A 70,324-nucleotide genomic window follows, 5' to 3' on the forward strand; every position below is an offset into this window, starting at 1 on the left:
GTATCTGCAGGATTTGAGGTGTCAAGTCCCAGATTAATGCATGCAAGGTAGGACAGGCACACACACAAATATCTACAAAGCAACAGAGTGTTTCTAATTAAAAGAAAATTGTTAATTAGTTGAGCCTCCTCGGTCAGTGCTGGGTGAACAAGAGCCTCATACCTGCCTGTTGCTGCAGGAGTGCTTGAAAAAATATAATGAACCCTGCTTGGTTTGCAGAATTTTGGGAAAGGTGCTGAGCTGGAGAACATAAGTCATGAATAGTAGCAATGCCACTTGTTATTGTGTGGTAAAGAAGGACGTTTTCACAGCTGGAATAAAACACCAGAATTTGGGAAATCTGGGTATACTGCCCAGCCGGGTGCTGAACAGCTCTTCACTTGTGCATCAAGCCACGGGGTGAGTAGTGTGTTCTGTTTCTTGGCAGGAAGGTGATGGAGCCAGACCTACAAAAGCTTTGTCTTAAGCCATTGTAATAGTACAGCTGCTTTTTTGGTCGCTCTCCGCTGCCTTGGCAGACTCCCTCTCGCTGGATTTTAAAAGTGATTTGCCTCTGTCGTGTTTTGAATGTTTTTTTCCCTTTAGGATCCATACCTTCTCTTCTAGGCTCTCCCAGCCGCAGTGTTTCCCAGTCAAGCTAATTCATCACTGATTCACAGTGGAAACTGCCAGTTTGGTGGGGTTTATGTTTTGAGTTAGTTTTCTAAGTCTGGCAGCATCCAAACACAAAGACAGGGAGAAATGACTCGTCTGTTACTTAATTTAATGCTTGTTTTGGGAAATCTAAATCCAAATGTGTATGGGACTCATATTAGGACTCCAGTGCTGGATTTTATTTTTCTTTTTGTCATTGTTGGCAGGGCCGAATTCACCTCCAGAATAAGCGCAGTCATCGGTCTGTGTGACACTGAGCTCGGTTCTCTGCTTGGACCAGACGGCTTTTGGAGCTGCCCAAAGTGACTGAAAGCTGAAGTGGGCTTTTGCTGCAGCATCTAAATGATTCTGAGGGCTCTAGCGACCCTTACAAAGCCAAAAGTACCTTGCTATCTTCTTTAGTCTCTCACAAACATGCTGAGTCCTGCTTTAGAGGGCTGAGCTCTCCGGAAACATCGGGTGGGACCAGCTTTGGCTGTAGCCCTCATAGCAAGAGTGGGGGACACAGCTCTGACTCAAAGACCAAGCCATTTGGTGACAGTGACAGAACCTTTTTGTCTCCTAGACTTCTCTGGAGATCCCAGACTGGCCAGATTCCCCATGAGGGTTTATGCTTGTGTGAGGAAACTTCTTAGAAATAACTGTAGAATTCAGCCTTTTTTAGTAGGCTGGAAGGTGGCAGCTCAATTGACCTTGCCAAACTTTAACCAACAGTAAGAGAGCAGGGCCCGAGCTGCCATAGCCTGTGAGTCTGTATTATTTCTAATAAAAGAGGAAAGATGGGGCTCTGCAGGTGATCTCCTTCCTATTCTGTCTTGCTCCTTCAAACATGTGAGGGCACGGAGGGGTTCAAGGTCCAACCTGAGTATTTGGGTATCTCTGGCATGCAGAGATATGCTTCCTCCATCGCTGTTTCTTTTGAGACATAGAGTCTCTCTGAATGCTTTATTGCTGCTCTGCTTTGTGGAGGATGGCCAAGGGGAGCTACTGGTGCTTTTGTCACCAGTTTCTGTGCTATGGTTGTTAGGAGTGATCTGCTAACAGGCTTTCCATTGACTTTGGGCTTCGCTTTGGACGAGGCTCCGCAGATTTAGGGCACGTGGCCAACTTATGGCTCTTGTTTCAGTGGAACTCAATCTTGGACTACATCCCATAGCAAGCCTGGTGGGTAAACTGGATCTCTGGCTGCAAGCGGAGAAAAAGCGAGAGGGATGGCTAAACTGGATATCTGTGGCTTTTCCTGGGACTTGGTTACGTGCCCAGCTCAGTCCTGCAGCAACCCTGGAAAGCCAAGGATGTCCTCCTCCTGGGAGCCGTTCTCAATGCAGCCCCAGCCATCAGCAGCACCCTGACCATCGTCATCCATGTACGTGCTTGGCAGGGCGATGGGAAGGGGCCGCTTGGACCAGAGGGGCTGAATTTGGCTCTCGTAGCAATCAAGGATTTGGGAGCAGATGACTCAGACAGTGCTGATCCATTCTCTGTGTACATTTTTTTGCTGTGTTATGTTACACTGGGATGGGGGCAGAACCCATTGCCCTCCTCAAGCCTTTACAGTCTTTGAAACATCATCAGGATGGGAAAGGATCCTCTAAGGAACTTCAATTTTCCATAGAATCATAGAAACTGCCTCCAGTTCTGGCTCTGCTTTGCAGGATGCACTTCTTGAATGTGAAGTGCTTACATCTCTTCAAAGCCCTTTCTCCCTGCCTGTTTGCCAAAGGGAAGAATTGATAAATGTTAAATTCAGTAGCAAAATCACCGCAGGCCCCTGGCCATAGAGTTTCCCACAATTTGTGTTACGAGGTGACCCAGATTCTGACGAACCAGAGGCAGACAGGGCTGGTTTTGTCCTGTAGTGCTTTTCCTATACAGATGGTGAAGGTGATTTTTTTTCCTCTGCCCTAGTGCCTGAGGTAAATAAACTGTAAATAGCTTGGGAGAGCAGGCTGGGATGTGGAGGAGTAAAAAAGGGTGATTTTTATTCGCAAGGGTGTGGAGGAAAACAGGAGGAGAACCATCGAAGCCTAAATTAACTCCCTCTTGCAAACACAGTTTGGTCAGACATTATCAGGCTAAATATATGAGCAGTCTGTAAAAGGAGCAGTTTTCCTCCTGTGCTACTGCTCACATGTTACTTAATTAAAACAGTAGGAGCTTAATGTTGCGCTTACTTTTCCGCTATTAGCGGTACTTGTGTTTTTTTGGGAGGGGGCTGCTTTACTGAACATGGACAATGAGGGTTTGTGTCCATGGTAAGACTTCTGCTTAAAGCCAAAGTAAATATTGAGGTGGTTATAGTTATACCGACATAAGCCCCTATATGAACATTCTTGCTCAAGCTTTTCTGAAATTTAACTTCTATTTATTGGAAATAGGTTTAAATCTGAATGGAAAAAGTTGCCGTGTTACTGGAATAGGTGTGTCCATCTGTAGAGCTGTTCCAGTTGAATTTATTAAGCTTTATCTTCAGAAAAGAGTGGCAGGAATTTAATATATATTTCGTTGTTGTTTTTTCCTTGTCACTCCACCAACCTTAACCGGTTGTGTCGCACAGGCTGTAGGTTGTAAATCTTGCAGGAGACCTTTTTTCTTTAAATTGTAGCCTTTGTTAATCAGCTCTTGAACATGAAGTTGCCTCCCTTTTAGTGCAAAGGTTGTGGATCTAACTGGTCTCTTCTGAGGGAATCCTGCTGTTGAAGCCGTCTCCCCCAATAACTGGTTGCAGGCGGAGTGTGTTGGCTTTGGCTTGAGAGGTGCCTGCAGGGCATCTCCTGAACTTCATCAGGTCCTGCACCTGGGGTGGAAGAACCCTTCACAGGGATGTAGGCTGGGGACTAACTAATCCACTCCAAAAATGTGATTTACCTCACCGATCAGGAGCATTTCCCAAGGGGAGTCAGCACGGGATGCTGCCAGCAGTGTCCTCCATGTGGTGCTTTCTTACCCTTGGTTTATCACACCTACGGTCTCATCCCATGGCCTCGTCTCACTGTACCAGCCCTGTCACAAGCGTTGACAACTCCATCCCTGCATCTCAACCCTTCCTGACCGTCCTCACCCAGGGAAAGGACGCTCAGTTTGCCAGAAACAAGGAGATGTGCACCATGGACAACAGACCACCAGTGACGGTGGTGACATCTGCAGCAGAAATGCCCTTATGAGTCTCCAAAATGGATTTAGAATCCAAGTGGTCCATCTGAGTTAGAACAATGAAGTTTTAACTGTCTACTCAGCTTCTTGACATCCTACAAACTATTACAGAAGTGTGTACGATGGGGCCTGTCCTGATGTTCCTCTTATGGCTTGAGGAGCTCTCACTGCCAGTGGGAAGTCCTGCTCATATTTTTATTTGCCTGTTTTTTCTTGTGCGGGGGTTGTTATTTCAAAAAAGGGAGGAAAAAAAGAAGTGTCTGTTTTTCCATACAGTGGTAACGCAAATACCATAGCTGCTATTTTTTTTCCGCGGGGATAGGTGGACTGGTTCAGATATTAAAATAGGAGTAAGCGCAAATTTTGTTTGATCTTAAATGTTAATTGTTCAGAGACTAATAGTGATAATTACTTTTCAGAATAGCTTGAGTCATTTGTTGGGTTTTTTTTTTAAATTGTGTTGTTTTTGAGGCTCCAAGCTGGAAAAACAAAGGTTTGCCAATGTGCTGGTCATAGGGCAAGTTTCGTCCAGGGTGTGACAAATTTTACTGCCTTTGAGAACTCTTGGGCTTAGAAATGCTGCTGGGTGGATGGTCCTGGAGACTTGAGTTAGGTATTTGCGCCAGTTTTGTCTCATCAATGTCCTTGTTAAAGGTCTACTGGGCTGTGAATTTACCTTTTAAATAACACCACCATTACAGCTTGGGCAGTAAAATGCCATTTTTCTTCTGGCAGTTTCCTTGTGGGTAGATGTAGAGATTCCTGTGTCTCACGTCTGTCTGGGGGTTGTCAGGTGTTGGGGTCTTCTGGGGTGGATTGTGTGCAGAGCATGCTGCCCTACCAGGAGCAGGATGGAGAACCCCGGGTGTATGGGATCTGGTTGTCCCCACTGATCTTACACAAGGATAGAAGGTCTGGGATGGGGCCTGATGAGAGAAACGGGCATGTACACCAGACTCTAGGATTTGTAGGCTTACGTTAAGGGTTTGCAAGATCTTTAAGACTAGCCTGGGCCTGGCAAAGAGGTGGTAAAACACCAGCCAGAGAGGTGGTGGATGAACCATCCCTGGAGACATCCCAGGCCAGGCTGGACGGGGCTCTGAGCAACCTGAGCTGGTGAAGATGTCCCTGCTCATGGCAGGGGTGGCACTGGGGGAGCTTTGAAGGTCCCTTCAACCCAAACTGTGATTCTGTGGTGTAAGATGGACTCTGACGTTCTTCAGGAAGGCCACCATCATCTTTGCTTGGTTTGCATGACACGCACTTGCAGTGTGGTCCTGCTGTGTGGCAGGAGCTTCCTGGTGCCACTGCAGCTCCAGCAATGACGATGAACAACAAAACCGTTTTCATGGTTCTTTGGTATTTTCGGAATTTTGGAGCTGTTGACTGTGCAGCCGGCGTGTGGGAGGAAAGCTGAACAAGAGCAGTGAAATGCGCAAGGGCAGCAGGAAGCCCAAGCAAGTGTATTAGAACAGGGACTGGGGTGGAATCTGCGATCTGTGAAATACATGGAGCAAGTTAGACACCAGTCTGTTCTACCAAGTCAGCACTGACTGGTTTAGTTCAGTTAAACATCCTCGCGAAGCTGGATTTGCAGTGCAGTCCAACCCAGGGTCTTGGTCAAAAGCAAACCCCGAAGTTATGACGAAACCCAGCCTTGCTCTGGCATAGGAGAGCAGCTAATAGCAAAGAAACCAACCCTCATTCACTTGCTGAACTTCCCTTATTTATTGCTTTGCTAGACAGGAATAAATACTCAACAAATAAGCTTCCTGTCCTTAAATTATTGCATTCTTCTGCGTTCTTGATTCCTTTTATTTTTAAATTAAACCAGGCTAAACCCCACGGGATTGATGTCCTCTCATTGCATGAGCTAGAAAGGGTTCATGGTCTGATTCTCATCTGGAGGATCACACGATGACTTGGGGTGGAGGTATTTTCCTGAAATAGTTTGGAGTAGCTCTAGGGTTTGGGATGTGCTCCCTTTCTCCCTTCAGTGTCTCCCCCCCCTCCTTTCTTCCCTCCCAGCTACAGGGATCTCTGACTTCAAGTAGGATGGAGGATGCTGTGGGAGATGCCTTTGGGTCTCTGGAGCTGGAGGACAAGAGAGGCGATTAAGAGCAGCTGACAGGGGCTTAGCACAGCCTTCCAGCCCCCTCCCCTTGGGGATGTGTTCCATACCCTCTTTGCTGTCTCTCCACGAGACCTTTTGGGAGTATTTCTACTCCCAGAGGAATTTAAAGGGATTGTAAATTCTCAGTGGAGCTGTGGCTGCGCAGGTTGTGTCCTGCCATGGGGCTGTGCTGCCGTTTGCCTAGGGAAAAATGAGCAGCCCTTTGGCTGGAGGGAATTTTCGGTGGGATCCACCATGGCCAGGTGTCGGATCCGCAAAGTCGTGGTCCCAGGGAAGCGCAGGCTGGGAATGAGGAGCCGGGCTGTGCCGATGAGCTCCTGGCTTCTTTGGGAGCGTTTCCATGTGATTCCCATCAGGAACATGGATCTGTGCATCCTGTTCCAGTTTGTGCAGCTGCACAGCTCAACCCCAAGGAGGAAAAAAAACCAACATTCTTCAGATGCTGCTTTTGGGGAGGGTGGGGGAAGGAGCAGGCGGGTTCCTTCCACCCCGTTGTTTGAGACTGAGCGCTGTTGCAGCGTTTTAAGAGAGCCCAGCATCTGCACAAAGCTCCTCTGTGTGTTTTTACAAACTTAGAACCTCCATGTGAGGAAACAGCAGCCGTCTCTGAGCCCCAGCCCTTTCAGCTTAAACACAGAGTATGGGGACAATACAGCAAGCAGAACAAAATCCCTGTGCCTCTAGAGGTAGGATCTTCACAGCTATAATAACTTACCTGCGGCCATTCATGTTGTGGTGGCCTGTCGTGTCTTTCCCAGTGGGTGAACTGGACATTTAAACGGACGTGGCTGGAATCATAGAACCGTTTTGGTTGGAGAAGATGTTTAAGATCATCAAGTCCAACCGCTGACCTCACACTGCCAAGTCCACCTCTAATCCACGTCCCTGAGAGCCTCATCTATGCGTCTTTTAAACCTTCCCAGGGATGGTGACAGTTGGCAAGGAGAATTCACCGTGTGGTCATTAAGAACAGAATTCAGTCCTGTACCTGCTTGATGCTAAAGCTGCTGTGGTCTCGATGAGGCAGGAGGAGATGAGCAGAGGGGAGAGATGTGCAAGGATGCCCGCGTTCTGGCTTTGTGGGGAATCTGGGCTTTGCTCTGTGCTTAAACAAGGACTTGCACCTCTGTGGAGCTGCCCCGAGTTCTTCCAGGAACTGGATGTGCCTGTAATAAATAGCTCGTGCCTCTGTTTGACTCAATTGCTGGCTGGGAAAAAGCGAAGGACCTAAACCGTGTGTTAATGGGGCTCTTTGTGCTCTCGTTTTTCCAGGGTGGCCACTGCCCACAATGTTGACACCACCACAGCAATGCTTAGAGAGTGGCTGAAGAACGTGCAGAACCTCTACCACGGTGTGGAGTGGAGGCCGATGGAAGAGCCCCAGTGAGCACTGCAGTGAGGGGCTGACTGGTTGGTCTGTATCTCCGGTTTTCTAGATTTTCTGTTCTCAAATAAGGAGGTGTACTTCAAATGTAGATTTTGCGGGGGGAGGCGGGTCTGTCCCATTTAAACTGTGTCCTTATGGAGCCCATAAAAAGGTCTCTGACTTCGGTGAAGCAACTCATGCAGAACTTTAGCAAATATTTCCCGTTCAGTTATTTAACGTCTGCAGCTGCTCTCTGTGCCTGGAAAACAAATCACATCAAAAACTACAGGGAATAAAAACTGTCATTCTTTATTTTCAAGGAAGCAGAGAAATCGTAGCCCATTCCCATAGTGTCTATGAAAGTTCTGTTCGAGACTTCGAATTCTCAGTAAGTTCTGAGCCAGAGAACTAGATTTAATTCAGCATATTATGCCTTTGCATGACTTGCAGGATCATTGCTTTGAAATACGATAGTAGGTTTAAAGAGCATCCTCCTATAAGGAATGAAAAGCAACACCTATTTGTATGCAGAATTTCAAAGAGGAAGAACTGTGTGTGTTTGGTTTGTATTGCTCTTTTTTTTTTTTAAGATAAGCTGTTCCTTTTTTTGTTCTGTTTTCTAGTTCTTCCATCAGGGAAAAGTACATTGTTTTCCCTTTTCTTTAGGCTTGTTTTTACTTTCGCGGTCCTCAGTGCAGTGGTGAGGCTCTTGTACAAACCCACAGGGAATGCTGGTAATATTGACTTTTAAAATCCTTTCGTTGATATTGAGTTTTCTTAATCCTATCAAGCTTGACTTTTTAAAGTTCTGTCAGAAGTGTTTTAAATTCTTAGCTCCTTCACTGGCTTACGCTGGCACTGTTCCAACATCCTGACTTGTTATTCCACATAGGGCTCTGTCCCGGTGTTTCCTTCCATCTTTGTAACAAAGCGTTTGCTTTTGGACCTGATCCTGAGAACAGAGACACGTGGGTAACTTCACTCACGTGCTCGGGCCCCTGGCGCTGGGCGTTGGGTGTCTGTAGATTTCAGAGCTGTTAGCAGGATGTGTTAACAGTTGCTAGTGATGCCCAGACCCCAAGGGAATCCAGATTGCCTTCATCTTCTCATCCTCCGTTCTGTTGATTCTACTGGGCTCAAGGAAGCTGTGTTTATAGTTTAAACTTGAATTGTAGCAGAGGAGAGATGACTTTCTACCAGAGGGTCAGGTGAGGTAAATCAGCTTCAGCCCATTTTGGTGGTGTAACCTCTGCTTCCATCAGGGCCTGTTGCTGCTGAAGAAACTCCTGGGTGTGTTTGATGGTGCTGCTTTGCTTTCAGTCGCTTGGTCAGCCCAAAACGCTGCAGCGCTGCTTGTTTTCCAGTGCCCTGTGTACACACACCAGCACGAAACTTGGAATCTTTCTCTCTCAAAACCGCTCCTGGGTTGCCTGAGGTGACTCTAACACTGTTTTTATTTTGGAAAGAAGATAGTAAGGGAACTTTTTATTTTTCTAACCAGCGCAATAGGTTTCTAGACATGGGTTGCAGTCACTTTCTTTTGGTTTTTTTTGCTACGTCTTACCCAGAAGAATTTGGGCCAAAGGCCAAAACATTGGCCAAGCTCCCGATTCACTCACGTGACGAAACTCCGACCGGCAGCCCTGCGTGCTGCACGAGAGAAGGGGTCAGACCACATCCTGGTAAGTACAAGGTTTGATTTATTAACTGTCCTCAGGCAAAAGCTTTTCAGATGGTCACTCTGATAACTCCGGGGCTGCCAAAAAGTCTCCTGTCCATCTAAAGACAAAGCTCTCTGCAGTGAGATGCCGTGTATCGTTTCTTGGTCTGATGAGCAAGAGAGTTTGCAGCTGGAGAGAGAAGTCCATGGGTAAACCCAAGGTTTGTTGCCCAGCGGTCAGGACTGAACGTAGTCCTGGTGGTGGGTAGGTACCTGCAAGGGGCCCTCAGATGGAAACCCCACCTGTTAGTGATGAAATGTAAGGGAAATAGTTCTACGGAACAGTTGTGAACAGATGTGTGGCTTTGGTGACTGCAGCAGCCACTTTTTAAGAGTGATCCTCTTCGCAGAATAAATGCACCCTGAATTTTCAGCAGTGATGTTTTCCCTCGCAGCTCCGTTGCCCCAGTGTTGGAGGAACATTCCGTGGAGTGCGAGGGAAACTCCGCATCTCTTCCCATCTCATAATGTACCTTTAACAGAGATGTGTCCTACGGTATCAAAACCAGCAGCTCAGTGCTTTTTGGGTTTTTTTTGACAACCTCATGCCTCTGGGTGCCTTGTTCCCAAGAAAGCATCAGGGCAAGCCTATCATTTAATCTAATAACAAATTTATTTTTCTCTTCCCCTCTTCTCTAATTTATTGATACAGATAACTCACTGACCAACCCAGAAACCCTGAACCTGTTGATAGCAGAAAACAAGACCTTGGTGGCACCAATGCTCGAGTCTCGCTCTCTCTACTCAAATTTCTGGTGTGGCATCACCCCCCAGGCAAGTGACCTCCTGAACGCTACCGGGCGACTGTGCAAGCTGTGTTTGCAAAGGCCTCTTGTGTCTGTGAAGTGCTGGGTTGTGGTTTCTGTCCCGTGGGCTTTCCTGGCTGTTTTTGTAGCGTCCTTTTCTGAAAAGAAGCTGCTGTAGCTCGGTGCCGTGCACTCAGCTCAGCTTGCGCCTCTCTGAGTGGCAGCATCCCAAATCTTGGTGGGTACCTTTGGGAAAGGTCCATACGTTTATAGGAAATCTGGGAATGAGGGCAGAGAGGACACTGCGGTCTATCAGTGTTTTTCAGGCTTTGTTTTCTAACCGAGCTGTAGGTACGAGCAGAGCAACGCGTGTTCTGCATTGGGTGTGCAGGCACGTAGCTGGAACTTGCTGCCTGGTCTGAGATTTCTCGCTTGAAAAAGCTGAATCTGGAGGAAGCTGAGCTTGTTTAGCCAAAAGTCCTGGGAAATGATACAATCCCACTAACTACATAAAAAATACTGATATACACACCAGAATTTATTTGAGGTCACTCCATATGTTTGTTTAATGGCCTTAAATCTCTTGGTACATAATTTTAGACAAGCTTTCCTGTATAGTGATGCTAATCAGAGAGGAATTTGCTTTTCTTTCTACAGCTTTCTGTTGTATATAGGTTGTTTTTCTCACACATGAACAAGATTTATGTGTTGGGGCAACATTGTTTGCCTTGTAGAAATTAGTTTAGTGCTTCTTTCTCAAATCATATATGCTGCAGTAAATATTGGTACAAAGATGCTGCCTAGTAGGAGTAACATCATTTTTAGAGCCAGAATGAGACTGAGCTATCACTTGACAAGTAGATCCACATCGCTGTGGTCAGTGTGGGTCAGCGGTGATTTTTTGCCTTTTTTCACTCTTTTTCTTTGGAATGTTCTTGACTAAGCTCTAGATGGGCTTCCTCAGACATTCAGCCTCGTGGGATCGTTTCTGGAAACAAATGGACATCCGTGCAGTGAGCAAGACTGCATCGAGCTGATCTAGGCCACAAGGGAAGGGTCATTGAAAGGTCCTTGACCACACAGAATGGGGTAGAAAGTTGATGAGGCAAGAGGAGAATGAGGAGTTAAAGTAGTTTGTGGTGAGACATGAGAGGTGATGATTGTCTAAGGTAGCAATCAATCATGTATTAGCTAGAGAAATGTAAGCAGCGCGTAATCTAACTATAATTATCCAAGTATAAATAATGTAACTACAAAATCAGCAGTTTAAGACTATATAACCTGATCAAACTTTACATTAAACAGCTTCAGTTTATAACTCTCATAGAGTTGTCGGAGTCCATTCTTCTCCCGCACAGTCTGAGGTGAGGACTGTAATTAATACTCGTTTCTCCAAGCCCACAGGTAAATCTCCATAATGAGATCGGGTTTTTGACCTGTTTGCTACTCTGCTGCTGGCAGGTGTTCCGTCATCCCTTGGGGATGTTGGAGAGGCTCCATGCTCCAGCCATTTCCTGCCCTCTTGCTTTGCTCCAGAGAGCTACCCGGTTACTAATTATTGTCATTATTGCTGCAGTGAAATGAAGAACAAACTCCATTTCCCCCTTCTGGTGTAAAACATCCTCTGGCAGTCTCCTTCTGTAGGATTTCTTGAGGAAGGTCTTTGTTTTTAAAGCTCTCGGTGATTATATTTTTTCTTTTACAGAAACCACCGAATCTTTTCTCTTTTGGCCCCCACACCATCTTATGACAAGGAGTTCCACAAGTCAGACCAACTAATTGAGTAAAAATAGCAGGAAAAGGTCCTGAACTCGCCAAATTCTTGGGAAGTAAATACACAGATAAGAAAAGGGGTGTGTGTGGGGGGGTGTTTACTTGTTTCAGTTTTTGTTTTAAAATGGAGAAATAAACTTTATAGGAAAGGCATTGTCCTTTAAGTGTTTAAGGTGAAGTCCTGATGTAAACCAGCAGTTCTCCACAGCCTGGCATGGGGCTCTGCCAGTGTGCGCCAGCCCCAGCCCCGGCCCCTGCTGTTACCTCTCCAGCAGAAAATCTCCATCATTACCAGGATTACTGAGAAAAGGAGGGGAAAAAAAACCTCGCAGCAAATGCATCTTGCAGGATTTGCTGAAAAAAGCTGCTCAGATGAAGAGGAAAGTTCCCACTTTTTTTCGTTTTCTCTTAGTTACTGCTGCTTGTTTCTGTGCTCGCAGTCCTGCAGCTTCGTGCTCTCAGCCCTGCTCTCCCTGGAGACTTGGGGAGGGAGCAGGAACTGGAGAATGCCCTAAAACACAAAGCCAAACCCAGCTGCAGACAGCCTGACATTCAGCTGTCGTGAAGCTATCCTTAGGAGAGCACAACAGTGCTGACAAGTTGGAGTCTTTCTTGGCTACAGGTGATTTATGAGCCATGAAAAGCCCCACAAGCCCGTAGTGAGCAAGTGGAGGAGGACAAAAATTAAGTTTCCAGCATCTTTCACCTGTGGGCACTCTCGGCTGTCTGTTAACGGTTGGATGTTTTAACCCTTCCCGCAGCGGGAATGCCAGTGAGGGCTCTGCCCGCTCTCTGCTCTTCGTGGACATCTGAGACATCCAGGCCTCACAGCGTGGTCAGAAGGTTTCCGAAGGGCAAACCAACAGATGCACAAACAGACAAACGCACCACACGGTGCTTCTGCGCAAGGGCAGGGTAAAGTGGTTCTGCAGTGATTTGCTCAGCTGTTGCTAGGATGCTCTTGGAAAATATAAATCAAAAGTAACTTCAACTGATTTTAGTGACTCATCATTTCTGTAAAGACCAGAATCCACTACGGACCCAACCGTCAGCCATGTTCAGATGTCTAATTGGTGCGTTAGGACTTTCTTTCAGGGGGAATTCAGTGTATTGATTTCCAAATCTGATAGCTTTAGACATATGGCACCTGCAGACCCAGCTGTGAGCTGCACAAGGCGGGTGTCGCACCCTCAGTGCCGAAAGGTTGGCAAAGCTCTTTAGGTCATGGCCAGAAACAATTTGCAGGTCCTATTCGGTGAGACACTGAATGTCCTTTGTGCTTGTTGAACACAGAGGATGCCACAGGTGCTCAGCAGCTTCCAGGGTCAGAGCTGAGAGTCTATGTGCAAAAAAAAGGTTTCCAGAGAGCCAGGGGAAAAAAATCCGAGATTTGAAGCTCTGTTGCAAGGGAATTTTGTAGCAGAAAGGCTTGAATTTCCATTAGCTGCTGAAAAGCAGAGAGAAGGTCGTATTTTAACCTTTTTGGTTGAAGATTGTTTCTGCATACTTGACTGAACCCTTTTCAAAATGGGGACACTTCAAAATCTGAGAACTGAGCACTGATCCGTCTCTGCTGAGCAGGACTAAGGGCAGGAGCTTTTGCTGGGGAGCAGCTGTGAAACTGAAGTCTTCTGTAACATCCAGCCCTCTGCTTCTGTTTGCAGGGCTATTACAAAAGGACCCTGGATTACCCCCTGATCCGGGAATGGAAGAGGACAGGCTGGTTTGCTGTCCCGATGGTTCATTCCACCTTCCTCATCGACTTGAGGAAAGAAGCCTCCACCAAGCTGATGTTCTACCCCCCGCATCAGGACTACACCTGGAGCTTTGACGATATCATGGTCTTTGCCTTCTCCAGTCGCCAGGCAGGTATGTCTGGAGACTTTGCTGGGCAGGATTCACTCGTAGACATGCAGATCTTTACTTTGGAGTTCACAGACCAAAAGCCAATTTTTTGGCTTCAGTGGTGAGTTAAGACCCTGTTCCCTTTTCTCTTCTGGATCTGGTCAGGGACAACCAGCAGCAAGTGAGTGGCAGTGCAGTTTTGAATCACAGATAGCTTCAAAAGACATGGGAACTATTCTAGGGCCGAAGGCAATGTTTCAGAGACAAAATTAGTGGCATCTACCTTTGTTTTTTGTCACAGTGAGATGATAGCGAGCACAAGTGAATGCTGTGAGAGTGGAAGGCACTCTGTAGTTGTCTAAATTCACCACTTCCAGGAGACTCCATGAGGAAGGGGTGAGGACAAGAGACACTTTTTAGACGTTGCAGTGTTTGTGCAAAATAAAACCCAAGTTGCTTGCCTGCAGTGCTTGATGAAGCTTTGCTTTGTGGCAGCTCAGCAGGAATTGTCTGAGAGTTAAGAGGTTTTTCTTTTGTTGGTTCTGTTTGCTTTAAGCAAAATCAGTGCAACTTTCAGGGAGTGATGTGGGGGCTGTGGGCTGTGCTCAGAGGAAATTTCTTGCTGGCGTGAGAGCGGTAAAATCTCCACAGAACTGACGCCTCACTGGGACTTTGGGAGAATGAGTCAAGAACCAGTCCTTGAGATGTTTGGGGCTCCAGCTGGTACTGGGACCAGTTTCTACCAGACATTGGGAGGATTTCAGTTAGATCTGAAACTCAGGAGTCCTTTCGGGCCAAGGCACCACCTCAGTGTCTTCTTCTACCTGGAACGGCTGTTGGTGTGTGCAGAGCTCCATGTGTCTTGGGGGATTCGCTGTCTCTTAGTGCACGATACCACTGCTACAGCTGCTTGTTCTTCTGCTGAGGATGGTTAGTCCTGTTCATTTTTGGATCTGGTGGGTATTCTGTCTCTAGCGAAGTCCTGGCTGGCAGAACTGTGTCCCATCTATGAAAGGAGCTCCTGGGAAGGGTATGTTTTTAATGACCATCTGTATTGTTCTTTGCCCTCCTGTGTTGAAAAGGGCAAAGTTTGGGGCCTTATAAAGGAAAAAATGACTGATGAAACCTCAGCGGCACTGATGAAACGCGCTTCTGTTCAGAGCTTCACAACTGGTTTGCTGGCTTACTGGGGTGAATTACTTGGGGAAAGTGGGGTTTTGGGTCTACTGAGTGATGTGCAGCTGGTGTTATCTGTCCTCTCCTTGTAAAAAGTTAAGGTGAGAAGGAGGGGCTGTTCTTGGGGTGCAGACAAGTAGAGGGAAAGTGAAGAAGTGTGGCTTGTCAACAGTGGCTTCTAGAGAAGAGCCAGGCTGAGCAATCTGCCTTTCCCACCACTTACAGAGCAGTGCAGCGACTGTTGGCAGCTTTCTTTTGAGTGATCCTCTTGTTGCAAACAGCACTGCGAAAGACAGTGTTCTTGGCATGGTAAGCAGGGCTTTTTAAAACTCAGCTTCCAGGGGATGTGGAGCATGGATGAGTGGGAGAGGAGACGCAACCAGAGCTGAAATTGAGCCCTTGGGAGGCAGAGGAAGATGGGAGTTTGCAGGGCACTTTTGGGGCCCTGACCTTTTGAGTCAGGACGTGGGTATGTTGGCTCCAAAAGAGAACAGAGGTTTAGGTCCAGTGAGCAAAGCAGGTTCCCTCAAATCTGCCTGCCCCTTGTTCCCTCTGACAGCATCCAATTAGTCTGGGAACTGCATTGCATCAGCTCCAGCTGCCTCAGAAATATTTCAGGGATTCAAACCCATCATTTTTTCCTTCCATCCTAGAACACTTCAGCTTTTTCCAGAGCTGACCTCGGCAGTCTGGCCCGCTGATCTTCTCAGATTGTTGGCTTGTGTCCTGGGCTGAGCCCTTTGCACTGCAAGATGATGTTGAGCTGGCCAGACCTTCTGAGCTTCCTTCAGCCTGAGGCTCTGAGACTTCAGGCCAACCAGGAATGTCCAGTCGCAGGGGTGTGGGGGAAATTTAGGTTGCCTAAATATGACTGTGGATTTATTTAAGGCATATGACTGTGAACCCTGCTCACTGCCTTACAAAGGCTGATAGTAACACCAGTATCTCTAGCCTTCTGTCCTTTGTAGCAAACTTTTATTTTATTATAAAAACAGAACCGGAGAGTGAGTCCCCCTCCCCGTTTTAAGGTAGATTTACCATTTTGAAGTAACTTTTATCCCAGAAGAAACAGAAATACTGGTGTGAATCTATGCAGATGAACTGTGTTTAAGCCAGCGGAAGATAAAAACGGAGATCAGTGAGCCAGATAAGATTAGTTGATTAGATCAGTGCCAAATCCATTAATATTAGCAGGTAGTATTTTTTATTTTGCCATTTACCTAAATTGCAGCTGACAGCTGAATGTGTTTTGGCAGTAGTGTAGCCAGCAGTTTCCTTGCAGAACTTAAAAGAGTAGAAACACCGGGGTCATTAGTGCAGATAATTCTGCCTTGCTAAAAATACCAGGGATTTAGGAGGATTAATACATGAAAGCACCAACTCTCACCAGGTGGTGTCTGCTTTTCATTCATTTCCTAGAGGGACAAGGGTGATTCTGCTTGTTTAATTAAAAAAAAAAAGAAAAGTTATAGCCGATAATGAGCAAACTCTTGGTGAGTCTGGGGGGAACAGCATCTTACTGATCACACATTGCGACATTCCCAGCAGCGTGTGGGTCTCTCCCTTGCAAATGGATCTGCTCAGAAGGGAAGCTTTGCATCTTCTTCTTGTTCCATGCCTTCAGATTCAGCTCCTTGAACAAGCAGTTACAAAAGCTTTTGGGCAGAAGGAAGTTACGGTATCACCTATTTTTGGAAGCATCTCTTTCTCCCTGCTGCTCTCTCTCTCTAGGATTTGGTTGATTTGGATGGTGCAAACCTGCTCCTGCTTTTGGCTCTGTGAAGGGATTGCATCAGGTCTGAGCGGTGCAGGTGGGGTTTGGGGCATACAGGGGTTTCTGGGGTGCTCCCCAGTTCTCCCAGCAGATCCGCTGTGTGCATCAAACATCGCTTTGCCAAAGGCCGGTTCTGCCCTCTGCTGAGAGATTGTTTTCATAGCATGAAGGCAAAGGCCAAAAGAGACCCTTTCTCTGGGCTAAGAGGGAGTTTCCAGTCTCTCCCAAGAGAAAACTGATGGCAATTAAAAATACCTTCGGTTATGGAGCAACTGGAAATCGTTTTCAGAGGAGAGACCACGTGCTGCCAGCCAAATGATACAGAAAATGTCACTATGAATTTCATAGACTCATTTTGCTTGGAAAAGACCAAGATCATCGAGTCCAACCGTTAACCCACCCCTGGCACTAACTCATGTCCCTGAGAACTTCATCTCCACATTTGTTCAAGCCTTCCAGGGATTTAAGTTAAACCCCTTCATTTGCTTTTGAAGCAGAACTTTTTGGGACTGGGCTCCTGGCAACGAATTTGATTGTGGGTACATAGCAACGGAGCAGCGAACTCCTCTTTTAAGAGACTTGACTCTATTTTCTGTTTTTTTCTGTGATCCCCAGGTATACAGATGTTCATCTGCAACCGTGAACACTATGGTTTCCTTCCCATGCCCCTGAAATCGCACCAGACGCTGCAAGAAGAAACCGAGAACTTTGTGCACACCCTCATTGAGGCAATGAGTAAGTTACTGTGCCTTGCTGTGATGGACACCCCCAAGTTAAGGTTTGGAGAGCTCTCTTACCCCTGGGAATCTGCCTCCTGATCCGACCGTTCTCATCCTGGTTTGACATGCAGTTTCCCATTTTTCCACTGTTTTTCTACCTAGAGATGCAATCGCTTCACGGTCAGGTCAGCTCCGTTGACAAAACTCCTTAACTTCCCCATATCGAATGCAAAAATGCATCTTTAACGTGGCAAGGATGCTGCAGAACCTCGTGTCTCTCCTGAGCTGTGTCTGGCAGATGGCTGCTGGCTTCTGTTCTGTGACATGGACGCTTTGTGCTACACCCACTCCTGCCTGACTTCATCAGCCAGGTCCCTGGGGCTTTAGGTCCAGAGATGCAAACACACACACACACACGTTATTGTTAGTGCATGAAGGTGATGCTTGGGATCTCTCCTCTCTTCCAGTTGATCGTCCTCCCATTGAACCCTCACAGTTTGTCTCTGTTCCGCCGAAGAACCCTGACAAGATGGGATTTGATGAAGTAAGGAACTTATTTTGCTGCCATTGTCTTGTCTTCCTGTTTCTCACCTAATGGAGCTAGGATCTCCCTGTAACTGACCTTCCAGCCGTTTCCCATTCCCATCTCTTCATACGTTTAAGCTCTTTCCCAGTCACTCGTCTGTTGGATTTCAGCTTTTTGCCAGGAGCAAACAGCCATCCTTACGTGGGGAGAACTTCTGAGGTCAGGGAAGCAGAAGGGAAAGGGCTCAGGGAGCATTCTTGCCCTCTGGCATTTGCTGGGGAGAAATGAGGCCACTCAGGTCTGTGGGCATTTCATACCTGCTGCAAAACCCCCGATTCAGGTTGGTGTGCCAGGGCAGTGCTCAGCAAATCTGTGGGCTTCCTGCATTGATGGTACGGATGTTTTAATCCAGCCAGGAAGAGATGGCAGAAGTGAGAGTGAAAAACACATCATTAAACTCCCCCGATTCTTGTGCCATTTCCTCTCCATCTGACTCTGTGGGGCAGCTTAGCCATCCTTCCATTCTGCAGCAAGAACTGGTCGTTCGGGAAACCTCTCCTGTGTTCCAGTGAGAGACAGGAATGATTTTCTCCCCTGAGAGAGGCACTGGGGAGCCTGGAGAAGATGGGGGAGGCTCTCAGCCGAGTTCTGTCCAAGATGGGGACGTCTAGGAGGGCTGGAAGCCATGTGTGCTCCCCCCTTACTGGGGCAGCTCTCCTCCTGCCCTGCTCGGTCACCACGTTTTTCTGCTATGGCCTTTAAAAGCGCATTAGAAAGGTGGTTCCTGACAGCGGTCCTGCCCCAAAACCCCGCAGAAATCCCTCTCCTCCCTGTTCTTCATGTTATGGAGGGTGCAGGCATGGAGGGGAAAGGCTGGAGAGGGATCTGCTGTGCTTTAATTAACCAGGAGTTGTGTTTTTATGCAGCTGCCAGGGTGGCAGTTGTGGAGACCAGAGAAGCCTTTGTTTTCTTGGCTTATTCTGTTACATCTGTTTATACGACACGTGAATTCCAAACACGATTTGTTGGAGCGTCTGTGTTAGGGCGCAGCTGTTGTGGGTTTTTTGCCGTGTTGTCCTTTGTGGCTGCGCTCTATTTATCCAATTTATTATGTTTGCATTTGTGCTGACCTAGAACTGGATCCGCTTCTTACTGGCTCGAGGTTTTTGCTCCACAGGCTACAAAGCTGCACTTGTCTGCCTGGGACTGAAAAACATCCCAGCCCCTCTGCAGTTTACCTGCAAATGAGGGGTTTGGGCCTCTGCCCCCCACCAAAAAGTCTGTCTGCTTAGGCTTGGGCAGAGCCTGGCGCAGACATCTCTGGGTGTGATCTGGGCTCTGTGCTGGGCTTTCTGCTCTGGCAGGGGAAGCAGCAGATTTGTTTTTGGTGAAAATTCTGTGATTTTTTGGTGAAAATTCTGTGATTTTTTGGTGAAAATTCTGTGATTTTTTGGTGAAAATTCTGTGATTTTTTTGGTGAAAATTCTGTGAATTTTCAGTGCCTGAAGTAATTTACAAAAATTCTCTTTGCTGTGTTCTTGTGCTTGGGTGGTGACCCCGCAGATAATCCTAAATACAGGTAGTGGTGGCATTGTGGAGAAACATGTGGGTCAGTGTTCCTCTGGGACTGGAGCTGGACATTTGACTCTGTGTTTAATATAAATCAAAAGATCTTATATCTTTGGAAATTATAGACTTGGCTGTAACTGGTCTGCTCTCACCTTTATTCATCCTTGATGAGCAGCTTTTCCTTGTGACATAAAACGTCCTTAAAAAGTAGTTGTTAGACAAAGAATGAACCTCTAACCTTCCAACTCAAAACCAACCCCAACTTTCTGACAAATTCTACGCAACCTGGGATAAAATCACAGCTGGTATTTTAAGATCTGCTGCTGAAGAAGGGTAGATGAGAAGTCACTTCTCCTCCTCGCTCCCAGGCTGTGAGCTTGATGTCTCTCTCTTCAACCCAGATTTTCATGACCAACCTGAAGCGCCGGAAGGACAGGCGGGATCGGATGCTGCGGACTCTCTACGAGCAGGAGATTGCAGTCAAGATAGCAGAGGCCGTGGATGGGAAGTGAGTTTCGGCTGGGGTTGCTGATGTTGGCAAAGAGGGGGTTGTGCTGGACACCTTGGGTGCCCTGACCTCCCTCCTGCTGGGGATGGATGGGCTGAGGGAGAGGTGGACGTTTTATTAACCTAACTGCCCCTGCTTTGGGGCAGTTTTACTCTGTTTGTGTCTTCTTTTGTAATTGGTCTTCATGAGAGAACCAGGGCGGTGTGGGTCAGGCTGATAGAATCACAGAATCATTTGGGTTGGAAAAGCCCCTCAAGATCATCGAGTCCAACTGTTCCCCCACCCCTGTCCCTGCCCCATGTCCTGAGAACCGCATCTCCGTCTGTCCAACCCTCCAGGGATGGTGACTCCAGCACTGCCCTGGGCAGCCTGTTCAATGCCCCACAGCCCTTTGGGGAAGAAATTGTTCCCCACATCCAACCTAAGATGAAAATCAGGTTAAAATCATACTCCTTTCTGTGAACTGTAACACTTGCACACAATTAGAAAGCAGCAAAAGTGTGTGAGAGCAATCATCTCCTGAGAGATTTGTCTGTCCTCGTGCTACAAAGCTGTTGGGCTGCAGTATTAACCCTGACACAGCCCTTACTTTAAGGCATGTTAAGATGTTTTTATCTTGAGAAATCAAGGCAGAAATTTTTGGTCTGGGACTCGCAGAAAGGGAAGTGGGAACCCCCATGCCATCTGGTGGTCTCGGAGACTTGCGCACCCATCAGGACCTCTTAGGAAAATATTTGAAGCCAAGCTCCTGCCATATTGATGGTCCCACAAGAAGTCGTTGGCAGAGTTAAGGATATCATTTCTAAGCTTGATTTAGAATGTAAATCAGTTAGTTAATTTTTCTCCCGGTTTTTGAGCAAAGCAAGTGCAGGAATTTCGTGAGTTACAGCTCATCTCTGAACATCAGTAGCACTTCCCCCGTTGCATCTGTGTCCGACTTGAATTTGCTTTCTATTTAAATGCTGATAGGTGTTCTCTCTTTCTCAGAGCGCTGAACACGAGTCAGCTCAAAGCTCTCAGCATCGACACCGGGACCCGTGCTCCTCGCGGCCCCTCACCCGGGGAGAGATCGGCTGCTTCCTCAGCCACTGCTGCATCTGGGAGGAGGTGAGGGGGGTGCGGGTGCCCTGGGGAGGGTGCTGAGGGCAGGAGCAGTGGGAAGGCACACGGACGGTCCCAGGACAAATCTAATACCGGTTTCTGGAAGTGTAGGATGGTTTTACTTGGTTTGTAGGGGATCGCGTACAGGGGTTCTCTTGAACACATTGCTCAGCTTTCTCAGCTCTACTCTCCGTTTGCCAAGTGATTTTTATCAGAATGTTTTCACGATTGGTTTTGCAGACCATCTGATAGCCTGTTTGGAGTGAGTTTGTTTAGGAGAAAGGCAGGAAGGTTTTGAAGAACAAATGGTATTAAAGAAACTCCTGTTTTATTTCCCTGGTTCTTCACGTGTGCTGGAGCAAGTTCCAGTGGCTCTGCTAACTGCTTTTTTTTGAGCTGGTATATCATAAATAGATTTAGCAGCAGGGATCTCTGTTACTTGAGCTAACAGGTATTGTTTGGGTTGTAGTAGCTGTAGCTTCCATCTGTCCTGGTCACCTGGGGAGTCACACCTGAGAGGATCTGGGCTGTGCTGGTTGGAGGTGCTGGAGTTACACAGCCTGACATCAACGGGAGGGATCATTTCGAGCGAGGTGGGATGTGGAGGCAGGGAGAACAACTTGGTGCTTAGAGAAGACCGGTCTAAGGCAGCAGCTGCCCAAATGTGACTGTGATGGTTGGATGATCCAAATACCTTTCAGCCAGCAGCAGGGACTTCAGCACTGAGAAATCAGGCAATGATTTGGGGCTTGAGACTTCTGCATCGCCAATGGTCAGATGGTAAGATGGGAACCCACTTGGAGGATGCCTTTGCATGTGTGTTCTTGAAGTTGCCAGGGCCAGACTTTGGATGTGCTGGATCATTCTCCAGATTCCAGAAACACTTTTTTTCCGAACAGAAACAGGTTTTTCTGAACAGTGGTTTTGTTGTCAAAGGAGGAGGTGGTCGTGCAAGATGGTAGCTCACGGGGTTGAGGTGCTGCAGCATCACATGGAGGGTTTTTCTAGGTTGCAGATGCTCAGCCACAGGATATTTTTGGACAGCTCGTCCCAGCTGAGCTGTGAATCTGGGGCTGGTTCTCCAGCCTCCCTACCTGTATGGTCCAGAGGGCCAGGACCAGGTCAGGATGACCCCCAGAGATTTCAGGGCCACTGTGATCACTTCTGAACCATCTTGTTTCAGGTGGTGAACAGAGAACTGGAGAAGACGCTTGTTATTGAGGACGAGTTCAAGAGGAAGCTCATGAAGCTGATGGATGACATTGAACAAGCCCAGCTAGACTGGGAGCTGATGTAAGTCACTGGCCCTCGTGAAGCTCTGGGCACACAGGGGACATGAGCAGCAGAGATGGAGGGTGATGCTGGAGTGCAGGGAAAGGTGGCAGAGGCTTCTTGATGGCTCTTCCCAGCAGGATAACTCTGCTTCTGGGCCAGGCTGGTGCTGGGGTGCCCCAGCTGTGTTGGGTACCACTGGTGCGCTTTGTGGGCAGTGTTGGTCGTCTGGAGACACTGCTGTGACAGAGGAACTGCCACAGCTCAGCGCTGAGGCTTGGACCGTGTCATCTCAGCTGCCTTATCAAGTCTTTCACATCTGTACCACCCGCTGGGGTAAGATTTGAATGTCTGAGAGTGGTACAGGATAGAAATGTGTCAGGGATTGCTTCTTAGATCCACCCTTTGTCCTTCCCCGCTTGACATGGACAGTTTTGTGGTCCTGACTGCTGCAGATTCACATTTAGGTTCCGATTTCTGTGGTCTTTTCCCCCTTTAAGCTACATTGGCCGGAAAAGGATGCGGGTGCAGGAGCCTGAGAAAGCGGTTCCCAACGTCATGAACCTGGTGGAAGCCGATTACTCGTACTGGACCCTGGGCTACGCGATCTCCTTCCAGGGGGCTCAGAAGCTCATCGGAGCGGAGCCTTTCGGCAGGATGTTGCCGGTGGATGAATTTCTGCCAGTCATGTACAACAAGCACCCGGTGTGAGTAGGTCGGATGTCTTCGTTACTTGGGTTCACGTGAGCTTGGTCTTGCTGAATGATTAAGATCTGGTTCGTAGATTTGTGTAGTGTATATCATATGTGTTAATATCTATATATGCTTATGTATACCCTTGTTTATGTGTGCACACTTAGTGTGGTACATATAAATGATTAATTTTGGAGCTTGGAGTCCAAATTATTCACGTTACAGTTTTCAGCAGGTTGATGACTTGAGTGCTCTGCGGGGCACTTCAGAAAATGGAGCTCACTTCGTGCTCTTCAACTTCATCTGCAAAAATGTTGATTTATCAATCGGTACTGAGACCTAAAGCAACAAAAGATCAGGTTAATAATCATTCGGTTCTTTAGTGTTTTAATGCTGTTTGACTCAAGCTACGCAAAACCTCGCAGCGCTTAGTATGCAGCGTGTGATGTTGTGATGCTCACGTTTTATTTTTCTAAAGCTGAATGCAGTGGGTAGAAGGTCAGACCCCACCACAGCAACGACCTGTGCTGCTTGGGACACATTCACTCAGTGGATGGGCTTGTATCTCGCAGTTATAAGCATTTCACTCTGTCCCTGATGATTTTTCTCTCCTCTTTAGAGCGAAGTACATGGAGCACTACAAGTCCAGAGACTTGAAAGCCTTTTCAGCAGAACCCCTGCTCGTCTACCCCACGCACTACACAGGGCAGCCCAGCTACCTTAGCGACACAGAGACCTCCACCATCTGGGACAACGAGACCGTGTCGACGGACTGGGGCAGAACGCACTCCTGGAAATCCCGGCCGCAGGGCACGATCCACAGCGACGCCAGAACAAGGACGCTCTGCCCTCGCAGTCGTCTCCGGACGCGCCGTCCTCCAGGGACGAGCTGTGCCCGCCCGCAGCCCCGCGGCTCTGTCGGCGCTGAACCTGCCTCGCGCTCCGGCTTTTCACCCTTGGCAGTGGCGGAGCCGCTCTTCGTGTGGTCTCCATTCCGCTGCTTCGAGTGGCAGAGCACAGAGCCTGGACCTGATGTGACAACTGACCGAGACGCGCAGGGCGAGGCGGGAGATGGAGGAGGAAAAAGAACGAGTGATGCAGACTGGCAGGAAAAAAAGCAGAGATCTGAACAAAAGCCCTCGCAAGCTTTTGTAAAAGAAAAACCAAACCTTGAATGACGTCTTTCTACAGTTCCTGGTGTAGAATACTGTATTTATAAAGATTAATATATAGAGGTGTACAAGTGTTCATACCTTTCTGGATCGCTGTAACTAGGCTACTGTGTAACTGTTACTCCTCGTAGGTTCACAGGCTTTTTATAACCCTGTTCGCTGAGAGAAACTGCGGGCGAGTGTTTGGGTATTTGGGTTTGTTTTTTCAAAGGGAATCAAAATGGTTTCCAAAACCATGCAGCTCCCTGGAGCAGCGCTCCATGTAGGGTCATCTCCTTCATCGCACGGTAATAGAAAAGGATCGCTGGCTTCCCCTCTGCAAATCACAAAACTTGCCAGATCTGAACGGGCCTCCCAGTCCGGAGCTGCCATCTTGGCGTGCCTAAAATCCTGGGAGCTGGCAGCAGGAGTGGAGGTTGCAAAAGGGAAGAGTTGGTCCATGCCATGTCCTGCTTCACCCCCTGTGCCTCCACTTATTCCTTCAGGAAAACAAATCTCCACAGCCTGTTTGCAGGCCTGTTTAATTAGGCCGTAAAACCAAGTGTTAGGACTTGCAGGAACTTTAAAATGTTTGGTTACGAACTGCTTGACATTATCCTTATCAAACCAAAGCAACTTACCAAGATGTTGGTGGTGTCATCCGTACTGTTCTCGACAGCCCCGACAGAATTATTGTGCGTTACAGGACGGAAAGGCAGCTTGGCTGGATATTTTTTCACGTGAGGAGCAAACGTGTCTCTTTTTTTGGATGGGTTCTGATGTACTTGCTGCAGAGTATGGTGATTATTTTTAAAAACAAACGATTCTCAGAGGGCAGGTGATACCGGCCTGTGCTGCTTGGGTTGGCTGGGATGTTCTCCTGCGCTTCCCACCGAGAAACTCACCTGCTGGAGATCTGTGCGGTTGGGTATGTGTGCCTGGGCTTTCACTTGTGTTTGTTTTTTAATAACTCCTGGCGGATGTTGTGCTTTCTGCTCAAGAAGATGTGTTCTTACCTGTCAGCCGGTTTGATAATACATAAAACCCGGTGCAAAATGGCAGCTGTGTGTGCTGTTCCATGGGGTGGGAGCAGGCCTGGCAGGGAAGGCCAGCGCAGGTCGTTCAGCTCTGTCGCTCCACCACGGAGTCCCTGCCCGTGGAAATGCGCCTGTTGTGCCGGGAAGCCGAGTTCCTTCTGCTCCGCAGGCTGGAGCAGCGTCCATGTTGCGTGGTGAGCGTGCGGAGCGGCTGCGCCGCGGGGGCGTCGCTCTCTGACAGCTCCTCTCCTTTCCTCCTCAGCTCTGGCTGTACGAGCGGCAGCCCGGCTCTGTGTGAAGCGCGGTGCAGCACGGCGATGCTCCAGACGGCGGCAGACGCTTGGCGCGGCCCTCAGCAGCAGGACGTCTGCGAAGCGGAGCATCCAGCGCGGTGCCGCTGTCGGTGCGGGTAGGAGCAGCACGTGTGTCAGCACAGCTCTGGGTTCCCAGCCGTTCCTCTCCTGACCCGTTGTGATCCCACGGGAGCAGTTTCTCCATGAAACGGCCCTGGTGTTCCTCACAGTTCTCCCCGCCGGGGGCTGGAGACGGAAGGGACAGACACACTGCAGAGCTCTGTTTAACTTTGATTTCCCTAAGCAGAGCAGTAGCAATTTATTAAAAACTACTTGACACTGCAGCTGGGGTTTTTGCTTTTTTTATTTGTTTGTTTGGTTTGAGGTGCGTGGGTTTTTTTTTTTTAGTTGATTTAGGAAGCGAGTTATTAATAGTACAAGAGGTTTGAAGGTTTCACGGACGGGAGAGAAATAATTAAGGATCTAAATGTAATGAATTAGATGAATGTGTCTGTTTCATGGCCTCAGTGGAGCCGACTGTTCTTTCACCCGTACGTGTGCGTGTAGGTGCACTTTTCTATTTATTTCCATCTGCAAGACCCGGTGGCTGCCCAGCGGTTCCACAGCTCCGACAGGCGCTGGTTCTCTGCCTGTGCTTTCAGCTCCTGGGCTGGTGCTGTCCGGGCTTTCCCTGCTCAGCACTGACTGTGTTTTGGGAAGGCAGGAGCCAGTGCAAACCCTTCTCCGCTGTTCTGCTCTTTTTCTGCTCTTTTTCCCCTTTGCTGTGAAGCTCAGCTGCTCCATGAGTTATTGTGTTCTCCTGTGAGCGTGGGGTTTGTCCTCTGCTGTGGAGCACGAGAGCGAAGCCCCCGGAGCCCCGGCTGGTGCAGACCCCGCAGCGAGGGTGACAGACCCGGAGCCAGGAGCAGTTTCCCCAGGGTGAGGAGCAAGTGGAGCTGCTCACACCAAGGGCACAGGCAGGGTTGGTGCACGTCACCGGTTCTAAGGCTGTCACCAGAACCTGACAACCTGACAACAGTGTGCTGGCTCCCCGGGCAGTTGAAGTACAACCAGAACGCAAGAGGCAGCTTAAATTCGGGGTCGTCTTTTTGCCAGGAGCAACAAATGCCGTGATGGAGACAACGGGGAAAAGGTGGAAACTCTCAGACCGCGGTGCAGTCTCAGAGAGGAAAAGAGATGAACGAGACACTGAGGAGCGGGAAGAGTTGACGTATTTATCATAGAAACATTAAAGGTTATAGAGAGATGGAATGTTACACGAAGATCAAATATTTAAATACATTCGCTCCAGACACAAAATAGTGTTAAAAAGTTCATGTATTTATTATAGATACATTAAATATTATACAAAGCTCAAACATGATCTAAAGATCAAACATTAAAATCTACTAACTCCAGACAAGAATTGGTGGGAAAACGTTTGCATATTTATTATATAAGTATTAAATATTAAATAAAGATTAAATAGAATACAAAATCAAACATTCAAATATATTAACTCCAGACACAAATTAGTGGTCAAAAGTTAATCCATTTATTATAGAAACATTCAATATGAGATAAAGATTAAATATCATATAAAGATCAAATATTATCTAGAGATCAAACACTAAAATCTACTAACTCCAGACGGGAATTGGTGGAATAAAGTTCAAGTATTTATTATATAAATATTAAATAAAGATTATGTATTATATAAAGCTTAAATATTAATCCTAGTAACTCCAGATCAAAAAATACTGGAAAAATGTTTACGTATTTTTATAGAAACATTCAATAATATATAGAGATTAAATATAAGGATCAAATATTAAACTATATTAACTCCAACAAAAATTAGTTGAAAAAAGTTACGTATTTATGATAGAAATGTTACATATCTATAAAAACTAAATACTACATAAGGATCAAATATTAAAATATTTTAACGCCAGACAAGAATTGGTGGGGGAAAAAAGTTCACAGATTTCTTATGTAAATAAAGATTATGTATTAAATAAAGATTATGTATGATATAAAAGCTCAAATCTTAATATATATTAACTCAAGAGAAGAATTAGTGGAAGTGACGTATTTATGATAGAGATGTTACATCCATGTAAAGATTGAATATGACATAGGGATCAAATATTAGAATATTTTAATGCCAGACAAGAATTGGTGGAAAAAAGTTCAAGTATTTATTCTATAAATATTAAATAAAGATGATGTGTTCTATAAAGCTCAGTTATTAGTATCTATTAACTCCAGAAAAAAAGGGTGGAAAAAAGTTTCTCTATTTATTTTATATGCATCTCTAGATATGTGATATAAAGCTCAAACACTATCTACAGAAGAAACATTAAAATACATTAACTCCAGACAAAAATGGGTTGAAAAACGTTGATATACTTATCATATCAATATTAAATATTATACAAGGATCAAATATTATATAAAGATTTAATAATAAAATATATCAACTCCAGAAAATAATTATTGGGGAAGGTCTATGTACATAGTAAATAAATATTAAATATTAGTACATTAAATAAACATATTAAATAAATATTAAACATTAGTACATTAAATAAAAATATCACATAAATATTAAATATCAGTATGTTAAATAAAAAATATTAAATAAAGCTCAAATACGAGATACAGCTAAAACATTTAAATATATTAACTCCAAGGAGAAATTAGTGGAAAAAGTTTACGTACTTATTCTATGAATACTCAATATTATACAAGCTAAAATATTCTATAAAGCTAAGCTATTTAAATATAGGAACTCCAAGCAGACATCAGTAGAAAAAAGATTCTATAATATTGAAGGTTTCCGTAGAAGTATGGAAAGATTAAATATGATAAACACATCGAGTATTAAAATACATTAACTGCAGACAAAAACTGGAAAAAAGTTAATATACTCGTTATAGAAATATTCAATATGATACAAAGCTCAAACATTATATACAGGTCACATATTAAAATATATGAACTCCAGACTAAAACTGGGGGGAAAAAAGTTTACATACTTATGATATAAACAGTAAATCCTATCCAGAGCTCAGCCATTACAACCCATGAAGTGCGGGCTCCTCCTGTGCTGCAGCTTTTCTTCTCAGGATGCAGTCGAAGTTGCCCTGGGTGCTCATGGCGTAGAACACGTTCGCCTTGGGTGGGATCGCCAGCTCCGCAAGAGAGGGAGCAGAGCGAGCGTTCATGGGCGCCCCACTCAGCGTTGGGGGTTTATTCTCACCGGCAGCTGGGACAACGTGGCGATGGCGTTTCTGACGTCGCTCCGCATGTTACTCTTGCCGGCAAAATGCAGCAGAGCTCTTCAAGCAGCAGCAGCAGCAGCAGAGTTCTGCTTCCCCACCTTTGTCCTCGGAGATGATCTGGACCAGCTCGTAATCCTCGGCCGAGCCAGACTGCAGGTTGTGCTTCTCCATGGCTCGCTGGGTGACAGCAGGAGCCTTCTCTTGGTTACTCAGCTGCAAAGAGGGAGTTGCAAGGAGTCGCTTGGTAACCAAGTCGCAGATTCTGCCAGACGCTAAAACACGCTCTTTGCGACACCTGGGGGTGGAGTTAGTTCAAGACAACAGACACTGCTCTAGAAATGCAGCAGGAAATCACAGCCTCTGCTCTCCTGAGCAACCGCTCGGAGAGGTGAGACCTTGTTCTCAGCAGCCATCGAATCCGCAGCAAGAGCTGCCCCAGCTGCTGTTTGCAGACATCCATTAATCCACAGTCTCCCCTGCTAAACACTTTCTGCGATGTCCTGCAAAGATTCTGGGCCTTGGAGCTGGGTTTGCTGGGGAAGGGGCACCTTGTGTCACAGCTCACACACCCCAGTGCTGAGCTGGACACACAACAGCCGGCGCTGGCAGAAGAGCAGGGGCAGCAAAGCCGGCACTTGCTCAGAGTGCTTCCCTTGGCATTGTTGATCAAATACAAGCTTCAATTTCAAGGCCAGAAACCTTGAGAGATGCTCTTTGCAAACCTCTCATTCATCCCCTGCTCCGCATGTTTTGATTTGTAACATCGGTCACGTTCCCTGTCAAGGAGGTCTGATCGGGGAATAGGTGTTTCCGAAACTAAAAGCACCATTCAAGTCACCTGGGGTGAAAACACCACCCACAGTAACAGCGCTTTGCTGTTCCCACCGCTCACCAGGATGCTCCTGTAGATGTTGCCGCTTCTGTCCTCTTCTACGCTGGTGCGGATGACGCAGCTCTCTCCGCTCTGCTGGTTGTAGACTGGCAGGACTGGCGGCACTTCTTTTGATGGAACGGGAGTCACGGGGCCGGGGCACTTCTTGGAGCACTTGTCATCAGATGGCAGCAAGGGGGGAGACGAGATCAAACACATTCATTACCATTGAATTTCAAAGATCCAAAAGCTAAAGATGACACTCTTCAGCACAACAGCCTTAACAAGGGCTTCGGCAACCCAGTTAAGGCAGCTTAGGTCAAGAGAGCAGAGTCTGCAGGACAAAGCTCCCTGGGAACGGAACCCAGCCCAGCCCAGGCTTGGTCTGGGCAGTTCCTGGCAGGTCAAACCACAGGGCTGGTGAGCTCTGACCTCACCTGCTTCTCACTTGCTCAGCTGCTCTGCCTGCCCCAGAATTAGGCTGGGCTGATGTACATGAGCCCTCCCCCCAAAATCGCCTTTCCCAGAGCTCAGGTCCCTCCATTCCACTGCCAGCAACGCTCCAGTCAAGATCCACAGGCTTGGGCAAGCGCCTGGGGCCGCCGGCAGCGTCAGCAGCCTCGCACAGGCTGTTTGTGCTGAACACAGGGCCCGGGCCCTACCTTGTGCTGAGGCTCCTCAGCAGTGTCGGTGGGAGGGACGACGGTGACGGTGCTGTCCCCAGAGCTCCCACCTGGAGCAGGTTTGGGCTGCGCGTTGACGGGGGTGCTGAGGGCGCTCACCCCCAAGCCCAGGAACGGCCTAGGGGAGAAAAGAAAGCACAACAGAGCTGGGCTGAGCACAGCTGTCACTTGCTTCAACAATCTGACCTGCTGTTGTGTTTTCCTATCTCGAGTGGCCTATTGTTTGTGTGTGTATAGCAAATTAGACTCTATCCTTATTTGCTCTGTTTTGCTGCTGCAAATTTGAATTGAATTTATAATCCAGCACTAAAATCGTTCCTTTGTTTGACACCTTAGAGTTATTTCTGCAGTCTTTAGTCGATAACCCTCCTGGCTACTTACACCAATAGAAAGAGACAACAGCAATACGTATTTCTAGCTGGCGGTGTCTCCTCGCAGCACTGCAGTGCTCTGGATCCCCAGCCAGGTTTGTCAGCTGGTGTTTGATTTATTCCAGTTCATATTCACACACCAAACCCCCTCCCCGTTGTACTCACAGGCTGAATCTCTTCACCACGCTCTTCTGAGCTCTGCCCGCTGCGGTGCTCTGGTCAGGAGCTGCTCCTTCGATTTCACGTGACAGACGGAAACTGCAGAACAGGCAATACCGTTAGTTAAATATCTCAAAGTGGCCATATCTGAGAAGCCCTGGGTCACTCCCACGTCCCAGAGGGTTCATCCCCACGAGGAGGAGCGCAGCTCTGTGCGTGTGTATTTCCACTCTCCGGGAGCAGCTCCTGGCAGCGCAGAGCTCAAGGCTGAGAGAACCTGAACCTGCCTGCGGGGGAAGAAAAGCTGCTTCGCCAGCTGGGCTGAGACCCTACCTCTCCTCATCACTTCAATGCCGCTGCCTCCTAAACCACTGCACGAATTTCTCATCTCCTCTCACGCAATAGCTGTTACATGAGGACTGCAACAGCTTCATTTGTGCGATTACTTCAAACTCCTAAGAAAACAAATAATAAAATAGGAATTCTAATTAGAAAAATCAAGCCAGTCTCGTTAATACACTAAACACACGCAGCAACAGATCCAGGACAAACTGCCCTCGGACAGAGGAAACCCCGGCACCTTCGCTCCTACTGATCTCTGACCAACAAGGCTCAGGCTGGAAGGCAACGCTCAGCCTTGATTTCTCGGTCCCAGGTACCCGCTTCGCTCTCTGCACCTTTGACCCACAACTATTTACTGCAGCACAAGGAAGATGGTCACAGACTGCATCTTGCGGCCAGCAAAGGTCTCACGCCAGCAGGTCTGATGCGCTCCCAGCACACAGAACACGCTCGTGTAACGTGTTCCCGTGAACACCAAACGGGGGGAACGTGCCCCAGACGTAACTCCCGCGGCAGCGAGTGCCCTGCGGCTCCTCTTCCCCTGCTGCCCGCATCTAAAAGGAATTTCTCTTCCCGCGCCGCCCCGCACAGCCCGGCAGAGGTTCACAGCGTGCCGGGGACTGTTCCTTCCTCACCCTCTGAGTAACGTGAGCGGCTGTTGGATACGCCCAGCAAAGACAACAGGCCTCGCCAAGAGAACGCTCTAGCAGAGAGCGTCAGGCACTAACGATCACAGAACAGTCACCGTTCCACTTACCCTTCGCCGCTTCTCAAAATTGATCAGGCCGCCCTGTTGGAAGGACAGAGAAGGGATCGGAGGAGAAGAGCACAGGCTCGGCTGGAGTTGATCACAAACAGGATGAACAGGATGAAGTAGCGACACCAAGGGACAGGCCAGAGCTGCCCTGACCAAAGGCCTCTACAAAGACCCGTTTCCAGCTCTAGGATAAGCCACAGCACTCGTGTACCTGAGTCTATTTGTTAAATACATTCCTCTCTTTTTAAGAACTGCACTAGCACCCAGTGGAAGATGCAGGAGCAGACACAGTGTCTGCAAGGGAGGGAGGAGATTTAGGATTCCAAAAATTGCCCCAAATTACCTCGAGATAGTCCTGAAGGGCTGTGTCCAGCATGACGAGGTCAGTGAGGAAGGTACCCAGGTAAGGTACCGTGCCTTGTGTGACTCCCTGCAAACGGTCAGAGCAATGGTGGATTAATTGACTGAGAAGTCATAATTATACTAATTAGAATACTCCTGTGGAAGCAAACAAAACACAACTAGTCTGCTTCACCAAACAGCGCTCTTGTAAATGATGCTTTCACGACATCATCCTTGGTATCTCAGCCAGCGGTTCATGTCTGCGCAGAGCGGTATATAAGCCAAAGTGCTCATTCGTAACTCCTCTGCGTCAAATCTCGCTGTGCGGCACCTCTCGCCCCAGCAGAAAAGCCGGGATTTACAGACCCGTCTTCCCCAAAGCACCGCATATGGGAGCTCATTGGTCAGGAACAGGGCTGAGCTCGGCTTTGGGTGAGATCACAACCTGGCAACTCAAGCTCATTCCCACCTTCAGCAGCAGCTCCCTGCTCGTCGCAAAGTTGTCACAGTCGGAGAAGATTTCGCAAAGCTCTTCGAACATCAGCATTGTGTCCCTGTACAGGAAAAGATTCAATGATTTAAGTTGTTTGTAAGCACTCTGAATCAGATCAGGGGACAATTTTTTTCTCAAGAATCGTTAACAGTTGGGCACAGAAAAGATAAAAGCACCAAAACACACCCAGTGACACACTGCACAGCCTTACTTTGGAACGCAGGCCCAGGTCTTCTTCAGGCGATAAACCGAGGTGGACTGCAAGGCGGAAACGATGGCCTTCAGAGACGAAAAGTTGTTCAGGATCCTACATTGCTGTGAAAGGAGCGGTTAGAAACACAGGAGCGTTAAACGTCAGCATCACCAATAGTCAGTGCTCTTCTGTCTGCCCCGTGTCCTGCTTGCTGCACATTCTCCCTGCTAAGCGGGCAGCTCTACAAATACTGAGCATCAAAAATATCACTCCCCGCTACAACCCCCCTGTCCCCTCCCAGCTCCACGGCACCCGCACAAGGAACGTTAAACAGTCGCGAATAAACGCTTTACACGTCCGATACGGATCCACTTCTCCAAGATCTTCGCTCTTGGCTGTGTCTTTAATTCTTTGCTCTCCAGGATGGTGCTGAGCACGCAGTTGGTGACGGCGTTGAACTGCGAGATGGTGGCTCTGATGCTCTGTGCCAGCTGTTTGTTCTCTTTCTTGTCCCTTCGGGACCAGATGCAGCCCAGGCAGTGGTGGGGCACAACGTTCTGGAAGAGTGTCTAGAGGGAAACAGAGGTGTCCAACTCAGCCTGGAGCGCTACTGCCCACAGCAAGAAATGCACGGTTACAGTACAAACTGCAGCTGAATCCAGTATGGTATTAAAAGGGAAATATTGGTTTTCTCTCCAGTTTAAAATATACACTTTGGTATAACTCTTTAGGCCTGACACCCTAAAAGAACTGTCAGCTAAACTGTCCTGGAAAAATAAAAGACACCTTTCTATCACTTACATTACCAGGGGGAAAGATTTCTATATCATGATACTTTTGAAAGAGATCGATACAAATAAGCCAAATCAGAGCTCTACAGTTACAGAGTACTTCTACATCTTCAGGTGAGGTAGCCTAAGATACAGTCAAAATACGCTATTTCTGAGGGGTCAAATGCTAAACTTTGCAAAAGAGGCCACACAGTCTACATCCACACTGTATAACAAAAAGACAAACACCTTCAGAAGAACTGAAGGAAAAGCCCAATCAATGAAGCAAGTGTGGATAACCAAGCAGAGCTGCGCTCTGTGTCCCAGCAACAGAGCGGTTCTGGAACAACAGACTTACACCGATATAAGTTAAAAAACAAACAAACAAACAATGAGAAGCCCAGAACTCTTTCCCCGAGCATTTCAAGTAATACCTATGATCTACATACCGCGTCCATGTATGTCAGCTGTTCTGCCACCAGGTCTTCTTGGGACAGCGAGAATTCTTCTGGGCCGCTGATCTCCAGTTCCTCTTCCTCGTCCGGGGTGCAGGGAGAAAGGCTGTGGAACGCGTCTGGCCAGCGGGGAAAACACGAGTCAGTGAATTTATACAGAAAACAAGTAATCAAAGCAGGTATTTGGAAAATCACTACATAGAAGAACAGAACATGCAAAGGGACCTGCCTGGGGTAACGGCCTCACCGTGCTGCATATTTTAGGGAGATAGAGAAGGTCCAGAAGATTAAATGGGCAAAGAGAAGGTAGAAGAAAAAGAAATAGGGAGAACTGAGCTGTTCAGGGTCTCTTAGCTGAGAAGTGCCTTAGCCCATTCACTAACCATTCTTTGGAAAGAACAAACCCACCAACCCCCCCACAACAACTCCTTATTAACACTGCAGAACTTTGATAATCTGCTTGTCAGCATCTATGCATTCTATACTCTGAAAAACAGCTGAACTGCAAAGAGACAAGACTGCAATTATACCCCCAAAATATTACGCTGAGAATGCTCTTACGTCCACGTTTCAAGGGAAGAGGAGGAGAAGGGAGAGAGACCAGTTGGAAAGTTAAAACGTGCTTTGCTAGTACTACTGATGAGGAGAGAAAGTAATGCAAAATATACGAAACCAATCGTGGCTCCAGCAGCTTCAGGACAGGCCCCCGGACGCCCTGGGCTGGACTCGGCACTAAACCAGAGCTGGATTCAGGGCTGCAGGGCTGTACAGAATTGATCAGCAGCCTTGGCTGCCGCAGCACTAAGTCTAAACATGGGCCTTTTCTGCACACCAGTCCTACCGTTATGCGCTCCAGAGCCAACGGGGTCTGAAAAACACGCAGGTAACGTGAGAAAAATGCATGTAGTAGAACTCAGTCTGCCTACTAAGGCTGGAAGTTGATTCCAGTACTCATTCACATACCACGTGAGCTCTTACGACTTTTCGGCTCACGGCACAGGAAGCTTTGTGCCCTGGATAAGGGGATGTGTCAGGCTTGACGCTGGGAGAACACACAGACAGCAGAGAAAGGTACTTTACCATCATTCTCCCATTCTTCTTTCTGGAACTGCTCCAGGAGGTTCTGCGCCCTCTTCTCCGGGTCAGAGCCGGGCATGTTCTTCTTCAGATAACTCAGCACCTTCTGCAGACACACGTACTCGGGCGGCTCTCGGAAATCGTCGGCACATTGGTCGAGCCAGGCTTGTAAAATCGATGCCATCGCACTGTGAGCAAATTCAGAGAGAACACATGGGTTGTATGCAGCAGGTATTGATGCAATCGCATGGATCTGTACCTAATATAACAACAGGAACACTGAGACATTCATCCCCCACGTGAGGGCAGTATGGACACTTCTGTGAGCACAGAATTTAATTTGTTCTTTTTAGGCAAGAAATATTATTAAGATAATACTTCATAGGAAACTAAAGGCTGCTTCTTCAATTACACCTTGAGAAACCAGCGCAGTCATTCATATTTTCTCTGCGTTGTATTATTGGATGTGTTATGAGACAGCTGATACTTGGCCTTTACACAAGCTCCTTGAAGCAAACAGGGCTGTGAATTGTCAAATGAAACAACAGCTCTGCTGCCCACGTCCCGCTCCAGCACCGAACCCTGACTGGGGCTCGCTGGGCGCTGCAAAACCAAACTTACGTCCTGAGCACTGTGCTGGATCCGGGGGAATTCTGGGTTCCATGTTCTTCAGAGCCCGAGATCTCCAGGTTTCCGTATCTGAAAAAATGAGATGGCTGTTTAGAGGAACCTCTACTGAGCAACCCAAACAGCGTAATCCATATACAATTGGCATAAACATATAGATATTGGCATATTCATATACAATTGGCATGAAGACAAGGGCTTCATGCTGGACAATTCCACCGTGGCTGGGGAAGCTGCGGCAGAGATGAAGGGTTTGCACATATCCCCCGTGCACTGGTCTTTTTTTAAGGGACAAGCTGTATTGGTTTTCTTGTGTCGGTCCCAGTTTGGTTCCTTAGCGGTCAGACCACGCACGCTTTCCCCACCTGGCGCTTAAGCTTTAATGAGATTTGGGATGTGGGCAACGTGCATTTACACATGGTGTGTTTACGCTGAAATCCTGAATTTTGCAGGATTCTTTTCTGTCAACGTCCCCCTGTCGTGTATAATAAATGACGGCTCAGTTTCCATTCTGTCCCGGCTCTCACCTGTCCAGGAGCAGTTCCAGGACTGTGCTGGTGGAAGCAAAGGCCCTGTACGTGGAGAGGAAGATGCTGATGTATGTGAACTCATTATCGGCAAAGGCCCTGTACGTGGAGAGGAAGATGCTGATGTATGTGAAGTCATTATCGGCAAAGGCCGTCGGAAGCGTCTCCACCAGCTTTTCCAAAGTTCCAGCTTTCAGGGCCCTGCTGTTGCACGTCTCGTCCGGGCTGACAGTGTGTCCTGCAGGGAACTGGTCCCCTTCAGCCTACAAAGTGGAAACAAAGACAAAGCACAAAACTCAGACAGAAGCCAGAGCCCCGACAGAGCTTGCACAACGAAACACAGATTCCATTCCACGTTTTCACAGGAATAGTCCATCTCTAGTTACTAAACAATTTTGTCGGTTTGGGCTCTCCAAACACCAAATGCTGTATCAAATACTGGAGGACAATCAAGACATTTCTTATTGAAACAGGCAAGTGTTTCCAGTGCTTAAGCTGTAATCTCCTGGTTGCCTTTGAAACTGACCATTCTCTCATAACAGGGCCAACCATTCAAAAACCCCGGATGCTTTCTTAGCATCCAGAAGTTTAAGAAAGGTTTGTCAGACTTCTTGCAGCATGAAAGATCTAAGTTCCTTCACTTACTCCAACCTCTACAAGAAAATACTAAGCAAGGTTTCAAGCTTCTCAGTACTTAAAGGAATTGGTAATAAAGCCCAACTCACTCAAAATGAACAAAACCAGTTGTATTCCTTTCAACACGGGTTCTATGAAATTTTCAGTTAGAGCTGCATTTCTCTCAGACACATCCACTACCAGCCAACGCTTTTCAGCTGAAAAGCCTCCAAATCACTCTACAAATGCAGCATCACTAAGAACTCTTCCCATCAGCTGGAAAATGTACAGGAGGTCAAAAATACTTTCTGCTATTTCTCCCGGTAAAAACAGGAGGCAGAGATGGGAAATCTGCCACTCAAAGTCTCTATACTACCAACCTGGACACTACACCAAAGCAAGTTCTTATATTATTGCCTTGGATCCTGAAGAAAATGTAGAAACATCGCAACATAACATGAAAGTTCTACCCACCTCCTGACCCTCTGGCTCAAACTGCCACAGCTGCACCGATTGCAATGAAGTGAGGACACTTTGATCAGCTGGGGGCTTGGCCACCATGCCAGCTTTACTTACCCCGAGCCATCTTGCTCCTTCGCTGTCAGTCTGCTGGATCTGCGCTCTTCTCAGGCTGTCGCAGTCAACAGCTCCTTCTTGTGCGTCTTCAGCTCCATCCTCAGTTGTGCTCTGCCAGGAAAAGGGCCAAGAGAAACAAGTCAGAGAGAAAGGAACATGGTCCCTGCACAAGCGCAGGCTGCAGACACCAGCATGCCAGCACCAGGATCTCACAACACCTCAACAACGCTCACTTCAGTTGCCACTTTTTAGCTGCCTTCAGTTACCTGGGCCTTTTTGGGCTTTTAACTGAAAGCAGAGAGGAGCTGAGTGCACAACTTACTGCACAAGTCAATGAAAGAGGTAAGAATTAAACCAGAGAGTCCAGATCTCCTGAACCCCACCACTAACAGCCGCTGTATTAACATGCTGATACATGTTGAGGAGCAAAGCACTAGAGAATTGAAAACAGATGTAACAATTAACTTCAGAAATACATATACTGGTCCCCCTGCAACCACATAATGCTTTTTCTTCATACATACCACTTGAATAATTAAAGTTTCAGGGCTTTACTGACTACCATAGCCTTAAGCACAGCAACAACTCAATTAGAAAGGATTTGAGTGCAGTGCAACCAAATCCTGGTTTGGGGTGCTGGGGTTTGGGGTTTTTTTGGGGGTTGCTTTTCTGGTTTTTTTTTACCTCTTTTAACTCTAAAATATCCCTAAGTCATACAGAACTGTCTGTGCACCAGTGACTTGCCTCTTGAACGCTCTGTGGAACCTCCACGTCTTCCCCAGGTTGGTTCCTCACATTTTCTTCCAGGCTCTGTGGAGTCTCCACGTCTTCTTCAGTTGGCTCGCTTGGAGTCTCCTCTGTGCACTCTGCAGTCTCTGTGTCTTCCTCTGTTGCCTTGCTTAGACCGTTCTCAATGTGCTCTGGAGTCTCTGCGTCTTTGTCTGATACCTTGCTTGTAGTCTCCACATCTTCCTCTCTTGTCTCGCTTAGAGTCTGCTCAATGCGCTCTGGAGTCTCCTCAACGCGCTCTGGAGGCTCCTCAGTACACTCTGGGCTCTCCACTTCTTCCTTGGTTGGCTTGGTCAGAGTCTCCTCAAGGCTGTGCAGAGACTCCACATCTTCCTCGTCTCTCTTCTGCCTGGGTGTCCTCCTCCTTGGTCTTCTCCAGCATCTCCAAAGAGACAGGTTCCGAAAGGGGAAGTTCCGAGCCTGTTAGAAAACAACGGAAAAACAGTTTTGAATTGCAGATAGCAACACATTTACTTTTAACGTCCTTGCAAAAGTACCGGGACAAGATCACATGAACCCTGAAATTCAGACACTATTACAATGCAAAAAATAGATAGGATCATAGAAACATTTTGGTTGGAAGAGACCATCGAGTGCAACTGTCAACGCACCCCTGGCACTGCCCCATGTCCCTCAGGACCTCATCTATGTCCCTTTTAAACCCCTCCAGGGATGGTGACCCCACCGCCGCCATGGGCAGCCTGTTCCAATGTCTAATAATCCTTTCACAGAATCCCAGAATCCCAGAATGTCAGGGGTTGGAAGGGACCTGGAAAGCTCATCCAGGAGCAGGAACACCCAGCTGAGGTTCCACAGGAAGGGGTCCAGGCGGGTTTGAATGTCTGCAGAGAAGGAGACTCCACAACCCCCATGGGCAGCCTGGGCCAGGCTCTGACACCCTCACCATGAAGAAGTTTCTTGTCAAATTTAAGAGGAACCTTTTGTATCTCAGTTTGTACCCGTCACCCCTTGTCCTGTCACTGGTTGTCACTGAGAAGAGCCCGGCTCCATCCTCCTGACACTCACCCTTTAGATATCTGTAAACATGAATGAGTCCCCCCTCAGTCTCCTCTTGTCCAGCTCCAGAGCCCCAGCTCCCTCAGCCTTTCCTCACACGGGAGATGCTCCACTCCCTTCAGCATCTTGGTGGCTGCGCTGGACTCTCTCCAGCAGTTCCCTGTCCTTCTGGAGCTGAGGGGCCACAACTGGACACAACATTCCAGGGGTGGTCTCCCCAGGGCAGAGCAGAGGGGCAGGAGAACCTCTCTGACCCACTGACCACCCCCTTCTAACCCACCCCGGGTACCATTGGCTTCCTGGCCACAAGGGCCCAGTGCTGGCTCATGGTTTTCCTTCCTCAGTGTGATATATCACACTATATTTCAAATTTAATCTCTTTTTTTTAGCCATGCCTTTTAAGAAATGAGAAAGCATTACACAAATCCCTTTTATGAAGTGAAACTGCAAAAAGAACTATTACATTTTTTAGCACTAAAGGGACAATTTACCTGTGTAGGGTTTGGGGTTTTCTGGGGGGAGAGGGGGGCAGTGGGGGGAGGTGGGGTGGTCGAATTTCGTGCTCAGAAATAAAATCACTGCTTCTGAGTACAAAACAAATACCTTCTATATAACGGACAAAATGGAAATTGTTATTGCTGCATCATTAACACATCTCTTGTTTAGACATCAGAAGTGCTTTCCGTAAAAGGTGAGGTCTTGTTCATATTACATTTATTCATCTGAAAGATGAATAAATGTCCCCAGGACCCCCAGGTCCCTTTCCCCTACACTGCTCTCTAACAGGTCATTCCCCAACTTACACTGGAACCTGGGGTTGTTCCTGCCCAGATGCAAGACTCTACACCTTCCCTTGTTATATTTCATTAAATGTTTCCCTGCCCAGCTCTCCAGCCTGTCCAGGTCTCTGGATGGCAGCACAGCCTCTGGTGTATCAGCCACTCCTCCCAGCTTGGTGTCACCAGCAAGCTTGCCGACAGGACACTCTAGTCCCTCATCCAAATCCTTGATGAATATATTGAATAATACAGGCCCCAGCACTGACCCCTGAGGCACTGCATGAGATCCAGGCCTCCAACTGGACGCCACCCCATTGACCACGACTCTCTGCCTTCTTCCCCTCAGCCAGTTCGCAGTCACCTCACTGCCCGCTCACCCAGACCGCACTCCCTCCCGCTTCTGGGAGGAAATGTTCCCAATAGCCAACCTGAGCCTCCCCCGCCCAACTGGAGGCCGTTTCCTCCCGTCCCGTCACTTGTGCAGCCACCAACTCCCTCCTCTCGCCACTCGGAGCTGCCCCCCCACCCCCGGCCCCGTGTGCCCCGCGGCCCCGGGGAGGGCGGGCGGCGGGGCCCGGCTCGCTCATACCCGTCCGCAGCAGGGCCCGCAGCCGATCCCGCACATGGCGCTGTGTCCGCGTCCGCAGGCAGGGCTGCTGCCGGCTCCGCCAGCCCCGCACTCCCGCTCTCTCTCGCACCGACCGCTCGCCCCCACGCCAACGGCGGCGACGGCTCCGCCGGCACCACGGCGACCGGACGCGGCCTCGCGGCGGCACGCGCCGCCCGCAGCCGGCCAATCGCAGCTCGCCGCCGCTCCGCGCGCGCCCCCTTGCCCCGCCCTCAGCCCGCCCGCAGTCCGAGCCCTTGCTCAGCCGGACAAGGCGCCGGGAGCGGGACAGACGGACCGAGCCGGGAGCGTGGGCATCAGACTGTGCGTGGAACACAACGTGTGCTGCGGCAGAGCCCGGGGCGAGCGCTCCCGGAGCTGCTTCACGCACACGCACCGCGCGCTGGGATTTTACTCCTGGCCCTTTAAAGATTCCTAGCACAATTGCTTACATACAGTTCTGAACTAGATATTCATTCTGTGGCTTAAAGTGTTAGTTCATTAGTAGGCTCTTACTATGTAGTTGGTTAACCCTTTAAAATGTTATTTCCCTCTATCAATATAACTTCATAAACAAGTTTCCTAACTTTTTACATAGAACTTCACCACCTTTTCCTTTTCCAGGTTCAGAGCCCGTGCCCCATTTGGTTATATCTGTAAACATTAAACATCTTCTCAGCACGAACCACAGCTGCATTTCTCACAGTTCCCCTTTTTGCTTTTTATCCCATTGATTCGGGCTTTGACTTCAAAGTTAGCCAGCACCTGCCTAAAATCATTAATTTATACCCCGTTCCTTTTGCTGCCATTTCAGGATCGATAGGCATGGCTGAGATTTGCATGCCTTGGGCTGCTGAATGTAGTAACTGAATAAAGCACGGGATCATGCACGGCACAAACAGTAAACGCAGAAATGCACATACTATCACGAACCCTATTTTCTTCCACCAGGCTACAGTTTCGAGACCAATATCCATTAGGTGGACCTGGCCACCAAGTGGGAGGAATAGAGGTACTTGACGAATTTGCCCTCAACGCTAACTGACAAGGGGTTCGTCCAACGTATTCAGTCATTTGAGACCCCCCACATATCCAGCACGAGGTGACATTTAATTCTCGGGCTGTCTTTTCCATAAGATCTATAAACAGGTTTTTCCCTGCTGTCGGTAATTGTAATCCTTTGTCTTTTTGCCTTATTTCCTCATACCAATCACTGCTGTTCTGTACCAATTTCTGTTGCTCTTGCTTTCCTTTTAATTCCTGAGTGGCACTCTTAACTAACTCCTCCTTCTACTGATCTTGCACTCCCCCTCCATCTGAATAGCCCCACTCACCACCTTGTGTAAAACAGATCCTCTGTTCTCCCCTAGGGCAGGAGGCAGAGCCTACAGCGAGTCCGCCTTTCTCTAGGTTAGTTGCTACCCATCATTCCTGCCCTTGGATTTCACACTTCTCCAATTTTGTTCTACCATAACATCCAGAATTAATAGGAGCGTGATAATGTAGATCATACTGGGTTAGTCTTCCTATTCTCACACGCTCGTAGCACTTGGTACAGGGATTGGCCAGGCTAAGCTGGGAACAATAAGTCACCACTGCCAGCAAGGGGATCAGGTCCAGGGTTCTGCACCCTCTGCCTCTCTGGCCGACCAGGCTGCAGCCGCAGCCGAGTTCGTCATCTTCTCGGCAGCGAGGGCCGTGTCCCCGCCTTTCCTGTTTTTACCGTTAGCGTGGCGACTTTTTATCGTTTCCCAACTCTTGGCCTTCACTTCCCAGGAACAACAGGAGCAACACGGAATGTGGTTTCTCTGTCTGCACTCTGTTCTCCTCATCACTGGTGGGCTCTAAATTCCCATTCACCCCTTCAGTAAATACCTCCCACCATTCTCCGCTATTCTTTTTCTATTCTTCCAGCGGCAACTGGAATCCTCAACCGAGCCCCGGTTTCCTTATCTTCTGTTCTTAGACATTTCTTACACAATCCTGTTGGTAAGTTCCCTTTGTGGATATGCTTATACCACAGTCCATTTACAACCTAAACATCAGATATAAAATGAGAATTACATATACAACTCGGTTCAACACATTTAGCTATTAAGCCATTCTCATTTTCGTTTATACTGGGCATTCACATCAATAACACTAATAGTAGTTACATCACCAATCCCGTGTCAACTTCAATTTCAGTTTGCCCGGTTCTTGAGATACTTTCCAGGTTCTTTCTTCCGTCAGGGCTCCTCTAACTCGAGAGACGCGTGTCCATCCTTTCCCTGCCCTCCCAACAGCTGTTTCTGTAGTTAACAAAACAAGAAAAGGTCCCTCCCATCATGGGGTTGGAGTTTCTTCTTTTCAGGTTTTCATTAGTGTTGCCCCCATATCTACCAGAAATTCTACTTGTTTTGTTCTTTTGGGTTTCTTCTTCCCAATGCGGTGAGCACCACCCAGGCTGCTCACCCAGAAGGACTAAAACTGCTTCCCAGTGCAACCCCAAACACCCTTCACTTCAGCAGGTGACCGCACTTGTGCTTTCAGCTCCTGGGCTGGTGCTGTCCGGGCTTTCCCTGCTCAGCACTGACTGTGTTTTGGGAAGGCAGGAGCCAGTGCAAACCCTTCTCCGCTGTTCTGCTCTTTTTCTGCTCTTTTTCCCCTTTGCTGTGAAGCTCAGCTGCTCCATGAGTTATTGTGTTCTCCTGTGAGCGTGGGGTTTGTCCTCTGCTGTGGAGCACGAGAGCGAAGCCCCCGGAGCCCCGGCTGGTGCAGACCCCGCAGCGAGGGTGACAGACCCGGAGCCAGGAGCAGTTTCCCCAGGGTGAGGAGCAAGTGGAGCTGCTCACACCAAGGGCACAGGCAGGGTTGGTGCACGTCACCGGTTCTAAGGCTGTCACCAGAACCTGACAACCTGACAACAGTGTGCTGGCTCCCCGGGCAGTTGAAGTACAACCAGAACGCAAGAGGCAGCTTAAATTCGGGGTCGTCTTTTTGCCAGGAGCAACAAATGCCGTGATGGAGACAACGGGGAAAAGGTGGAAACTCTCAGACCGCGGTGCAGTCTCAGAGAGGAAAAGAGATGAACGAGACACTGAGGAGCGGGAAGAGTTGACGTATTTATCATAGAAACATTAAAGGTTATAGAGAGATGGAATGTTACACGAGATCAAATATTTAAATACATTCGCTCCAGACACAAAATAGTGTTAAAAAGTTCATCTATTTATTATAGATACATTAAATATTATACAAAGCCCAAACATGATCTAAAGATCAAACATTAAAATCTACTAACTCCAGACAAGAATTGGTGGGAAAACGTTTGCATATTTATTATATAAGTATTAAATATTAAATAAAGATTAAATAGAATACAAAATCAGACATTAAAATGTATTAAGTCCAGACACAAATTAGTGGTCAAAAGTTAATCCATTTATTATAGAAACATTCAATATGAGATAAAGATTAAATATCATATAAAGATCAAATATTATCTAGAGATCAAACACTAAAATCTACTAACTCCAGATGGGAATTGGTGGAATAAAGTTCAAGTATTTATTATATAAATATTAAATAAAGATTATGTGTTATATAAAGCTTAAATATTAATCCTAGTAACTCCAGATCAAAAAATACTGGAAAAATGTTTACGTATTTTTATAGAAACATTCAATAATATATAGAGATTAAATATGATATAAGGATCAAATATTAAACTATATTAACTCCAGACAAAAATTAGTTGAAAAAAGTTACGTATTGATGATAGAAATGTTACATATCTATAAAAACTAAATACTACATAAGGATCAAATATTAAAATATTTTAACGCCAGACAAGAATTGGTGGGGGAAAAAAGTTCACATATTTATTATGTAAATAAAGATTATGTATTAAATAAAGATTATGTATGATATAAAAGCTCAAATCTTAATATATATTAACTCAAGAGAAGAATTAGTGGAAAAAAAGTGACGTATTTATGATAGAGATGTTACATCCATGTAAAGATTGAATATGACATAGGGATCAAATATTAGAATATTTTAATGCCAGACAAGAATTGGTGGAAAAAAGTTCAAGTATTTATTCTATAAATATTAAATAAAGATGATGTGTTCTATAAAGCTCAGTTATTAGTATCTATTAACTCCAGAAAAAAAGGGTGGAAAAAAGTTTCTCTATTTATTTTATATGCATCTCTAGATATGTGATATAAAGCTCAAACACTATCTACAGAAGAAACATTAAAATACATTAACTCCAGACAAAAATGGGTTGAAAAAAGTTGATATACTTATCATATCAATATTAAATATTATACAAGGATCAAATATTGTATAAAGATTTAGTAATAAAATATATCAACTCCAGAAAATAATTATTGGGGAAGGTCTATGTACATAGTAAATAAATATTAAATATTAGTACATTAAATAAACATATTAAATAAATATTAAACATTAGTACATTAAATAAACATATCACATAAATATTAAATATCAGTATGTTAAATAAAAAATATTAAATAAAGCTCAAATACGAGATACAGCTAAACCATTTCAATATATTAACTCCAAGGAGAAATTAGTGGAAAAAAGTTTACGTACTTATTCTATGAATACTGAATATTATACAAGCTAAAATATTCTATAAAGCTAAGCTATTTAAATATAGTAACTCCAAGCAGACTTCAGTAGAAAAAAGATGATATAATATTGAAGGTTTCTGTAGAAGTATGGAAAGATTAAATATGATAAACACATCGAGTATTAAAATACATTAACTGCAGACAAAAACTGGAAAAAAGTTAATATACTCGTTATAGAAATATTCAATATGATACAAAGCTCAAACATTATATACAGGTCACATATTAAAATATATGAACTCCAGACTAAAACTGGGGGGAAAAAAGTTTACATACTTATAATATAAACAGTAAATCCTATCCAGAGCTCAGCCATTACAACCCATGAAGTGCGGGCTCCTCCTGTGCTGCAGCTTTTCTTCTCAGGATGCAGTCGAAGTTGCCCTGGGTGCTCATGGCGTAGAACACGTTCGCCTTGGGTGGGATCGCCAGCTCCGCAAGAGAGGGAGCAGAGCGAGCGTTCATGGGCGCCCCACTCAGCGCTGGGGGTTTATTCTCACCGGCAGCTGGGACAACGTGGCGATGGCGTTTCTGACGTCGCTTCGCATGTTACTCTGGCCGGCAAAATGCAGCAGAGCTCTTCAAGCAGCAGCAGCAGCAGAGTTCTGCTTCCCCACCTTTGTCCTCGGAGATGATCTGGACCAGCTCGTAATCCTCGGCCGAGCCAGACTGCAGGTTGTGCTTCTCCATGGCTCGCTGGGTGACAGCAGGAGCCTTCTCTTGGTTACTCAGCTGCAAAGAGGGAGTTGCAAGGAGTCGCTTGGTAACCAAGTCGCAGATTCTGCCAGACGCTAAAACACGCTCTTTGCGACACCTGGGGGTGGAGTTAGTTCAAGACAACAGACACTGCTCTAGAAATGCAGCAGGGAATCACAGCCTCTGCTCTCCTGAGCAACCGCTCGGAGAGGTGAGACCTTGTTCTCAGCAGCCATCGAATCCGCAGCAAGAGCTGCCCCAGCTGCTGTTTGCAGACATCCATTAATCCACAGTCTCCCCTGCTAAACACTTTCTGCGATGTCCTGCAAAGATTCTGGGCCTTGGAGCTGGGTTTGCTGGGGAAGGGGCACCTTGTGTCACAGCTCACACACCCCAGTGCTGAGCTGGACACACAACAGCCGGCGCTGGCAGAAGAGCAGGGGCAGCAAAGCCGGCACTTGCTCAGAGTGCTTCCCTTGGCATTGTTGATCAAATACAAGCTTCAATTTCAAGGCCAGAAACCTTGAGAGATGCTCTTTGCAAACCTCTCATTCATCCCCTGCTCCACATGTTTTGATTTGTAACATCGGTCACGTTCCCTGTCAAGGAGGTCTGATCGGGGAATAGGTGTTTCCGAAACTAAAAGCACCATTCAAGTCACCTGGGGTGAAAACACCACCCACAGTAACAGCGCTTTGCTGTTCCCACCGCTCACCAGGATGCTCCTGTAGATGTTGCCGCTTCTGTCCTCTTCTACGCTGGTGCGGATGACGCAGCTCTCTCCGCTCTGCTGGTTGTAGACTGGCAGGACTGGCGGCACTTCTTTTGATGGAACGGGAGTCACGGGGCCGGGGCACTTCTTGGAGCACTTGTCATCAGATGGCAGCAAGGGGGGAGACGAGATCAAACACATTCATTACCATTGAATTTCAAAGATCCAAAAGCTAAAGATGACACTCTTCAGCACAACAGCCTTAACAAGGGCTTCGGCAACCCAGTTAAGGCAGCTTAGGTCAAGAGAGCAGAGTCTGCAGGACAAAGCTCCCTGGGAACGGAACCCAGCCCAGCCCAGGCTTGGTCTGGGCAGTTCCTGGCAGGTCAAACCACAGGGCTGGTGAGCTCTGACCTCACCTGCTTCTCACTTGCTCAGCTGCTCTGCCTGCCCCAGAATTAGGCTGGGCTGATGTACATGAGCCCTCCCCCCAAAATCGCCTTTCCCAGAGCTCAGGTCCCTCCATTCCACTGCCAGCAACGCTCCAGTCAAGACCCACAGGCTTGGGCAAGCGCCTGGGGCCGCCGGCAGCGTCAGCAGCCTCGCACAGGCTGTTTGTGCTGAACACAGGGCCCGGGCCCTACCTTGTGCTGAGGCTCCTCAGCAGTGTCGGTGGGAGGGACGATGGTGACGGTGCTGTCCCCAGAGCTCCCACCTGGAGCAGGTTTGGGCTGCGCGTTGACGGGGGTGCTGAGGGCGCTCACCCCCAAGCCCAGGAACGGCCTAGGGGAGAAAAGAAAGCACAACAGAGCTGGGCTGAGCACAGCTGTCGCTTGCTTCAACAATCTGACCTGCTGTTGTGTTTTCCTATCTCGAGTGGCCTATTGTTTGTGTGGGTATAGCAAATTAGACTCTATCCTCATTTGCTCTGTTTTGCTGCTGCAAATTTGAATTGAATTTATAATCCAGCACTAAAATTGTTCCTTTGTCTGACACCTTAGAGTTATTTCTGCAGTCTTTAGTCGATAACCCTCCTGGCTACTTACACCAATAGAAAGAGACAACAGCAATACGTATTTCTAGCTGGCGGTGTCTCCTCGCAGCACTGCAGTGCTCTGGATCCCCAGCCAGGTTTGTCAGCTGGTGTTTGATTTATTCCAGTTCATATTCACACACCAAACCCCCTCCCCGTTGTACTCACAGGCTGAATCTCTTCACCACGCTCTTCTGAGCTCTGCCCGCTGCGGTGCTCTGGTCAGGAGCTGCTCCTTCGATTTCACGTGACAGACGGAAACTGCAGAACAGGCAATACCGTTAGTTAAATATCTCAAAGTGGCCATATCTGAGAAGCCCTGCGTCACTCCCACGTCCCAGAGGGTTCATCCCCACGAGGAGGAGCGCAGCTCTGTGCGTGTGTATTTCCACTCTCCGGGAGCAGCTCCTGGCAGCGCAGAGCTCAAGGCTGAGAGAACCTGAACCTGCCTGCGGGGGAAGAAAAGCTGCTTCGCCAGCTGGGCTGAGACCCTACCTCTCCTCATCACTTCAATGCCGCTGCCTCCTAAACCACTGCACGAATTTCTCATCTCCTGTCACGCAATAGCTGTTACATGAGGACTGCAACAGCTTAATTTGTGCCATTACTTCAAACTCCTAAGAAAACAAATAATAAAATAGGAATTCTAATTAGAAAAATCAAGCCAGTCTCGTTAATACACTAAACACACGCAGCAACAGATCCAGGACAAACTGCCCTCGGACAGAGGAAACCCCGGCACCTTCGCTCCTACTGATCTCTGACCAACAAGGCTCAGGCTGGAAGGCAACGCTCAGCCTTGATTTCTCGGTCCCAGGTACCCGCTTCGCTCTCTGCACCTTTGACCCACAACTATTTACTGCAGCACAAGGAAGATGGTCACAGACTGCATCTTGTGGCCAGCAAAGGTCTCACGCCAGCAGGTCTGATGCGCTCCCAGCACACAGAACACGCTCGTGTAACGTGTTCCCGTGAACACCAAACGGGGGGAACGTGCCCCAGACGTAACTCCCGCGGCAGCGAGTGCCCTGCGGCTCCTCTTCCCCTGCTGCCCGCATCTAAAAGGAATTTCTCTTCCCGCGCCGCCCCGCACAGCCCGGCAGAGGTTCACAGCGTGCCGGGGACTGTTCCTTCCTCACCCTCTGAGTAACGTGAGCGGCTGTTGGATACGCCCAGCAAAGACAACAGGCCTCGCCAAGAGAACGCTCTAGCAGAGAGCGTCAGGCACTAACGATCACAGAACAGTCACCGTTCCACTTACCCTTCGCCGCTTCTCAAAATTGATCAGGCCGCCCTGTTGGAAGGACAGAGAAGGGATCGGAGGAGAAGAGCACAGGCTCGGCTGGAGTTGATCACAAACAGGATGAACAGGATGAAGTAGCGACACCAAGGGACGGGCCAGAGCTGCCCTGACCAAAGGCCTCTACAAAGACCCGTTTCCAGCTCTAGGATAAGCCACAGCACTCGTGTACCTGAGTCTATTTGTTAAATACATTCCTCTCTTTTTAAGAACTGCACTAGCACCCAGTGGAAGATGCAGGAGCAGACACAGTGTCTGCAAGGGAGGGAGGAGATTTAGGATTCCAAAAATTGCCCCAAATTACCTCGAGATAGTCCTGAAGGGCTGTGTCCAGCATGACGAGGTCAGTGAGGAAGGTACCCAGGTAAGGTACCGTGCCTTGTGTGACTCCCTGCAAACGGTCAGAGCAATGGTGGATTAATTGACTGAGAAGTCATAATTATACTAATTAGAATACTCCTGTGGAAGCAAACAAAACACAACTAGTCTGCTTCACCAAACAGCGCTCTTGTAAATGATGCTTTCACGACATCATCCTTGGTATCTCAGCCAGCGGTTCATGTCTGCACAGAGCGGTATATAAGCCAAAGTGCTCATTCGTAACTCCTCTGCGTCAAATCTCGCTGTGCGGCACCTCTCGCCCCAGCAGAAAAGCCGGGATTTACAGACCCGTCTTCCCCAAAGCGCCGCATACGGGAGCTCATTGGTCAGGAACAGGGCTGAGCTCGGCTTTGGGTGAGATCACAACCTGGCAACTCAAGCTCATTCCCACCTTCAGCAGCAGCTCCCTGCTCGTCGCAAAGTTGTCACAGTCGGAGAAGATTTCGCAAAGCTCTTCGAACATCAGCATTGTGTCCCTGTACAGGAAAAGATTCAATGATTTAAGTTGTTTGTAAGCACTCTGAATCAGACCAGGGTACAATTTTTTTCTCAAGAATCGTTAACAGTTGGGCACAGAACAGATAAAAGCACCAAAACACATCCAGTGACACACTGCACAGCCTTACTTTGGAACGCAGGCCCAGGTCTTCTTCAGGCGATAAACCGAGGTGGACTGTAAGGCGGAAACGACGGCCTTCAGAGACGAAAAGTTGTTCAGGATCCTACATTGCTGTGAAAGGAGCGGTTAGAAACACAGGAGCGTTAAACGTCAGCATCACCAACAGTCAGTGCTCTTCTGTCTGCCCCGTGTCCTGCTTGCTGCACATTCTCCCTGCTAAGCGGGCAGCTCTACAAATACTGAGCATCAAAAATATCACTCCCCGCTACAACCCCCCTGTCCCCTCCCAGCTCCACGGCACCCGCACAAGGAACGTTAAACAGTCGTGAATAAACGCTTTACACGTCCGATACGGATCCACTTCTCCAAGATCTTCGCTCTTGGCTGTGTCTTTAATTCTTTGCTCTCCAGGATGGTGCTGAGCACGCAGTTGGTGACGGCGTTGAACTGCGAGATGGTGGCTCTGATGCTCTGTGCCAGCTGTTTGTTCTCTTTCTTGTCCCTTCGGGACCAGATGCAGCCCAGGCAGTGGTGGGGCACAACGTTCTGGAAGAGTGTCTAGAGGGAAACAGAGGTGTCCAACTCAGCCTGGAGCGCTACTGCCCACAGCAAGAAATGCACGGTTACAGTACAAACTGCAGCTGAATCCAGTATGGTATTAAAAGGGAAATATTGGTTTTCTCTCCAGTTTAAAATATACACTTTGGTATAACTCTTTAGGCCTGACGCCCTAAAAGAACTGTCAGCTAAACTGTCCTGGAAAAATAAAAGACACCTTTCTATCACTTACATTACCAGGGGGAAAGATTTCTATATCATGATACTTTTGAAAGAGATTGATACAAATAAGCCAAATCGGAGCTCTACAGTTACAAAGTACTTCTACATCTTCAGGTGAGGTAGCCTAAGATACAGTCAAAATACGCTATTTCTGAGGGGTCAAATGCTAAACTTTGCAAAAGAGGCCACACAGTCTACATCCACACTGTATAACAAAAAGACAAACACCTTCAGAAGAACTGAAGGAAAAGCCCAATCAATGAAGCAAGTCTGGATAACCAAGCAGAGCTGCGCTCTGTGTCCCAGCAACAGAGCGGTTCTGGAACAACAGACTTACACCGATATAAGTTAAAAAACAAACAAACAAACAATGAGAAGCCCAGAACTCTTTCCCCGAGCATTTCAAGTAATACCTATGATCTACATACCGCATCCATGTATGTCAGCTGTTCTGCCACCAGGTCTTCTTGGGACAGCGAGAACTCTTCTGGGCCGCTGATCTCCAGTTCCTCTTCCTCGTCCGGGGTGCAGGGAGAAAGGCTGTGGAACGCGTCTGGCCAGCGGGGAAAACACGAGTCAGTGAATTTATACAGAAAACAAGTAATCAAAGCAGGTATTTGGAAAATCACTACATAGAAGAACAGAACATGCAAAGGGACCTGCCTGGGGTAACGGCCTCACCGTGCTGCATATTTTAGGGAGATAGAGAAGGTCCAGAAGATTAAATGGGCAAAGAGAAGGTAGAAGAAAAAGAAATAGGGAGAACTGAGCTGTTCAGGGTCTCTTAGCTGAGAAGTGCCTTAACCCATTCACTAACCATTCTTTGGAAAGAACAAACCCACCAACCCCCCCACAACAACTCCTTATTAACACTGCAGAACTTTGATAATCTGCTTGTCAGCATTTACGCATTCTATACTCTGAAAAACAGCTGAACTGCAGAGACAAGACTGCAGTTATACTCCCAAAATATTACGCTGAGAATGCTCTTATGTCCACGTTTCAAGGGAAGAGGAGGAGAAGGGAGAGAGACCAGTTGGAAAGTTAAAACGTGCTTTGCTAGTACTACTGATGAGGAGAGAAAGTAATGCAAAATATACGAAACCAATCGTGGCTCCAGCAGCTTCAGGACAGGCCCCCGGACGCCCTGGGCTGGACTCGGCACTAAACCAGAGCTGGATTCAGGGCTGCAGGGCTGTACAGAATTGATCAGCAGCCTTGGCTGCCGCAGCACTAAGTCTAAACCTGGGCCTTTTCTGCACACCAGTCCTACCGTTATGCACTCCAGAGCCAACGGGGTCTGAGAAACACGCAGGTAACGTGAGAAAAATGCATGTAGTAGAACTCAGTCTGCCTACTAAGGCTGGAAGTTGATTCCAGTACTCATTCACATACCACGTGAGCTCTTACGACTTTTCGGCTCACGGCACAGGAAGCTTTGTGCTCTGGATAAGGGGATGTGTCAGGCTTGACGCTGGGAGAACACACAGACAGCAGAGAAAGGTACTTTACCATCATTCTCCCATTCTTCTTTCTGGAACTGCTCCAGGAGGTTCTGCGCCCTCTTCTCCGGGTCAGAGCCGGGCATGTTCTTCTTCAGATAACTCAGCACCTTCTGCAGACACACGTACTCGGGCGGCTCTCGGAAATCGTCGGCACATTGGTCGAGCCAGGCTTGTAAAATCGATGCCATCGCACTGTGAGCAAATTCAGAGAGAACACATGGGTTGTATGCAGCAGGTATTGATGCAATCGCATGGATCTGTACCTAATATAACAACAGGAACACTGAGACATTCATCCCCCACGTGAGGGCAGTATGGACACTTCTGTGAGCACAGAATTTAATTTGTTCTTTTTAGGCAAGAAATATTATTAAGATAATACTTCATAGGAAACTAAAGGCTGCTTCTTCAATTACACCTTGAGAAACCAGCGCAGTCATTCATATTTTCTCTGCGTTGTATTATTGGATGTGTTATGAGACAGCTGATACTTGGCCTTTACACAAGCTCCTTGAAGCAAACAGGGCTGTGAATTGTCAAATGAAACAACAGCTCTGCTGCCCACGTCCCGCTCCAGCACCGAACCCTGACTGGGGCTCGCTGGGCGCTGCAAAACCAAACTTACGTCCTGAGCACTGTGCTGGATCCGGGGGAATTCTGGGTTCCATGTTCTTCAGAGCCCGAGATCTCCAGGTTTCCGTATCTGAAAAAATGAGATGGCTGTTTAGAGGAACCTCTACTGAGCAACCCAAACAGCGTAATCCATATACAATTGGCATAAACATATAGATATTGGCATATTCATATACAATTGGCATGAAGACAAGGGCTTCATGCTGGACAATTCCACCGTGGCTGGGGAAGCTGCGGCAGAGATGAAGGGTTTGCACATATCCCCCGTGCACTGGTCTTTTTTTAAGGGACAAGCTGTATTGGTTTTCTTGTGTCCGTCCCAGTTTGGTTCCTTAGCGGTCAGACCACGCACGCTTTCCCCACCTGGCGCTTAAGCTTTAATGAGATTTGGGATGTGGGCAACGTGCATTTACACATGGTGTGTTTACGCTGAAATCCTGAATTTTGCAGGATTCTTTTCTGTCAACGTCCCCCTGTCGTGTATAATAAATGACGGCTCAGTTTCCATTCTGTCCCGGCTCTCACCTGTCCAGGAGCAGTTCCAGGACTGTGCTGGTGGAAGCAAAGGCCCTGTACGTGGAGAGGAAGATGCTGATGTATGTGAAGTCATTATCGGCAAAGGCCCTGTACGTGGAGAGGAAGATGCTGATGTATGTGAAGTCATTATCGGCAAAGGCCCTGTACGTGGAGAGGAAGATGCTGATGTATGTGAAGTCATTATCGGCAAAGGCCCTGTACGTGGAGAGGAAGATGCTGATGTATGTGAAGTCATTATCGGCAAAGGCCCTGTACGTGGAGAGGAAGATGCTGATGTATGTGAAGTCATTATCGGCAAAGGCCGTCGGAAGCGTCTCCACCAGCTTTTCCAAAGTTCCAGCTTTCAGGGCCCTGCTGTTGCACGTCTCGTCCGGGCTGACAGTGTGTCCTGCAGGGAACTGGTCCCCTTCAGCCTACAAAGTGGAAACAAAGACAAAGCACAAAACTCAGACAGAAGCCAGAGCCCCGACAGAGCTTGCACAACGAAACACAGATTCCATTCCACGTTTTCACAGGAATAGTCCATCTCTAGTTACTAAACAATTTTGTCGGTTTGGGCTCTCCAAACACCAAATGCTGTATCAAATACTGGAGGACAATCAAGACATTTCTTATTGAAACAGGCAAGTGTTTCCAGTGCTTAAGCTGTAATCTCCTGGTTGCCTTTGAAACTGACCATTCTCTCATAACAGGGCCAACCATTCAAAAACCCCGGATGCTTTCTTAGCATCCAGAAGTTTAAGAAAGGTTTCTCAGACTTCTTGCAGCATGAAAGATCTAAGTTCCTTCACTTACTCCAACCTCTACAAGAAGATACTAAGCAAGATTTCAAGCTTCTCAGTACTTAAAGGAATTGGTAATAAAGCCCAACTCACTCAAAATGAACAAAACCAGTTGTATTCCTTTCAACACGGGTTCTATGAAACTTTCAGTTAGAGCTGCATTTCTCTCAGACACATCCACTACCAGCCAACGCTTTTCAGCTGAAAAGCCTCCAAATCACTCTACAAATGCAGCATCACTAAGAACTCTTCCCATCAGCTGGAAAATGTACAGGAGGTCAAAAATACTTTCTGCTATTTCTCCCGGTAAAAACAGGAGGCAGAGATGGGAAATCTGCCACTCAAAGTCTCTATACTACCAACCTGGACACTACACCAAAGCAAGTTCTTATATTATTGCCTTGGATCCTGAAGAAAATGTAGAAACATCGCAACATAACATGAAAGTTCTACCCACCTCCTGACCCTCTGGCTCAAACTGCCACAGCTGCACCGATTGCAATGAAGTGAGGACACTTTGATCAGCTGGGGGCTTGGCCACCATGCCAGCTTTACTTACCCCGAGCCATCTTGCTCCTTCGCTGTCAGTCTGCTGGATCTGCGCTCTTCTCAGGCTGTCGCAGTCAACAGCTCCTTCTTGTGCGTCTTCAGCTCCATCCTCAGTTGTGCTCTGCCAGGAAAAGGGCCAAGAGAAACAAGTCAGAGAGAAAGGAACATGGTCCCTGCACAAGCGCAGGCTGCAGACACCAGCATGCCAGCACCAGGATCTCACAACACCTCAACAACGCTCACTTCAGTTGCCACTTTTTAGCTGCCTTCAGTTACCTGGGCCTTTTTGGGCTTTTAACTGAAAGCAGAGAGGAGCTGAGTGCACAACTTACTGCACAAGTCAATGAAAGAGGTAAGAATTAAACCAGAGAGTCCAGATCTCCTGAACCCCACCACTAACAGCCGCTGTATTAACATGCTGATACATGTTGAGGAGCAAAGCACTAGAGAATTGAAAATAGATGTAACAATTAACTTCAGAAATACATATACTGGTCCCCCTGCAACCACATAATGCTTTTTCTGCATACATACCACTTGAATAATTAAAGTTTCAGGGCTTTACTTACTACCATAGCCTTAAGCACAGCAACAACTCAATTGGAAAGGATTTGAGTGCAGTGCAACCAAATCCTGGTTTGGGGAAGCTGGGGTTTGGGGTTTTTTTGGGGGTTGCTTTTCTGGTTTTTTTTACCTCTTTTAACTCTAAAATATCCCTAAGTCATACAGAACTGTCTGTGCACCAGTGACTTGCCTCTTGAACGCTCTGTGGAACCTCCACATCTTCCCCAGGTTGGTTCCTCACATTTTCTTCCAGGCTCTGTGGAGTCTCCACGTCTTCTTCAGTTGGCTCGCTTGGAGTCTCCTCTGTGCACTCTGCAGTCTCTGTGTCTTCCTCTGTTGCCTTGCTTAGGCCGTTCTCAATGCGCTCTGGAGTCTCTGCGTCTTTGTCTGATACCTTGCTTGTAGTCTCCACATCTTCCTCTCTTGTCTCGCTTAGAGTCTGCTCAATGCGCTCTGGAGTCTCCTCAACGCGCTCTGGAGTCTCCTCAGTACACTCTGGGCTCTCCACTTCTTCCTTGGTTGGCTTGGTCAGAGTCTCCTCAAGGCTGTGCAGAGACTCCACATCTTCCTCGTCTCTCTTCTGCCTGGGTGTCCTCCTCCTTGGTCTTCTCCAGCATCTCCAAAGAGACAGGTTCCGAAAGGGTGTAGTGGCAGAGCCCCCCCCCGCCCCAGGGGGATGGGGTTGTCGCCAGCCTGGCTGAGAGGTGAAGCCAGAGACAAAAGAGACTGAAGGAGCACCATTAGAAGGTAATAATGAGTGAGCAATCGCCGGACACATGCGTGCAGAGCGCGTGGACAGTACATGCAGCCTATCATGTTATTGTATAACACGAGTTACAACCAATCACATTGTTGTAAGGCGCGTGGACAGGGCAGCTTTGCTATAAAGCCAGCCCGGTCCGACAATAAAGCGAACTCTGTGAACATCACATTGGTGTGTCAGGTTCCGTGGCTCGCATGGATAAAGCAACACTTTGGTGACCCCGACGTGATACTTCGTATCGAAGCAAGATCGCCGGAAGTGAAGACGCGAGGACGCCACCTGGGGGCGACACCAGCCCAGCGCTCAATCATAGCGGAAAGTAGGCCTACGAAGAAGCAGGTGGCATGGGAAACACGGCATCCGTGGAAGAAAAAATAATAGTGAAAAGTATTCTGCAGCTGGCTGCAAGAACAGGAAGAATTTTGGAAAAAGACGCGGTGGAGCGCCTTTTACTATTCGCCCAGCGTAAGGGCTGTGTTCGTTCGACGGACGAATTTTTTTCTCCCGGTACATGGGAGGACATAGGGACCGAACTATGGGAAGCGGTTACAAGGGGGAGCCGCGAGGCTTGCGATCTCGCCGGACCCTGGCGGGAGGTCAGGCAGCTGGTGCAGGAAGTCTCAGAGGAGCCGGAGCTGTGTGCCGTCCCCTCGGAGCCGCCCGCCGCGAGCTGCCCACCCTCCGAGGACTCCGAAGAATCAACACCGCTGGTATGTCCCGTATCAGATCTGGAGTTCTGGGGCGGAGAGCAAATTATACCCTCTGCGCCCGCTGAGCCATTGCCTGGCTCCGACAACGAATGGCAGCAACCGGCAAGTTTCAACAAGCCAGGACAAGTTAATCCAGCCGACGTGCCTTTGCCGGAGGACCCGATGGAACACCAGGACGGAGCCCCGCAGAATCGCCCTGACTGCCAGGAGGAGAGCGACGTGCAGAGCCTGAAGGACTTACTGAGACGGCAGGAGAGCCAGATGCAAGAAGTTCTAGAAGCTATGAAACGACTAGATGGCGGTAACAGTAAAACTTCGCGGTTAATAGCATATAAAAAGGCGTCAGATGCAATTAAGGACGGGCTGGAGGCAATTGGCAGGGAATGTGAAAAACGGGGAAAACAGGAAAGGGAGGGGGTGGAATTAGACCTCACTCCCGAGGAGCTCCGTATCAAAAGGGAGCGAATACAAAAATGGGCTAGACAATGTGTTGAAGATGGGATGTGGTCTGTAAGAGAAGCAGATGAATATTTGAGAGCGCGATATGGAAAAGGGCTGGAGACTGGGTTAGCAGATCGGTTTGCAAATATGCGCCGACTTACTGATCCACAGGGAAACACAAGGGAATTGTATAGCAGTGAAAATAATGATAATTTGGGTGCTGCCCCTGTGCATCAGGGTAGAGATATTCCTCGAGATCATTCTTATAATGCAGGGCAACGTTGGCAAGGGGTAATCAGAGATGCAACTATTGAAGGGATCATGTTACCTGGTAGTATTACAGCAATGCCAGTGCACATAGATAATAGAGGACAAAGGCAGTGGTCGCCTTTTGATTGGAAAACGGTTAAGCAATTGCAAAGTGCAGTTATGCAATATGGTATGGATAATAAGCATGTGATGCAGCTAATCAATTCATTTTTCAAGGGGCAAGTACTAACTCAAACAGATATTAGGGCATTGATGGAGTTATTGCTTCCTCCAACGGGGTATTTGCTGTTCTTGGACACGTGGCAGGGGAAAGTGGAATTGGCAGTATTAGAAAATGTTCGTTTACCAGCTGATGATCCGTTGCGGTTAGCGAGCATGGACCAGTTACTGGGTCGTGGGCAATATGCGGATGGTGCTACTCAGGCAGCACTTCATCCAAGGATTTTGCAGCAAACGCAAGGGCTTGCCTTGGCAGCAGTGAAAGAATTGCCAAATAGAGGTAACCCTGTGCCACCCTATTCTACAATAAAGCAGGATCCTGGGGAACCATATATGAAGTTTGTAGATCGTTTGAAAGAAGCTATAGATGCCTCTCCTAACTTGACTCCAGAGGCAAAAGCTGCTGTGGGGAAAGATTTGGCTATGATGAATGCAAACACCCAATGCCAACAGATACTAGCCGGTTTGGGAAAAAGTGCTTCTTTAGCAGAGATGGTGGAAGCTTGCACACAGGTACCAAGTATGCAACAGGAGGTAGAAAAAGCAAAAATACATGCTCAAGCCCACGCTGCGGCCTTGGCTGCAGCACTTAAGCCTGCAATGAAAGGCCGAAGCCCTTCTTCTTGTTCTTGCATGTTTTACTTGCAAACAGACAGGACATATTAAAAGAAACTGCCCTCAATATGCTTAGCAGCATTGCAAAAATGGCATAACTCTCCAGTTAATCTGGTAACAGATTCTCTTTATGTTGTGGGAATTGTACAAAGAATACATAGAGCGCTTTTGCAGCGAGTTTCCAATTCCTTGTTGTTTGAAGCATTGTTAGATTTGTGGAACGTATTAGATTATAGGACAGCACCAGTATTTATCATGCATATAAAAAGCCATACTAACATACCAGGTGGTCTAGTAGAGGGAAACAGCACCATAGACAAACTTGTGGCAGTAGCAGATATATCCCCTTTTGAACAAGCCAGACAAGCTCACGAATTCTTTCATCAATCCTCAGCAGCACTCCGAAAGCAGTTTACAATTACAAAGGAACAAGCTCGAGCCATTATCGCAGCTTGTCCTGATTGTGCCCGCATAGTCCCTCTCCAACAAAAGGGAGTAAATCCTCGGGGCTTGCAGCCAGGTCAGTTATGGCAAACTGATATTACTGAATTTGCACCATTTGGCAGACAAAAGTACATTCATGTCTCCATAGATACCTGTTCAGGACTGCTGTGGGCTACAGCCTTGACCTCAGCAAATGCAAAGGCAGTAAAACGTCATTTACTACAAGCTTTTGCTGTCATGGGTGTCCCTACACAAATCAAAACAGATAATGGTCCTGCATACCACTCTGACAGACTTGCAGCCTTCCTCACCCAGTGGAAGGTACAGCACCTGTTTGGAATCCCTTATAATTCTACTGGCCAAGCAATTATTGAGCGTGCACACCGTACATTAAAAATCTTTTGTCTGTTTTGAAAAAACAAGGGGGAATTGGTGTGAGCCCAGAAGAGGTATTGATGAAGGCATTGTATGTGCTGAACTGGCTTAATCCTAAAAGTGAAACTGAAATGGAACCGGTTGTTATGCACCAAATCAAAAATGTCAAAGATTTTTCCGAAAATGTGCCTAAGGTTAGTGTGTTTAATCCGACAACACAACAATGGGAAGGTCCTATGTCACTAATAACCTGGGGAAGGGGATATGCTTGTGTTTCTACAGGTAACCACAAAAATTCATGGATCCCAGCAAAGTGGGTGAGACCTTGGCTAGCTAACAGAGAAGAAACCCATTGCAGTGATGACAACCCTTAACCTCAGACATGTTATCGCTTTAAGCAACGAATGTAGCCAATGTTGAGAATACCACTTTGTAAAACAGAGCAGCAATTAATTTTTTGTTATTGGACATGTTCACAGTTATGAAGAGTTTGATTGTATGTGTTGTTTGAACTTAAAAGTTAAAAAGATAGAAGATTTGCAGAACAAGAAAATAACAGAAGATATTGGGTTTTTTGGGGTGAATGCCTTGTTTGGTTAAAAGGAATATTGAAAACAGGTTTGTTCTTGTTAATTGTAATTGTATTAGCCTTAATGTTCTTACCCTGTATTTCACACTGTATTTAAAGCATGATATGGCGTATAGTTAATATTAAATAAAAGAGGGGGAGATGTAGTGGCAGAGCCCCCCCCCGCCCCAGGGGGATGGGGTTGTCCCCAGCCTGGCTGAGAGGTGAAGCCAGAGACAAAAGAGACTAAAGGAGCACCATTAGAATGTAATAATGAGTGAGCAATCGCCGGACACATGCGTGCAGAGCGCGTGGACAGTACATGCAGCCTATCATGTTATTGTATAGCACGAGTTACAACCAATCACGTTGTTGTAAGGCGCGTGGACAGGGCAGCCTTGCTATAAAGCCAGCCCGGTCCGACAATAAAGCGAACTCTGTGAACATCCCATTGGTGTGTCAGGTTCCGTGGCTCGCATGGATAAAGCAACAAAAGGGGAAGTTCCGAGCCTGTTAGAAAACAACGGAAAAACAGTTTTGAATTGCAGATAGCAACACATTTACTTTTAACGTCCTTGCAAAAGTACCGGGGCAAGATCACATGAACCCTGAAATTCAGACACTATTACAATGCACAAAATAGATAGGATCATAGAAACATTTTGGTTGGAAGAGACCATCGAGTGCAACCGTCAACCCACCCCTGGCACTGCCCCATGTCCCTCGGGACCTCATCTATGTCCCTTTTAAACCCCTCCAGGGATGGTGACTCCACCGCTGCCATGGGCAGCCTGTTCCAATGTCTAATAACCCTTTCACAGAATCACAGAATCCCAGAATGTCAGGGGTTGGAAGGGACCTGGAAAGCTCATCCAGGAGCAGGAACACCCAGCTGAGGTTCCACAGGAAGGTGTCCAGGCGGGTTTGAATGTCTGCAGAGAAGGAGACTCCACAACCCCCATGGGCAGCCTGGGCCAGGCTCTGACACCCTCACCATGAAGAAGTTTCTTGTCAAATTTAAGAGGAACCTTTTGTGTCTCAGTTTGTACCCGTCACCCCTTGTCCTGTCACTGGTTGTCACTGAGAAGAGCCTGGCTCCATCCTCCTGACACTGCCCCTTTCCATATTGATCACCAGGAATGAGTCCCCCCTCAGTCTCCTCTTCTCCAGCTCCAGAGCCCCAGCTCCCTCAGCCTTTCCTCACACGGGAGATGCTCCACTCCCTTCAGCATCTTGGTGGCTGCGCTGGACTCTCTCCAGCAGTTCCCTGTCCTTCTGGAGCTGAGGGGCCACAACTGGACACAATATTCCAGGTGTGGTCTCCCCAGGGCAGAGCAGAGGGGCAGGAGAACCTCTCTGACCTACTGACCACCCCCTTCTAACCCACCCCAGGTACCATTGGCCTTCCTGGCCACAAGGGCCCAGTGCTGGCTCACGGTTTTCCTTCCTCAGTGTGATATATCACACTATATTTCAAATTTAATCTCTTTTTTTTAGCCATGCCTTTTAAGAAATGAGAAAGCATTACACAAATCCCTTTTATGAAGTGAAACTACAAAAAGAACTATTACATTTTTTAGCACTAAAGGGACAATTTACCTGTGTAGGGTTTGGGGTTTTCTGGGGGGAGAGGGGGGCAGTGGGGGGAGGTGGGGTGGTCGAATTTTGTGCTCAGAAATAAAATCACTGCTTCTGAGTACAAAACAAATACCTTCTATATAACGGACAAAATGGAAATTGTTATTGCTGCATCATTAACACATCTCTTGTTTAGACATCAGAAGTGCTTTCCGTAAAAGGTGAGGTCTTGATCATATTACATTTATTCATCTGAAAGATGAATAAATGTCCCCAGGACCCCCAGGTCCCTTTCCCCTACACTGCTCTCTAACAGGTCATTCCCCAACTTACACTGGAACCTGGGGTTGTTCCTGCCCAGATGCAAGACTCTACACCTTCCCTTGTTATATTTCATCAAATTTTTCCCTGCCCAGCTCTCCAGCCTGTCCAGGTCTCTGGATGGCAGCACAGCCTCTGGTGTATCAGCCACTCCTCCCAGCTTGGTGTCACCAGCAAGCTTGCCGACAGGACACTCTAGTCCCTCATCCAAATCCTCGATGAATATATTGAATAATACAGGCCCCAGCACTGACCCCTGAGGCACTGCATGAGATCCAGGCCTCCAACTGGACGCCACCCCATTGACCACGACTCTCTGGCTTCTTCCCCTCAGCCAGTTCGCAGTCACCTCACTGCCCGATCACCCAGACCGCACTCCCTCCCGCTTCTGGGAGGAAATGTTCCCAATAGCCAACCTGAGCCTCCCCCGCCCAACTGGAGGCCGTTTCCTCCCGTCCCGTCACTTGTGCAGCCACCAACTCCCTCCTCTCGCCACTCGGAGCTGCCCCCCCACCCCCGGCCCCGTGTGCCCCGCGGCCCCGGGGGAGGGCGGGCGGCGGGGCCCGGCTCGCTCATACCCGTCCGCAGCAGGGCCCGCAGCCGATCCCGCACATGGCGCTGTGTCCGCGTCCGCAGGCAGGGCTGCTGCCGGCTCCGCCAGCCCCGCACTCCCGCTCTCTCTCGCACCGACCGCTCGCCCCCACGCCAACGGCGGCGACGGCTCCGCCGGCACCACGGCGACCGGACGCGGCCTCGCGGCGGCACGCGCCGCCCGCAGCCGGCCAATCGCAGCTCGCCGCCGCTCCGCGCGCGCCCCCTTGCCCCGCCCTCAGCCCGCCCGCAGTCCGAGCCCTTGCTCAGCCGGACAAGGTGCCGGGAGCGGGACAGACGGACCGAGCCGGGAGCGTGGGCATCAGACTGTGCGTGCAACACAACGTGTGCTGCGGCAGAGCCCGGGGCGAGCGCTCCCGGAGCTGCTTCACGCACACGCACCACGCGCTGGGATTTTACTCCTGGCCCTTTAAAGATTCCTAGCACAATTGCTTACATACAGTTCTGAACTAGATATTCATTCTGTGGCTTAAAGTGTTAGTTCGTTAGTAGGCTCTTACTATGTAGTTGGTTAACCCTTTAAAATGTTATTTCCCTCTATCAATATAACTTCATAAACAAGTTTCCTAACTTTTTACATAGAACTTCACCACCTTTTCCTTTTCCAGGTTCAGAGCCCGTGCCCCATTTGGTTATATCTGTAAACATTAAACATCTTCTCAGCACGAACCACAGCTGCATTTCTCACAGTTCCCCTTTTTGCTTTTTATCCCATTGATTCGTGCTTTGACTTCAAAGTTAGCCAGCACCTGCCTAAAATCATTAATTTATACCCCGTTCCTTTTGCTGCCATTTCAGGATCGATAGGCATGGCTGAGATTTGCATGCCTTGGACTGCTGAATGTAGTAACTGAATAAAGCACGGGATCATGCATGGCACAAACAGTAAACGCAGAAATGCACATACTATCACGAACCCTATTTTCTTCCACCAGGCTACAGTTTCGAGACCAATATCCATTAGGTGGACCTGGCCACCAAGTGGGAGGAATAGAGGTACTTGACGAATTTGCCCTCAACGCTAACTGACAAGGGGTTCGTCCAACGTATTCAGTCATTTGAGACCCCCCACATATCCAGCACGAGGTGACATTTAATTCTCGGGCTGTCTTTTCCATAAGATCTATAAACAGGTTTTTCCCTGCTGTTGGTAATTGTAATCCTTTGTCTTTTTGCCTTATTTCCTCATACCAATCACTGCTGTTCTGTACCAATTTCTGTTGCTCTTGCTTTCCTTTTAATTCCTGAGTGGCACTCTTAACTAACTCCTCCTTCTACTGATCTTGCACTCCCCCTCCGTCTGAATAGCCCCACTCACCACCTTGTGTAAAACAGATCCTCTGTTCTCCCCTAGGGCAGGAGGCAGAGCCTACAGCGAGTCCGCCTTTCTCTAGGTTAGTTGCTACCCATCATTCCTGCCCTTGGATTTCACACTTCTCCAATTTTTTCTATCATAACATCCAGAATTAATAGGAGCGTGATAATGTAGATCATACTGGGTTAGTCTTCCTATTCTCACACGCTCGTAGCACTTGGTACAGGGATTGGCCAGGCTAAGTTGGGAACAATAAGTCACCACTGCTAGCAAGGGGATCAGGTCCAGGGTTCTGCACCCTCTGCCTCTCTGGCCGACCAGGCTGCAGCCGCAGCCGAGTTCGTCGTCTTCTCGGCAGCAAGGGCCGTGTCCCCGCCTTTCCTGTTTTTACCGTTAGCGTGGCGACTTTTTATCGTTTCCCAACTCTTGGCCTTCACTTCCCAGGAACAACAGGAGCAACACGGAATGTGGTTTCTCTGTCTGCACTCTGTTCTCCTCATCACTGGTGGGCTCTAAATTCCCATTCACCCCTTCAGTAAATACCTCCCACCATTCTCCGCTATTCTTTTTCTATTCTTCCAGCGGCAACTGGAATCCTCAACCGAGCTCTGGTTTCCTGATCTTGTGTTCTTAGACATTTCTTACACAATCCTGTCAGTAAGTTCCCTTTGTGGATATGCTTATACCACAGTCCATTTACAACCTAAACATCAGATATAAAATGAGAATTACATATACAACTCGGTTCAACACATTTAGCTATTAAGCCATTCTCATTTTCATTTATACTGGGCATTCACATCAATAACACTAATAGTAGTTACATCACCAATCCCGTGTCAACTTCAATTTCAGTTCCCCTGGTTCTTGAGTTACTTTCCAGGTTCTTTCTTCCGTCAGGGCTCCTCTAACTCGAGAGACGCGTGTCCATCCTTTCCCTGCCCTCCCAACAGCTGTTTCTGTAGTTAACAAAACAAGAAAAGGTCCCTCCCATCATGGGGTTGGAGTTTCTTCTATCCAGGTTTTCATTAGTGTTGCCCCCATATCTACCAGAAATTCTACTTGTTTGTTCTTTTGGGTTTCTTCTTCCCAATGCGGTGAGCACCACCCAGGCTGCTCACCCAGAAGGACTAAAACTGCTTCCCAGTGCAACCCCAAACACCCTTCACTTCAGCAGGTGACCGCACTTGTGCTTTCAGCTCCTGGGCTGGTGCTGTCCGGGCTTTCCCTGCTCAGCACTGACTGTGTTTTGGGAAGGCAGGAGCCAGTGCAAACCCTTCTCCGCTGTTCTGCTCTTTTTCTGCTCTTTTTCCCCTTTGCTGTGAAGCTCAGCTGCTCCATGAGTTATTGTGTTCTCCTGTGAGCGTGGGGTTTGTCCTCTGCTGTGGAGCACGAGAGCGAAGCCCCCGGAGCCCCGGCTGGTGCAGACCCCGCAGCGAGGGTGACAGACCCGGAGCCAGGAGCAGTTTCCCCAGGGTGAGGAGCAAGTGGAGCTGCTCACACCAAGGGCACAGGCAGGGTTGGTGCACGTCACCGGTTCTAAGGCTGTCACCAGAACCTGACAACCTGACAACAGTGTGCTGGCTCCCCGGGCAGTTGAAGTACAACCAGAACGCAAGAGGCAGCTTAAATTCGGGGTCGTCTTTTTGCCAGGAGCAACAAATGCCGTGATGGAGACAACGGGGAAAAGGTGGAAACTCTCAGACCGCGGTGCAGTCTCAGAGAGGAAAAGAGATGAACGAGACACTGAGGAGCGGGAAGAGTTGACGTATTTATCATAGAAACATTAAAGGTTATAGAGAGATGGAATGTTACACGAGATCAAATATTTAAATACATTCGCTCCAGACACAAAATAGTGTTAAAAAGTTCATCTATTTATTATGGATACATTAAATATTATACAAAGCTCAAACATGATCTAAAGATCAAACATTAAAATCTACTAACTCCAGACAAGAATTGGTGGGAAAACGTTTGCATATTTATTATATAAGTATTAAATATTAAATAAAGATTAAATAGAATACAAAATCAAACATTAAAATATATTAACTCCAGACACAAATTAGTGGTCAAAAGTTAATCTATTTATTATAGAAACATTCAATATGAGATAAAGATTAAATATCATATAAAGATCAAATATTATCTAGAGATCAAACACTAAAATCTACTAACTCCAGACGGGAATTGGTGGAATAAAGTTCAAGTATTTATTATATAAATATTAAATAAAGATTATGTATTATATAAAGCTTAAATATTAATCCTAGTAACTCCAGATCAAAAAATACTGGAAAAATGTTTATGTATTTTTATAGAAACATTAAATAATATATAGAGATTAAATATGATATAAAGATCAAATATTAAACTATATTAACTCCAACAAAAATTAGTTGAAAAAAGTTACGTATTGATGATAGAAATGTTACATATCTATAAAAACTAAATACTACATAAGGATCAAATATTAAAATATTTTAACGCCAGACAAGAATTGGTGGGGGAAAAAAGTTCACATATTTATTATGTAAATAAAGATTATGTATTAAATAAAGATTATGTATGATATAAAAGCTCAAATCTTAATATATATTAACTCAAGAGAAGAATTAGTGGAAAAAAAGTGATGTATTTATGATAGAGCTGTTACATCCATGTAAAGATTGAATATGACATAGGGATCAAATATTAGAATATTTTAATGCCAGACAAGAATTGGTGGAAAAAAGTTCAAGTATTTATTCTATAAATATTAAATAAAGATGATGTGTTCTATAAAGCTCAGTTATTAGTATCTATTAACTCCAGAAAAAAAGGGTGGAAAAAAGTTTCTCTATTTATTTTATATGCATCTCTAGATATGTGATATAAAGCTCAAACACTATATACAGAAGAAACATTAAAATACATTAACTCCAGACAAAAATGGGTTGAAAAACGTTGATATACTTATCATATCAATATTAAATATTATACAAGGATCAAATATTATATAAAGATTTAATAATAAAATATATCAACTCCAGAAAATAATTATTGGGGAAGGTCTATGTACATAGTAAATAAATATTAAATATTAGTACATTAAATAAACATATTAAATAAAAATTAAACATTAGTACATTAAATAAACATATCACATAAATATTAAATATCAGTATGTTAAATAAAAAATATTAAATAAAGCTCAAATACTATATACAGCTAAAACATTTAAATATATTAACTCCAAGGAGAAATTAGTGGAAAAAGTTTACGTACTTATTCTATGAATACTGAATATTATACAAAGCTAAAATATTCTATAAAGCTAAGCTATTTAAATATAGGAACTCCAAGCAGACATCAGTAGAAAAAAGATGATATAATATTGAAGGTTTCTGTAGAAGTATGGAAAGATTGGGGGGCCAAAATCGCCTTTCCCAGAGCTCAGGTCCCTCCATTCCACTGCCAGCAACGCTCCAGTCAAGATCCACAGGCTTGGGCAAGCGCCTGGGGCCGCCGGCAGCGTCAGCAGCCTCGCACAGGCTGTTTGTGCTGAACACAGGGCCCGGGCCCTACCTTGTGCTGAGGCTCCTCAGCAGTGTCGGTGGGAGGGACGACGGTGACGGTGCTGTCCCCAGAGCTCCCACCTGGAGCAGGTTTGGGCTGCGCGTTGACGGGGGTGCTGAGGGCGCTCACCCCCAAGCCCAGGAACGGCCTAGGGGAGAAAAGAAAGCACAACAGAGCTGGGCTGAGCACAGCTGTCACTTGCTTCAACAATCTGACCTGCTGTTGTGTTTTCCTATCTCGAGTGGCCTATTGTTTGTGTGTGTATAGCAAATTAGACTCTATCCTTATTTGCTCTGTTTTGCTGCTGCAAATTTGAATTGAATTTATAATCCAGCACTAAAATCGTTCCTTTGTCTGACACCTTAGAGTTATTTCTGAAGTCTTTAGTCGATAACCCTCCTGGCTACTTACACCAATAGAAAGAGACAACAGCAATACGTATTTCTAGCTGGCGGTGTCTCCTCGCAGCACTGCAGTGCTCTGGATCCCCAGCCAGGTTTGTCAGCTGGTGTTTGATTTATTCCAGTTCATATTCACACACCAAACCCCCTCCCCGTTGTACTCACAGGCTGAATCTCTTCACCACGCTCCTCTGAGCTCTGCCCGCTGCGGTGCTCTGGTCAGGAGCTGCTCCTTCGATTTCACGTGACAGACGGAAACTGCAGAACAGGCAATACCGTTAGTTAAATATCTCAAAGTGGCCATATTTGAGAAGCCCTGGGTCACTCCCACGTCCCAGAGGGTTCATCCCCACGAGGAGGAGCGCAGCTCTGTGCGTGTGTATTTCCACTCTCCGGGAGCAGCTCCTGGCAGCGCAGAGCTCAAGGCTGAGAGAACCTGAACCTGCCTGCGGGGGAAGAAAAGCTGCTTCGCCAGCTGGGCTGAGGCCCTACCTCTCCTCATCACTTCAATGCCGCTGCCTCCTAAACCACTGCACGAATTTCTCATCTCCTCTCGTGCAATAGCTGTTACATGAGGACTGCAACAGCTTCATTTGTGCGATTACTTCAAACTCCTAAGAAAACAAATAATAAAATAGGAATTCTAATTAGAAAAATCAAGCCAGTCTCGTTAATACACTAAACACACGCAGCAACAGATCCAGGACAAACTGCCCTCGGACAGAGGAAACCCCGGCACCTTCGCTCCTACTGATCTCTGACCAACAAGGCTCAGGCTGGAAGGCAACGCTCAGCCTTGATTTCTCGGTCCCAGGTACCCGCTTCGCTCTCTGCACCTTTGACCCACAACTATTTACTGCAGCACAAGGAAGATGGTCACAGACTGCATCTTGTGGCCAGCAAAGGTCTCACGCCAGCAGGTCTGATGCGCTCCCAGCACACAGAACACGCTCGTGTAACGTGTTCCCGTGAACACCAAACGGGGGGAACGTGCCCCAGACGTAACTCCCGCGGCAGCGAGTGCCCTGCGGCTCCTCTTCCCCTGCTGCCCGCATCTAAAAGGAATTTCTCTTCCCGCGCCGCCCCGCACAGCCCGGCAGAGGTTCACAGCGTGCCGGGGACTGTTCCTTCCTCACCCTCTGAGTAACGTGAGCGGCTGTTGGATACGCCCAGCAAAGACAACAGGCCTCGCCAAGAGAACGCTCTAGCAGAGAGCGTCAGGCACTAACGATCACAGAACAGTCACCGTTCCACTTACCCTTCGCCGCTTCTCAAAATTGATCAGGCCGCCCTGTTGGAAGGACAGAGAAGGGATCAGAGGAGAAGAGCACAGGCTCGGCTGGAGTTAATCACAAACAGGATGAACAGGATGAAGTAGCGACACCAAGGGACGGGCCAGAGCTGCCCTGACCAAAGGCCTCTACAAAGACCCGTTTCCAGCTCTAGGATAAGCCACAGCACTCGTGTACCTGAGTCTATTTGTTAAATACATTCCTCTCTTTTTAAGAACTGCACTAGCACCCAGTGGAAGATGCAGGAGCAGACACAGTGTCTGCAAGGGAGGGAGGAGATTTAGGATTCCAAAAATTGCCCCAAATTACCTCGAGATAGTCCTGAAGGGCTGTGTCCAGCATGACGAGGTCAGTGAGGAAGGTACCCAGGTAAGGTACCGTGCCTTGTGTGACTCCCTGCAAACGGTCAGAGCAATGGTGGATTAACTGACTGAGAAGTAATAATTATACTAATTAGAATACTCCTGTGGAAGCAAACAAAACACAACTAGTCTGCTTCACCAAACAGCGCTCTTGTAAATGATGCTTTCACGACATCATCCTTGGTATCTCAGCCAGCGGTTCATGTCTGCGCAGAGCGGTATATAAGCCAAAGTGCTCATTCGTAACTCCTCTGCGTCAAATCTCGCTGTGCGGCACCTCTCGCCCCAGCAGAAAAGCCGGGATTTACAGACCCGTCTTCCCCAAAGCACCGCATACGGGAGCTCATTGGTCAGGAACAGGGCTGAGCTCGGCTTTGGGTGAGATCACAACCTGGCAACTCAAGCTCATTCCCACCTTCAGCAGCAGCTCCCTGCTCGTCGCAAAGTTGTCACAGTCGGAGAAGATTTCGCAAAGCTCTTCGAACATCAGCATTGTGTCCCTGTACAGGAAAAGATTCAATGATTTAAGTTGTTTGTAAGCACTCTGAATCAGATCAGGGGACAATTTTTTTCTCAAGAATCGTTAACAGTTGGGCACAGAACAGATAAAAGCACCAAAACACATCCAGTGACACACTGCACAGCCTTACTTTGGAACGCAGGCCCTGGTCTTCTTCCGGCGATAAACCGAGGTGGACTGCAAGGCGGAAACGATGGCCTTCAGAGACGAAAAGTTGTTCAGGATCCTACATTGCTGTGAAAGGAGCGGTTAGAAACACAGGAGCGTTAAACGTCAGCATCACCAACAGTCAGTGCTCTTCTGTCTGCCCCGTGTCCTGCTTGCTGCACATTCTCCCTGCTAAGCGGGCAGCTCTACAAATACTGAGCATCAAAAATATCACTCCCCGCTACAACCCCCCTGTCCCCTCCCAGCTCCACGGCACCCGCACAAGGAACGTTAAACAGTCGCGAATAAACGCTTTACACGTCCGATACGGATCCACTTCTCCAAGATCTTCGCTCTTGGCTGTGTCTTTAATTCTTTGCTCTCCAGGATGGTGCTGAGCACGCAGTTGGTGACGGCGTTGAACTGCGAGGTGGTGGCTCTGATGCTCTGTGCCAGCTGTTTGTTCTCTTTCTTGTCCCTTCGGGACCAGATGCAGCCCAGGCAGTGGTGGGGCACAACGTTCTGG

The 70,324-nt window shown here is 47.4% G+C and overlaps 4 protein-coding genes across 4 annotated transcripts; 2 read left to right on the top strand and 2 right to left on the bottom strand.

Moving 5' to 3' along the window:
* The first annotated feature begins 8,826 nt into the window (after nucleotides 1-8,826).
* Nucleotides 8,827-25,554, top strand: LOC139826776 (procollagen galactosyltransferase 2-like). Its single transcript, XM_071803164.1, is given in 11 exon segments — nucleotides 8,827-8,989; nucleotides 9,680-9,801; nucleotides 13,211-13,415; nucleotides 16,957-17,076; nucleotides 17,528-17,604; nucleotides 19,557-19,663; nucleotides 20,651-20,691; nucleotides 20,694-20,770; nucleotides 21,948-22,057; nucleotides 22,537-22,743; nucleotides 23,349-25,554. Coding segments are annotated over 11 exon segments (1,788 nt in total). The 3' UTR covers nucleotides 23,908-25,554.
* Nucleotides 25,555-30,595: 5,041 nt separating this feature from the next.
* Nucleotides 30,596-36,371, bottom strand: LOC139826781 (ral guanine nucleotide dissociation stimulator-like 1). Its single transcript, XM_071803171.1, has 9 exons — nucleotides 36,165-36,371; nucleotides 35,632-35,709; nucleotides 35,014-35,198; nucleotides 33,928-34,052; nucleotides 33,062-33,277; nucleotides 32,727-32,830; nucleotides 32,024-32,576; nucleotides 30,915-31,713; nucleotides 30,596-30,680 (listed from the first exon to the last, which is right to left on the bottom strand). The coding sequence occupies exons 3-7, from the start codon at nucleotides 35,192-35,194 to the stop codon at nucleotides 32,420-32,422; spliced, it is 783 nt and encodes a 260-aa protein (XP_071659272.1). The 5' UTR covers nucleotides 35,195-35,198; nucleotides 35,632-35,709; nucleotides 36,165-36,371; the 3' UTR covers nucleotides 30,596-30,680; nucleotides 30,915-31,713; nucleotides 32,024-32,419.
* Nucleotides 36,372-44,703: 8,332 nt separating this feature from the next.
* On the bottom strand, nucleotides 44,704-55,894 carry LOC136113880 (ral guanine nucleotide dissociation stimulator-like 1; the record flags this gene model as incomplete). Its single annotated transcript, XM_071803166.1, has 12 exons — nucleotides 44,704-45,925; nucleotides 46,605-46,757; nucleotides 47,246-47,384; nucleotides 47,803-47,906; nucleotides 49,725-49,791; nucleotides 49,942-50,045; nucleotides 50,277-50,492; nucleotides 51,143-51,267; nucleotides 52,227-52,411; nucleotides 52,845-52,922; nucleotides 53,378-53,802; nucleotides 55,475-55,894. Coding segments are annotated over 12 exons (2,199 nt in total), but the record flags the coding sequence as incomplete, so codon positions are not given.
* A 416-nt stretch (nucleotides 55,895-56,310) lies between these two features.
* LOC139826778 (uncharacterized) lies at nucleotides 56,311-60,005 on the top strand. The gene is made up of 2 exons (XM_071803168.1): nucleotides 56,311-57,058; nucleotides 59,404-60,005. The coding sequence occupies exons 1-2, from the start codon at nucleotides 56,392-56,394 to the stop codon at nucleotides 59,493-59,495; spliced, it is 759 nt and encodes a 252-aa protein (XP_071659269.1). The 5' UTR covers nucleotides 56,311-56,391; the 3' UTR covers nucleotides 59,496-60,005.
* Nucleotides 60,006-70,324: the final 10,319 nt, after the last annotated feature.

This window comes from Patagioenas fasciata, unplaced genomic scaffold (assembly GCF_037038585.1).
Source record: "Patagioenas fasciata isolate bPatFas1 unplaced genomic scaffold, bPatFas1.hap1 Unplaced_17, whole genome shotgun sequence".
NCBI lineage: Eukaryota > Metazoa > Chordata > Aves > Columbiformes > Columbidae > Patagioenas > Patagioenas fasciata.

Excerpts from the sequence above, each read along its gene's own strand:
- LOC139826781 (XM_071803171.1), bottom strand. The coding sequence starts at position 35,194 with ATGGCATCGATTTTACAAGCCTGGCTCGACCAATGTGCCGACGATTTC. Across the intron at positions 34,053-35,013 it reads AGAAGAATGGGAGAATGATG|ACGCGTTCCACAGCCTTTCT; the intron begins GTAAAGTACCTT and ends CCCGCTGGCCAG. Across the intron at positions 32,831-33,061 it reads AGTGGATCCGTATCGGACGT|CAATGTAGGATCCTGAACAA; the intron begins GTAAAGCGTTTA and ends CTCCTTTCACAG.
- LOC139826778 (XM_071803168.1), top strand. The coding sequence starts at position 56,392 with ATGGGAAACACGGCATCCGTGGAAGAAAAAATAATAGTGAAAAGTATT. Across the intron at positions 57,059-59,403 it reads TATGAAACGACTAGATGGCG|GTAACCACAAAAATTCATGG; the intron begins GTAACAGTAAAA and ends GTGTTTCTACAG.